Here is a 70469-nt window from a genome sequence, read left to right as displayed (position 1 = left end):
GGGGATCTTTGTCTGGTGAGAAAGAGGGTGACGTATCCGAGCATTGCTTGCGCAGCGTTCGCACTACGCATGCGTGTGTGTACACGTGCATGTGTGTGTGTATACGTGCATGTGTGTGTACACGTGCATGTGTGTGTGTATATACGCGCGTGTGTACGCGCGTCTGAACACTCGCTTACAGCACTTGCCCCCACAATCTGTGAAGAGGCTGTACGGGGGGTCTTTGTCTTTGTTTGAGAGAGTGGGTGTGTGTGCGCGCGCGCTTGCTCGCCTGTCTGAGCGCGCGCGCGTGCGTGCACTCGTAATGGAATGACAGCGACTCCACCACCACGGAGACCACCGACTCTGTCCTCCTCCGCGCTCGTTTGCAAAAATTAAATTCGCCCCTCAATCAGCGGGTACAAAAGACGCCTCCTTTCCTTCCCTGTCAACTCTGCCTCCCCCATCCCCCATTGCTACCCCCTCCCATCCCTCCTCCTCATCATCCTCCAACCCCCAACCCCGCAGGGGATGTCTCTCGCGCTCCCCTCCCCCAAACCCTGCCAGGCCAGATTCGGATTCACGGCGCAATATGAGGCAGGCGCACAAAGAGCCACGTGAGCAGGACACATAGGCAGAATCAGAATCAGAATATTTATTCACAGAATCCGATGAGCTAGAATGCTCTTTTTCACAGATGCCCAGTCGGGGTAGGTCAGAACGTTACTACAACAAACAATACAACAACACACCGTTATAGCCGGCACCATGGATATCTCCATACACTGGGTCATCGCCAACACCAAAAACTTTGGGACATAGCTTGCACCATGGACATCTCCATTCAGTGGGACAGATCCATCCCCATGGACAGCTCCTTACACTGGGCCCATAGGAAGGAACATGGACAGTTGCATACACTGGTCCATAGCCTGTTCCGTGGACATCTCCACAGACTGGGCCATAGCCAGTACCATGGACAGCTCCCTACACTGGGCCCATAGCCAAGACTGGCTGTAGTCAATCCCATGGACAGCTCCATACATTGTGCCCATAGCCAATACCACAGACTGGGCAAAAATTCAGTACTATGGACAGATCATACATTGGGGCCATAGCCAATACTTGGCCATAGTCAGTACCATGGACAGCTCCATACACTGTGCCCATAGCCAATACTGGGTCATAGTCAGTGCCATGGACAGCTCCATACACTGTGCCCATAGCCAAGACTGGGCCATAGTCAGTCCCATGGACAGCTCTATACACTGTGCCCATAGCCAATACTGGGCCAAGGTCAGTACCATGGACAGCTCCAAACACTGTGCCCATAGCCAATACCACAGATTGGGCCATAGTCAGTACCATGGACAGCTCTATACACTGTGCCCATAGCCAATACTGGGCCAAGGTCAGTACCATGGACAGCTCCAAACACTGTGCCCATAGCCAATACCACAGATTGGGCCATAGTCAGTACCATGGACAGCTTCATACACTGTGCCCATAGCCAATACTGTGCCCATAGCCAATACCACAGACTGGGCCATAGTCAGTACCATGGACAGCTCTATACACTGTGCCCATAGTCAATACTGGGCCAAGGTCAGTACCATGGACAGCTCCATACACTGTGCCCATAGCCAATACTACAGATTGGGCCATAGTCAGTACCATGGACAGCTTCATACACTGTGCCCATAGCCAATACTGGGCCAAGGTCAGTACCATGGACAGCTTCATACACTGTGCCCATAGCCAATACTGGGCCATAGTCAGTACCATGGACAGCTCCATACACTTGGCCATCGCCAGTCCCATGGAAAGATCCATACACATGACGATGGCCAGCACCATGGATAGCTCCGTACACTGGGTCCATAGCCAATACGATTAGACATCTCCATAGACTGGGCCATAACGAGTACTATACCATAGAACAATCCATGCTCTGGGCCCGTAGCCAGCGCCATGCAGATATTCGAGATTATCAGCGCCGAGAAGTAGACCACCACGTTTGTTGATGTTGACCGTAGGCCGCTTTAGCCGCCGCGTGTTTATTTGGAGCCGAGTCTTCGTGCCCTGTTAAGCGCAGCACGATAACGCGATTACCGCCTGATTGCCGGACCGGGACAATGTGGGGGGTGGAGGGGGGCGCGAAATAGCCACGGGAATCGTCCATCATTGAGGCGATTGTGGAGCGGCGCTTGTTAAGAGCTGGCGAGTTCAGTCACAGGAAATCGCTTCTGCCACTGATTGAATGGAGGGGACGCCGGGGTGGGTGGGGGGGGAAGGAGTGAGTTGGCCGCGTGGTAGCTCTGGGCACGGGGGGGAGGAGGTACAGTGGGGGACGGGGGGGGGGCTGAATCCGGGTTGAAAAGTCACCTCTGTGATTCAACCGGGTGCTCAATTGAAGCTAGTTGAGGGTAAGCAATGCAGCAATGATGAACGCATAGAACCACGTCAAAGGTGGAACACAGCCTCAGCTACTATATTTGTCACGATTGATGAGCGCTGGCCCAAAATCCCCAAAACGCCAAGAAACCAGCAACCAACAGCACTATCGCTGGTTGTTTTAGATACCATGTTATGAGAAGTTCGGAACACAGAGGGACTGTGACGGGAGCGAGTGGGTGAGTGGGTGGGTGAATGAGTGGGTGAGTATATATAGATATATATATACACTGGGCAGTTGGATGCAATCGCCCTCCAACAACAACTAAGGCCAGATGAGGGACGCTCACAACAACGCCGGGCGTCTAAAACGCAGCAAGGTGGCACAGTACTGGGTATAGCTGGTGCATTTACCAGTCATCTGAGTCAGCCAACCCATGGCACCTGGGCCTGTCCCGAGACCTTCTCCTATCAGCGAGCCTTCGACACTTCACGTGGCCTCAAAGTGCACCTAGCCTGGCACCGGCGCCGTGGTGACGCCACCACCGCTTCGTGACGGCGAATGGCGGCTTATTGGTGAAGAGGTGATCGCGTGTCTCGTTGCGACCTGTCATGGTGGCGGCGTTGGCGGCGGTGGTGATTGAACACTGCGTGGCGGTTGAGTCGGGGCGAACCGGTCTGGTAGGGTGCGAGTTCCGCAACACGGGGTGGAGGAATCAACGGGTTAAGTTCACGGGAACAGGAATCACGGTGGCACGGAACAGATTTACGAGCAGAACAAAGAACAATGCGCCAAGCGGATCGCGTTCCGTTCCCGGACAATCGACGCGCTCTCGGGACACACATTACCCCTGACGGTACGACCGCGTCTCATTCGAACCGGCGTCCTTTATTTAACCACGCGGTAACCCGTCGAGATCCATTATCTCGTTTACAAGGCGGACCTCTGAGACGCTCACGGCGCTCAGGGACCATGATTAATTTTACACAATTTATTTGCGGGGAAATCTTAATTGTATTTTTAATGGATCCGCTCGGATACTTATTGCTGTGCCCGGAAAATGGTATGTATTTCTGCGTGTCTGTCTGTGTGTGAGTATGTGCGTCCGTGTGTCTGTCCGTGTGTCTGTCTGTGTGTGTGTGTCCGTCTGTGTCTGTCTGTGTGAGTGTGTACGTACGTGTGTCCGTCTGTTCGTATGTGTGCCCGTCCGCCCTTGTATCTGTACGTGTGTATGTCTTTGTAGTTGTCTGTGCGCCCGGTTTGCCGATCCGTGTGTCTGTGTCCGTCCGTCCGTGTATTATTGGCATGTCCGTGTATCTGCGGTTTTTCTCTCCGTGTGTCTGTGTGTCCGTGTGTCTGTGTGTCCGTGTCTGTGTGCCCTTCCGCGTGTCTGTGTGTCCGTGTGTCCGTGTTTCTGTGTGTCTGTGTGCCCGTCGGCGTGTGTCTTTGTCCGTGTGTGGCCGTGCGGGTCGGCTCCTGCTCCCCGCACCAGAAGGAGTCTCCCAAGTTCGCCTTTGTCTGCCCGGCGGCTCGTGGCGAGCTCTCAGCAGGGCACGGCGATGGCGTCGCCTAGAGATAGAGACGGGAGAGGAGGAGTCGCCGTCTCCATCATTATCTTCTTCTTCTTTCGTACGGCGGCTGCTGATGTCGATGGCAGAGCAACGACTACAATTTCACATTGACGGTGGTCAAGCCACAGATGACCGCGTCAGAAGCAAGTGGAGTGGTGTCGCTGTGATGTATTTGTGTATCGGGGCATTGCGTCGTTACACGTTGTACCGCGGTCTGTTCTCTATGATCACAGGCGCACACTGCTGGAGCGTTTTTTTTTAACTTTCCATTTGTGCATCATCAGGTATCCGCGTCTGCTGCCATGGTTTGTGCAGTTTGATGCGGTTTAGGGGTATGGACCGTGAGGAGGAGACGTGAAGCGAGGGAGCCAGGGGATGGAGGAGGCAGAGGAACAGAGAGCGTGTGCTGAGCGGAATGAGGGCGCTTCTCTCTGTGTGCACATGCATGCATGCCTGTGCTCGTGTGTTTTAGTGGGGAGCGGTCGTGTAGTGGTGAGCGCGCTGCGAAGTTGACGACTCGAGTTCGATTCCCGCTCACGACCAACATCAGTGACGATAACTCTCTGAACCGGTTCTGGGCCTCGACTCAGCCTCAAATGAGTACCTGTAGAGCGTGCCTAAAACTATGTTGAGGCTATAGGGGGGTGCTTTGGCTTTGTGCCTGTGTGTGTGTTCACACGTGTGGCTTTGAACGTGTGTTGGGTGTGTGTGTTTTTTTGTGTGCGGAGCAGCAGTGTAGCGGTTCTCGCACAGTGCAACAAACCGGGCGACCCGAGTTCGATTTTTCTTTACGACCAATAACCATGCCGGCGAATTATTGAACCGGTCCCGGTGGCCCTCTAGGTCGACTCAGCCAGAATTGGGTACCGATTGTCGTGTGTCTACGTCCGCCCTGGGGAGATAAAACGCGGCGTGGCGTGGTGCTGGTCACCCATCCCCGCGTGTGTGCCGTGCCTGGTTCCATAGGCGCTCGCTAGCAACACTTGCCCCAACAATCTGTTGAAGGCTATCGGGGGGATCTTTGTCTTTGCGTGTGCGCGAGTCGTTCCGAGCGCTGGGCCCTTTGGCAGCCCCCCCCCCCCCCTCACGTGCCCCCCGTGCCCCGTGCCCCGCTGCGTGCGAGCCCAGCGGGACCCTCCTCTCGTTCCCTCCTGACGCGTGCCCGACTCGCCCGGGTTAATTCGCTTGGCAAAAAGCACCCCCACCCCCCCCCCCCCAGTACCCCCCCACCCCCCACACACTCCCAGTACCCCCTCACCCCCACCCCCCAGTACCCCCCACACCCCCAGTACCCCCCACACCCCCAGTACACCCACCCACACCCCCCCCCCAGTACCTCCCTCACCCCCACCCCCCAGTACCCCTCCCCCAGTCCCCACTCCCACCCAAACTGCCCGCACCCCGACTCTGTCTCTCTCCCTGTGTCCCACTCTAGATATTGTGACCACGTCTCTAGACACCAAAGGTCATCATCTCTACAACGGCGTTCGGCTTCCAACGCATCTGCAATGAGCGGCAGCAATGCTGACCACGCTGCTGTCCACGCTGCTGGTGCTGCTTGTGGTTGGAAGTCATCCGGTCCGCTGTGCCGCATGCCCACACCTCCCATTGACACGGTTGGCTACGTACGGTGCACACACACACACACGTACGTACACAGGTACAGCCGCCTCTCGCAACACACTGCACAAACACAGGCGACGCATCGGGGAGGCTTTGCTGGCGTGTGTACCCAGCAAAGCCTCGCCGAGTCTCGCGACTCACCTCCGCAGGGGGGGAGATTGATGATTGCTGCTGCTGTTGCTGTGTGTGTCATCGGAGCGAGTGTACAGGCACGCGACACACGCCGATGGCCTCCATCCTGCGACTGACGTCCCGGGGATCTTTAACGTCAGCTGTGATGTAGACGGCGCGTACTCTGTTGCGTGGTCAATACACCCCACCGCAGTATTAACCAGCGCGGCCGCTGGATTTGAAACCGCGAACCTTTGCAAACAACAAGCGGCGAACGCGGACACCCTCTCTGTCCGTCTGCATTGATAGCGCGGCTACGTTCAGCGTGTGGGGTGTAGTGGTGTGTGGTGTGTAGTGGTGTGTGGTGTGTGTAGTGTGTGTACACTCGCGTGGTGTGTAGTGGTGTGTAGTGTGTGTACACTCGTGTGGTGTGTGTAGTGTGTGTACACTCGTGTGGTGTGTAGTGGTGTGTACACTCACGTGGTGTGTAGTGTGTGTACACTCACGTGGTGTGTAGTGTGTGTAGTGGTGTACACTCATGTGGTGTGTAGTGGTGTGTAGTGGTGTGTACTCTCATGTGGTGTGTAGTGGTGTGTACACTCATGTGGTGTGTAGTGGTGTGTACTCTCATGTGGTGTGTAGTGGTGTGTAGTGGTGTGTACACTCATGTGGTGTGTAGTGGTGTGTAGTGTGTGTACACTCACGTGGTGTGTAGTGGTGTGTAGTGTGTGTACACTCACGTGGTGTGTAGTGGTGTGTAGTGTGTGTACTCTCACGTGGTGTGTAGTGTGTGTAGTGGTGTGTACACTCACGTGGTGTGTAGTGGTTTGTAGTGTGTGTACAGTCGTGTGGTGTGTAGTGTGTGTAGTGGTGTGTACACTCGTGTGGTGTGTAGTGTGCATGTAAACGTCGTCACGAGGGAGACAAAGGCGGCCGGGCGTGGTGTTGACTACCCACAACCTCCTCGTGTGGCGTGCCGACCTTCACGGGTGCTACTTGCTAACAGCACTTGCCCCAACAATCAGTGAAAGATATTCGGGGGATCTTCGTCTTTTGTTTGGTGCATGTCGCCTCGTTCCCAGGATTCTGACTCCGTGCTCTCGGTTAAAGCGACGGCTGTCGTAGTGGTGGTGACGATGGTGGTGGTGTTTGTTGATGGTGTTGACAGTGGTGATGGTGGTCATGGTGACGATGGTGGTGGTTGTTGATGGTGTTGACAGTGCTGATGGTGGTCATGGTGACGATGGTGGTTGTTGTAGATTTAAAGCTTTCGTGACTGCAAGGATCCATACTCTTTGGTTCTATTCGGTAAAGTCACGTAGGTAATGGTCTACAGGAAACCCACCCAAACAGATTCCTACTTGAAACCTGATTCCCACCACCACCCAGCCCAAAATAATTCTCTCATCACAACTTTATACCATAGGGCTCATTGCATTTTGGACCAACACCACCTGACCAGTGAATTAAAACATGTACACCTGGCCCTCAAAAGGAATGGTTACTCTGACCGTACCATCCGCCAAGCTGTTTCTCCCTCCATACAGAAACAACCACTTGATACTCCGGTCAAAACCATCACACTACCATATATAGCAGGCGTTACTAAAAAGATTTCCAAAATTATAAACAAACACAAGATCCAGGTCCGGTTCAATACAGTACACAAAATTCGTGATCTGATCCCATCCGTGAAGGATGTCATTCCTGACTTACAGTACCCCGGGGTTTACAAATTGAGTTGTACCTGCGGTGATTGCTATATCGGGGAGACAAAGCGACATGTCTCTGACCGAATTCGCGAGCACAAATCAGATTTGAAACACGGCAAAAGAATTCTTCTGCCGTGGCTGATCACTGTTACAACGCTGTGGGTGATCACGATATAATTTTCTCCGATACCAAGGTTCTTTGCAAACCCACGGGTTTTTATCAGAGATTTGTTCACGAGGCAATTCAGATCTACAAACACACACACAATTTCAACCGAGAAGATGGTTTTAAATTAAGCAACCATTGGAAAGATGTTCTAAATCGAACTAAACATTAAACTAATTTCAATGGTACAGTATATTTTTTCAAGTAGTGGTACCCCAAACTTTCGCAGCTCTTATAAATTCCCTTTTCACACCATCAATAGGTAAACTCCCCCCCCCCCCCCCCGCGCCAAACGGCAAGTCCACCGGCACGTACACCACCTCTTTTCTAAAATCGGTCAATCAAATGTTATTTTTATGCTAATTCCTTTGTCAGGACACCTTGTTTGCTCACACACAGCTTAAAGGTCCGCGGTCTGAGCGTGGCTGTGTTTCACTCCAGCGCTGTCCTCGAGACAGCCTGATCCCTTCACCTGATGAAGGCCGCTTGTGTTGTGGCCGAAACGTCGTGATTTTTGTTGTTTTATTTTTTACCTACGTGACTTTACCGAATAGAACCAAAGAGGATGGTGGTTGTTGTTGATGGTGTTGACAGTCGTGATGGTGGTCATGGTGACGATGGTGGTGGTGTTTGTTGATGGTGTTGACAGTGGTGATGGTGGTCATGGTGACGATGGTGGTGGTGGTTGTTGTTGATGGTGTTGACAGTGGTGATGGTGGTCATGGTTACGATGGTGGTTGTTGTTGATGGTGTTGACAGTGGTGATGGTGGTCATGGTGACGATGGTGGTGGTGGTGGTTGTTGATGGTGTTGACAGTGGTGATGGTGGTCATGGTGACGATGGTGGTGGTTGTTGATGGTGTTGACAGTGGTGATGGTGGTAATGATGACGATGGTGGTGGTGGTTGTTGGTGTTGACAGTGGTGATGGTGGTCATGGTGACGATGATGGTGGTGGTTGTTGATGGTGTTGACAGTGGTGATGGTGGTCATGGTGACGATGGTGGTTGTTGTTGATGGTGTTGACAGTGGTGATGGTGGTCATGGTGACGATGGTGGTGGTGGTGGTGGTTGTTGATGGTGTTGACAGTGGTGATGGTGGTCATGGTGACGATGGTGGTGGTTGTTGTTGATGGTGTTGACAGTGGTGATGGTGGTCATGGTGACGATGGTGGTGGTGGTTGTTGATGGTGTTGACAGTGGTGATGGTGGTAATGGTGACGATGGTGGTGGTGGTTGTTGGTGTTGACAGTGGTGATGGTGGTCATGGTGACGATGGTGGTGGTGGTTGTTGATGGTGTTGACAGTGGTGATGGTGGTAATGGTGACGATGGTGGTGGTGGTTGTTGGTGTTGACAGTGGTGATGGTGGTCATGGTGACGATGGTGGTGGTGGTTGTTGATGGTGTTGACAGTGGTGATGGTGGTCATGGTGACGATGGTGGTTGTTGTTGATGGTGTTGACAGTGGTGATGGTGGTCATGGTGACGATGGTGGTGGTGGTTGTTGATGGTGTTGACAGTGGTGATGGTGGTCATGGTGACGATGGTGGTGGTGGTTGTTGATGGTGTTGACAGTGGTGATGGTGGTAATGGTGACGATGGTGGTGGTTGTTGATAGTGTTGACAGTGGTGATGGTTGTCATGGTGACGATGGTGGTGGTTGTTGATGGTGTTGACAGTGGTGATGGTGGTCATGGTGACGATGGTGGTGGTTGATGGTGTTGACAGTGGTGATGGTGGTCAGGGTGACGATGGTGGTTGTTGTTGATGGTGTTGACAGTGGTGATGGTGGTCATGGTGACGATGGTGGTGGTTGTTGATGGTGGTGATGGTATCCACTATCACAGCAGCACCGCCCAGAGAGTTATTGTCCCCTGTGTGGTGATGGAGCCGTGAATCCGCCGCCCTTCCTGAGTACGACTCCCCGCCACGGCTTCCATCAGTAACGAGCGATGTCATCCGAGTCGCACCAACTCGAATCTCACCAAACCGCATTGACCAGCGTGGTGAAGTATGGTTTAAACAAACTAACCCCGATGAGCGACACGGCGTGGTTCAGGTTAGGGACGACATGCGGAGTAAGATGACAGAGATGTGTGTACGTGTGCGTATACGTGTGTGTGTGTGTGTATACGTGTGTGTGTACGTGTATACGTGTGTGTGTACGCGTGTGTGCGTACGTGTGTGTGTGTGTACGTGTGTGGGGAGCGATAGTGTAGCGGTCAGCGCGCTGCGCTATGAACTTGGCGACCCGGGTTCGATTCCCACTACGACCAACACCGGTGAATATTCACCTGAACCGGTCCCGGGCCTCCTCTAGGTCGACTCAAATGAGTACCTGGTGCGATGTGTAAACATCACCACGAGAGAGACAAAGGCGGCCGGGCGTGGTGTTGACCACCCGCCCGTTCCGGCCTTCATAGGTGCTCGCACTTGCCCCAAATCTGTTAAGGCAATGGGACTATTTTTGTCTTTGTGACTATTGCTGTGTGTGTATAATTATTTGCGTATATATTTTTTCGAGCGTGTATATATTTGTGTATATGTGTGTAAATGTGTCTATATGTGTATATGTGCGTGTGTGTATATCTGTATATATATACACACAGTATGTATATCTGTATGTGTGTGTATATATACAATATATGTCTGTATGTGTATCTCTATCTACGTGTGCTAAAGATACCAATCCTGCCTCCCAACAGAACCATAAATAATTAAATAGCATCAATCTTTCTCAAGTAATATCACGATTTATATATTTATTTTGTTTAATGACTAAAGGTATCGCAGTCATTTATTTGGGGAAATTAAAATCGGAAACATAGAAGTTTAAAATGAGGCCAGTTACAACCCACTTGTACCGAATCGACGCGTGTGATACCCCACGTGACAATGATGATTATATATTTCTATAAGGCGCGCGTGGATTCTCTTAAACTCTATAATTGACAATGGACGGAAGCACACTGTCTACCAAACTTTATTTGTTGTTTGAAACAGAGAGAGAGAGCCGCGTTATTATCAAGAGGAACCCACACAAGCCCGCGTCCACCACAGCTAACGCAGGGGCGCGAACGCGCTCGCACTTGCGGGCGGTTATACCCTAACACGCGCACACACCGCAGCTGACGCCAACGCAGTCCTCAGCTGACACTAGCGGCCACACCTGCGAGCGATTACCTCCAAGCGCGCTCGTGCTGCGGCTGGGCCCTCGCTCTCGCCGCGCGTCCGCTCACGCAGCCGCTCCGCACATAAATCACAGACACCACACCGATGCTCTCTGCTAACTTTTATTCACGGCGCAAACCCCGCATTGCCCGGAGGGAATATTCCACGAGCGGAGCCTAGCCTACTGCTGTCCAAGTCCCCAAACGCTCACACGCCCTGTCACGTGACCTCGCGGCTGTACTCACGACGTTGCACTGACTCTGTGAGAGTCGGAGGGAGGATGACGAAAAAGCCTCGCCTATCACTGCCTCGTAGCAGCACTCGCTGGCATCACACGGATGCTGCGAGCGGCTCGAGGAGGCAGGACGGCAGGGGGTGGAGTCTTGGCGGCCAAAATGTTGAGAAGAGTTCTGATCCGAACGGTTTCAGGCCCCCCTTTTTATGCGCCCTGACTTAAAAAATCCAGGGTTACGTTATCCCGCGCGGCCAATTGTGCGCCTACCTGTGATCCTCGCTCGGTTCCCTCTCCTTACACGGAGCGTTGCGACGGTTACTCTAGCGGCCTATTGTCTGACCACCCGTACTCATTAATTTCTGACTCATCCCGTTTAATCTGGAAAGACGTCCGGCTGGCGAATACACACCCTGCTAGTGTGTGGTCGGTCTGGAGCTGGGGGAGGTCGTGGCGCTGCGATCCCCTGACCTCATAGTCTGCTCTGTTCGCTTAATATTTCACCCCAGCCCCCTCCCCAATGTTGTGTATGACTCATTGCGGCTGGCCCGGTAAACATTTGTGCGCCCAGACAACACTAAGCCAACTCAGGGGCACCGCAATGTGACCTGTCCTGCAAGGGTCGGCCAATCACCTGGCACCGGGAAACCACGTGACTTTCCTCCTAGGGACCCTTCGGATGAAAACCCGTTGTGCCAGGCGATCCCCCGCCAGGACACTCCGTGTGTGCGCTCAGTGTGTGCGCTCAGTGTGTGAGCTCAGTGTGTACGCTCAGTGTGTGTGCTGCGTGTGTGTGCTGCGTGTGTGTGCTCAGTGTGTGTGCTCAGTGTGTGTGCTCAGTGTGTGTGCTCACTGTGTGTGCTCAGTGTGTGTGTGCTCAGTGTGTGTGCTCAGTGTGTGTGCTCAGTGTGTGCTCAGTGTGTGTGTGCTCAGTGTGTGTGCTCAGTGTGTGTGCTCAGTGTGTGTGCTCAGTGTGTGTGGTCACTGTGTGTGCTCAGTGTGTGTGTGCTCAGTGTGTGTGCTCAGTGTGTGTGTGGTCACTGTGTGTGCTCACTGTGTGTGCTCACTGTGTGTGCTCAGTGTGTGTGCTCACTGTGTGTGCTCAGTGTGTGTGTGCTCAGTGTGTGTGCTCAGTGTGTGTGCTCAGTGTGTGCTCAGTGTGTGTGTGCTCAGTGTGTGTGCTCAGTGTGTGTGCTCAGTGTATGTACTCAATGTGCTCACTGTGTGTACTCAGTGTGCTCAGTGTGTGTGTGCTCAGTGTGTACTCAGTGTGGGGGCCAGGGGGGAGTCGCGGCGCTTGCAGAGTTGCTCCGCGGCCGTGGCACCACAAATCCACGCGTGTTGACTCTCCCACTCTCCCTCTCTCCCACTCTCCCACTCTCCCACTCTCCCTCTCTCCCACTCTCCCACTCTCCCACTCTCCCACTCTCCCTCTCTCCCTCTCTCCCACTCTCCCACTCTCCCACTCTCCCTCTCTCCCTCTCTCCCACTCTCCCACTCTCCCACTCTCCCACTCTCCCTCTCTCCCTCTCTCCCACTCTCCCACTCTCCCACTCTCCCACTCTTCCAATCTCCCACTCTCCCACTCTCCCACTCTCCCTCTCCCCCTCTCTCCCACTCTCCCTCTCTCCCTCTCTCCCACTCTCCCACTCTCCCACTCTCCCACTCTCCCTCTCTCCCTCTCTCCCACTCTCCCACTCTCCCACTCTCCCACTCTCCCTCTCTCCCTCTCTCCCACTCTCCCACTCTCCCACTCTCTGTAGTGGCTGCTGCGGGGCTGTTGCCAACGAAGCTAGCTGGGTAGCTGGCTATACGGGATGCTCCGTATAGCAAAAAAACATTGAGTTTGAGTTAAAACGGCGGAATAAGACATGATAATAATACTGTAATAATAATACTGTAATCATAATACTGTAATCATAATACTGTAATAATACGAATTAATGTCTGTTTGTGTGTAACGCGCGTGACGTCACTCCACATGCCGCACCCCCCTCCCCCCCCCCGTCATGAATATTCATGAGCGGGTGGATTTTTACACTCACGCAAAAGAAGGTCGAGTGGAAAGACATTTTTTTGCATCGCAAATTCGCTTTAAGTTTGATGTTTCTTTATGGAAAGTTAAGCTAATAAATAATTATACGCAACAACAAAGTGGATTTGGTGTCTTCATTTGTTTCTTCAGCTCTTGAGACTAAAGGTAAGTCTAATGTACGCTTCATCATGGGATCTCCTTTGCCAGTACTAAATATGATAATAGGTCTTCCCCTTTTTTCTGGCAACAAAACAGGTGTCAAATGTTAAAACACCAAACTGAAACCTTTTACAAGGAATCATGTCTGCATTGACCACAATACTTTTGGTCAGAATGCAAACAAAACACATACTCAGATCAAGATTATACTCTGATAGCATATGCATTGCCCTTGAAACTGATTGGTCCACACCAGAGACAGCTTTCTTTTGAGCCTCGTCTCAAACGGTGTTAGACCAGAGGACGCATCCCTCACTTAACGCGGTAGTAGATGCGTTCCTGAAAAGTGCCCCGTTAAGCGAGGAATTGCTGATCTGTTGAATCTCATGTTCACTGCAGTGTAAACTCACGATGCACTCATTCCATGGCGGGACAAAGAACCGAGATCAGTGTACGCCGCCGCCTTACCGCATCATTCCGCGTAGGCGTATCACTGCACCGTTCAGCCGCGCAGCTCAAGAAAATAGTTCATCGTTGACTGCTCACAAACCGCGTTATAACGGGGTGCGCGTTCCGCGGTGTGCAAAGAGTGTTCCCCTAATGTGAGAACCGCGTTATAGCGAAAACTCCTTGCGTAAACCGGAGTTAAGTAATTACCGCAGATATAAATATTGGTATTTCCATAATTGTTATTCCAGGGTTTTAACTATCGCTATCGTGTTAACTCTAGCCGTAAGAATAGTTGTGAATACAGCATTGCTGGAGAGAGACTGTTGTTAATGATCGTTATCATATCTGCCATTGATAGTCCTGATATTATCTCGCTTATAGATTCATGTTGTTATTCTCTGTGTGATTGCTGCTATAATTATAAATGGTATTGTGATGATTCCTGTTATTATGTTTATTGCTGTCTAATTGTTATAGTTATTAAGATGATTATTGATCTGACTCTTGAGCTGTGATTGTGACTGTGACGCCACAGCCCCTGTCCCCGTGTCCCTGCGTCTCCACGTCCGCGCGTCCCCACGTCGTCCCCATGTCCCCGTGTCCCCACGCCGTCTCCACGTCCCCGTGTCCCCGTGTCCCCACGTCCCCACGTCCCCGTGTCCCCGTGTCCCCACGTCCCCGTGTCCCCACGTCGTCCCCACGTCCCCGTGTCCCCACGCCGTCTCCACGTCGCGGTGTCCCCACGTCGTCCCCACGTCCCCGTGTCCCCACGTTCCCGTGTCCCCACGCCGTCCCCACGTCGTCTCCACGTCGTCTCCACGTCCCCGTGTCCCCACGTTCCCGTGTCCCCACGCCGTCCCCACGTCGTCTCCACGTCCCCGTGTCCCCACGTTCCCGTGTCCCCACGTTCCCGTGTCCCCACGCCGTCCCCACGTCGTCCCCACGTCGCCGTGTCCCCACGTCCCCGTGTCCCCACGTTCCCGTGTCCCCACGCCGTCCCCACGTGTCTCTTCTCTTCACCAAATGGCGGATCCCACCTCGGGCTACATTTACGCGTCTCCACTCGAGACTCCCACACACGTGGTGGTAAGAGTGTGATGGTGAGAGTGTGATGGTGAGAGTGTGATGGTGAGAGTGTGATGGTGAGAGTGTGATGGTGAGAGTGTGATGGTGAGAGTGTGAGGTGAGTGTGATTAGTGTGATGGTGAGAGTGTGATGGTGAGAGTGTGATGGTAAGAGTGTGATGGTGAGAGTGTGATGGTGAGAGTGTGATGGTGAGAGTGTGATGGTGAGAGTGTGATGGGGTGAGTGTGATGGTGAGAGTGTGATGGTGAGAGTGTGATGGTGAGAGTGTGATGGTGAGAGTGTGATGGTGAGAGTGTGATGGTGAGAGTGTGATGGTGAGAGTGTGATGGTGAGAGTGTGATGGTGAGAGTGTGATGGTGAGAGTGTGATGGTGAGAGTGTGAGGTGAGTGTGATTAGTGTGATGGTGAGCGTGTGATGGTGAGAGTGTGATGGTAAGAGTGTGATGGTGAGAGTGTGATGGTAAGAGTGTGATGGTGAGAGTGTGATGGTGAGAGTGTGATGGTGAGAGTGTGATGGTGAGAGTGTGATGGGGTGAGTGTGATGGTGAGAGTGTGATGGTGAGAATGTGATGGTGAGAGTGTGATGGTGAGAGTGTGATGGTGAGAGTGTGATGGTGAGAGTGTGATGGTGAGAGTATGAGGTGAGTGTGATTAGTGTGATGGTGAGCGTGTGATGGTGAGAGTGTGATGGTAAGAGTGTGATGGTGAGAGTGTGATGGTAAGAGTGTGATGGTGAGAGTGTGATGGTGAGAGTGTGATGGTGAGAGTGTGATGGTGAGAGTGTGATGGGGTGAGTGTGATGGTGAGAGTGTGATGGTGAGAATGTGATGGTGAGAGTGTGATGGTGAGAGTGTGATGGTGAGAGTGTGATGGTGGGAGTGTGATGGTGAGAGTGTGATGGTGAGAGTGTGAGGTGAGTGTGATTAGTGTGATGGTGAGCGTGTGATGGTGAGAGTGTGATGGTAAGAGTGTGATGGTGAGAGTGTGATGGTAAGAGTGTGATGGTGAGAGTGTGATGGTGAGAGTGTGATGGTGAGAGTGTGATGGTGAGAGTGTGATGGGGTGAGTGTGATGGTGAGAGTGTGATGGTGAGAATGTGATGGTGAGAGTGTGATGGTGAGAGTGTGATGGTGAGAGTGTGATGGTGAGAGTGTGATGGTAAGAGTGTGATGGTGAGAGTGTGATGGTGAGAGTGTGATGGTGAGAGTGTGATGGGGTGAGTGTGATGGTGAGAGTGTGATGGTGAGAATGTGATGGTGAGAGTGTGATGGTGAGAGTGTGATGGTGAGAGTGTGAGGTGAGTGTGATTAGTGTGATGGTGAGAGTGTGATTGGTGTGGTGGTTAGTGTGATGGTGAGTGTGATTAGTGTGGTGGTAAGAGTGTGATGGTGAGAGTGTGATGGTGAGAGTGTGATGGTGAGAGTGTGAGGTGAGTGTGTGATGGTGAGAGTGTGATGGTGAGAGTGTGATGTGAGAGTGTGATGGTGAGAGTGTGATGGTGAGAGTGCGATGGTGAGAGTGTGATGGTGAGAGTGTGATGGTGAGAGTGTGATGGTGAGAGTGATTAGTGTGATGGTGAGAGTGTGATTGGTGTGGTGGTTAGTGTGATGGTGAGTGTGATTAGTGTGGTGGTAAGAGTGTGATGGTGAGAGTGATTAGTGTAATGGTGAGAGTGTGATGGTGAGAGTGTGATGGTGAGAGTGTGATGGTGAGAGTGTAAGGTGAGTGTGATTAGTGTGATGGTGAGAGTGTGATTGGTGTGGTGGTAAGTTTGATGGTGAGTGTGATTAGTGTGGTGGTAAGAGTGTGACGGTAAGAGCGTGATGAGTGTGATAGTGAGCGTGTGATGGGTGTCTGATATCGGGAGCGGTGGCGCAGTGGTTAGCGCACTACGCTACAACGTGGCGGCTCGAAATCGATGGCCGATCACAACCAGTGACAGCGAATATTTTATACTTCCCCTAAGTCGACTCAGCCTCAAAATGAGTACCTGGCGCGGGATGTAAACATCAGCACTCGGGATACAAAGGCGGCCGGGCATGGAGCTGGCCACCCACCCCCTGGTGTGCCACATTGCAGGCCTTCATCGGCGCTCGTTTTGCAGCACTTGGCATCACAGTGTGTCGAGGCTATACGGGGGATCTTTGTCTTGGATGGTGTGGGTGATGGAGGGTGATGGCAGGCGGGGGGGGGGGTGAGGAAATGAGCAAGGATAGGGGGGTGTAGGGCGGATGGAGTAGAGAATGAAGGGAGGTGAGAGGGAGATGCAAGGGAGATGGAGCGGAGGTGAGAGGGAGATGCAAAGGAGATGTAGGAGAGAAAGAAGAGAAAGGCAAGAGAGACCGGACCACGTGAGTGAGGAATTACACAGGACGCGGAGTCATATGTGGTCAGCGAAGTGAATCGCCTCCGAGCGCGGCCACTGACAGAAGCTTCCGCGGAAGAAAAAAAAATAGCGCGTCCGTCAAATATATAAATAATCGTGCATTGTTATTTAATCACTTAAACGTTTAATAATAAGAGTACGGAGGGTGCATTTACAGCCATGTGTCGATCCACTGCTGATGCAGACCTCGCCGCGTTCTGGTTATCATGGCGGTTGTTCGACCATACTTCACCACGTTGGGCAGTGCTGCTTTGGTTGCAGGGAGGCGGGGAGGAGGAAAGGCCCCGAACCGGTTCAGACATCACCCGCCACGTGCGTTGGCCGTGGCCAGGAGCCGAGGCTAGGGCGCGCTAACCGCTGCGCCACCGCTCTCTACGCAGTGCCCCCCCCCCACCGCCATCACCGCGGTTCTAACAAACAAAAAAACTCCAAGGGGAACTCGAACGGAGCGAGCAGCGCTGCCGGTCGTGCCAGAGAACGGCCCGCGGAAGCGGACACCGCAGAGCTACCACCGAGGTAGCTAGAACAGAGTCCCCGTCGAGTGGCCTCTCCCCGTGCGGAACGTTCGCGCGCATCAACACGTGCGGCCCCCACCCCTCCCCCCACCCCTCCCCCTTAATCCCCCCCCTCCCACTAACCCCCCCCCCCCCCGTTCCAGATGGACAGAGTTAATGACTAATCGCTTTTAAACCTGGTGTCGATTTTGGAGGTCGTGTCGATGTGTCCTGGCCGTGGTGGTGGTGGTGGTGGTGCCGGCCGTGGTGGTGGTGGTGGAGGTGGTGGAGGTGGTGGAGGTGGTGGTGGAGGTGGTGGTGTTGGTGGTGGTGGAGGTGGTGGTGTTGGTGGTGGTGGAGGTGGTGGTGTTGGTGGTGGTGGTGGTGCCGGCCGTTGTGGTGGTGGTGGTGATGGTGGTGGTGGTGGAGGTGGTTGGTGCCGGCCGTGGTGGTGGAGGTGGTGGTGGAGGTGGTGGTGCCGGCCGTAGTGATGGTGGTGGTGGTGCCGGCCGTGGTGGTGGTGCCGGCCGTTGTGGTGGTGGTGGTGATGGTGGTGGTGGTGGTGGAGGTGGTTGGTGCCGGCCGTGGTGGTGGAGGTGGTGGTGGAGGTGGTGGTGCCGGCCGTAGTGATGGTGGTGGTGGTGCCGGCCGTGGTGGTGGTGGTGGTGGTGCCGGCCGTTGTGGTGGTGGTGGTGATGGTGGTGGTGGTGGAGGTGGTTGGTGCCGGCCGTGGTGGTGGAGGTGGTGGTGGAGGTGGTGGTGCCGGCCGTAGTGATGGTGGTGGTGGTGGTGCCGGCCGTGGTGGTGGTGGTGGTGGTGTTGGTGGTGCCGGCCGTGGTGGTGGTGGTGCCGGCCGTTGTGGTGGTGGTGGTGATGGTGGTGGTGGAGGTGGTTGGTGCCGGCCGTGGTGGTGGAGGTGGTGGTGGAGGTGATGGTGGTGCCGGCCGTAGTGATGGTGGTGGTGGTGCCGGCCGTGGTGGTGGTGGGGGTGGTGGTGCCGGCCGTGGTGGTGGAGGTGGTGGTTGTGGCGGAGGTGGTGGTGGCGGAGGTAGTGGTGGTGGTGGAGGTGGTGGTGGAGGTGGTGCCGGCCGTGGTGGTGGTGGTGGAGGTGGTGGTGGTGGTGCCGGCCGTGGTGGTGGAGGTGGTGGTTGTGGTGGAGGTGGTGATGGTGGTGGTGGAGGTGTTGGTGGAGGTGGTGGTTGTGGTGGAGGTGGTGGTTGTGGTGGAGGTGGTGGTGGTGGAGGTGGTGGTGGTTGTGGTGGAGGTGGTGGTGGTACCGCCGTGGTGGTTCCGGCCTTCCCTCAGTGCCACTCACGAAAGACACTTGCCCCCAACAGTCTGTTAAGGCTACACGGGGCATCTTTGGCTACGCTGCACGTGGCTGGACTGTAACCCAGCGTTACTGTGGCGGCAGCAGCAAGGGTTGGTGGATCACCGCACAAGATGCTGCTGTGGAACTCCCTCCCCGTGCGGGTTTCGAGGAGGTGCCGTACCCCACGGCTCGCCAGCAGAAGGCGGCACAGCAAAGCGTGGACTAATCGCGCCGTCTGTTTACTCCGTCTGTACGGGGATAGAGCGTTGCCCCCTCGCGCGAGGCGTCGGTTTTCTCCGCGTGCTCTGGTTTCCTCCCACGTGTGTGTGTGTGTGTGTTGTTTGGGGTATTTGGCTGCTGCTCTAAACGTCCACGTGATGATAAGCCACTTCGTTGAGCTGTCATTTGTGGCCAGGTCGCTGCTGAAAAAGAGATACGTCGCTCAGTGGGGCCTTATCTGCTGAACTAACAAACAGTTTATAGTCTAAATGTATCTATGTGTACAATAATGACGATAATAAACACAACTCATTGCCTGGAAACATCTCACAAAAAGTGGCAGCAGCAGCACCCTGCTGAGCAAGAGTTGGAGTTTGTCTTTATTTTTAGCGGTGGCTGGGGGTGAAAAGAGCGTTTTAGCTCATCGGATTCCTCCAGTTTCAATGAAGATTCTGATTCTGCGTACGCGTTAGCAGCTCTGCGTGCGGAGAGAATGAGAGCGCGGAATGGATTTAAGGGGGGGTTAATTATTTATTTACGCACGGTTCTGCTAAATCCGCGCTTAAGCTTCGCGTCTCGGTTTTATGGGATTGGTATTAGGGGCGACGGTGGGGAGTCGGAGACACGGGGAAGAGACAGGGCGGGAGATGGAGACACAGGGGAGAGACAGAGACTGGGCGGGAGATGGAGACACGGGGGAGAGACAGGGACAGGGTGGGAGATGGAGACACGGGGGAGAGACAGAGACAGGGCGGGAGATGGAGACACGGGGGAGAGACAGAGACAGGGCGGGAGATGGAGACACGGGGGAGAGACAGGGACAGGGCGGGAGATGGAGAGACGGGAGAGACAAGGCGGGAGATGGAGACACGGGGGAGAGACAGGGCGGGAAATGTAGAGACGGCGGAGATACAGAGACAGGGCGGGAGATGGAGACACGGGGGAGAGACAGAGACATGGCGGGAGATGGAGACACGGGGGAGAGACAGAGACAAGGCGGGAGATGGAGACACGGGGGAGAGACAGAGACAAGGCGGGAGATGGAGACACGGGAGAGAGACGTGGGAGAGACAGAGAGATGGAGGTCACGGGGGAGAGACGTGGGGGAAGACAGAGAGATGGAGACATGGGGGAGAGACGTGGGAGAGACAGAGAGATGGAGACACGGGGGAGAGACGTGGGAAGGACAGAGATGGAACGGAGACGGAGGGGGGAGATGGAGACAGACGGGGGAGACAGAAAGACGGGAGTGGAGAACCAGAGTGGCAGGGAGATGTTTGGCTGTAGGACAGGAAGACAGGAGGACGGGGAGACAGGAGGACGGGGAGACAGGGAGACAGGGAGTCTGGAGGACGGGGAGACAGTGAGACAGGTGGACACGTAGCATCATGCGAGGCTCAGGGATTATCGCTGATCCTGGAATCATCTCCTCCGCTAATCCGAGCAGCGGTCACTGCACAGCTGATGTCTCTATCGCGCACAGCCAGACAAACAATTTACATACAGAACACAAAGACAAAGATTCCCCGTGTAGCGTGAACACACTTTTCAGGCAAGTGCTGTTCGCGAACACCTATGGAGGCCGGCCCGGCACACGACGGGATGAGTGGCCACGCCTGGTGATGTTTACACACCGCACCAGGTGCTCGTTTAACGTTGAGTTAACGTAGGGGAGGTTCGTAACACACTGCGCTAACCACTGCGCCACCGCTCCATTCACACAGACTTGCAAAAGTAAATATGCCCCGCATAGGCACATCGATTGTTTGGGGCAAGAGCTGTTCGTGAGCACCCACGAATAACGGAACTAGGAAGACAAAAGCGGACGGGCGTAGTTTTGGCCACACGACCATTTCGTCCGCTGTGCAGTGGCTTCATGGGTGCTCGCTAAGAGCACTTGCCCCGATATTCCGATTTAAGCTATACGGGGATCTTTGTCTTTGTGGGTATGGGGGGCACGATCAGATGACGGCGCGGCAGCCGAACGAGGGACACGCGAGTGAGAGGGGAGGCCCATAGACCGACACAGAGACCCATCGACTCACACAGAGACCCATAGACTCACACAGGAACCCATAAACTTACATAGAGACCCATAGACTCACACAGAAACCCATAGACTCACACAAAGACCCATAAACTCACACACAGACCCATAGACTCACACAGAAACCCATAGACTCACACAGAGACCCATAGACTCACAAAGAGACCCATAAACTCACACAGAGACCCATAGACTCACACAGAGACTCATAGACTCACACAGAGACCCATAGACTCACACAGAGACCCACAAACTTACACAGAGACCCACAGACTCACACAGAGACCTATAGACTCACACAGAGACCCATAGACTCACACAGAGACCCATAGACTCATACAGAGACCCATAGACTCACAAAGAGACCCATAGACTCACACAGAGACCCATAGACTCACACAGAGACACATAGACTCACACAGAGACCCATAGACTCACACAGAGATACATAGACTCACACAGAGACGCATAGACTCACACAGAGACCCATAGACTTACACAGAAACCCATAGACTCACACAGAGACACATAGACTCACACAAAGACCCATAGACTCACACAGATGCATGTAGACTCACGCAGGGACCCATAGACTCACACAGAGACCCATAGACTCACACAGAGACCCACAAACTCACAGAGAGACCCATAGACTCACACAGAGACTCATAGACTCACACAGAGACCCATAGACTCACACAGAGACCCATAGACTCACACAGAGACCCATAGACTCCCTCACACAGATACCCATAGACTCACACAGAGACCCATAGACTCACACAGAGACACATAGACTCACACAGAGACACATTGACTCACACAGAGACTCATAGACTCACACAGAGACCCATATACTCACACAGAGACCCATAGACTCACACAGAGACCCATAGACTCACACAGAGACTCATAGACTCACACAGAGACCCATAGACTCACACAGAGACCCATAGACTCACACAGAGACCCATAGACTCACACAGAGACACATAGACTCACACAAAGACCCATAGACTCACACAGATGCATGTAGACTCACGCAGGGACCCATAGACTCACACAGAGACCCATAGACTCACACAGAGACCCACAAACTCACAGAGAGACCCATAGACTCACACAGAGACTCATAGACTCACACAGAGACCCATAGACTCACACAGAGACCCATAGACTCACACAGAGACCCATAGACTCCCTCACACAGATACCCATAGACTCACACAGAGACCCATAGACTCACACAGAGACACATAGACTCACACAGAGACACATTGACTCACACAGAGACTCATAGACTCACACAGAGACCCATATACTCACACAGAGACCCATAGACTCACACAGAGACCCATAGACTCACACAGAGACTCATAGACTCACACAGAGACCCATAGACTCACACAGAGACCCATAGACTCACACAGAGACCCATAGACTCACACAGAGACACATAGACTCACACATAGACCCATAGACTCACACAGAGACCCATAGACTCACTCACACAGAGACACATAGACTCACACAGAGACTCATACACTCACACAGAGACCCATAGACTCACACAGAGACCCATAAACTCACACAGAGACTCATAGACTCACACAGAGACCCATAGACTCACACAGAGACCCATAGACTCACACAGAGACACATTGACTCACACAGAGACTCATAGACTCACACAGAGACCCATATACTCACACAGTGACCCATAGACTCACACAGAGACCCATAGACTCACACAGAGACTCATAGACTCACACAGAGACCCATAGACTCACACAGAGACCCATAGACTCACACAGAGACCCATAGACTCACACAGAGACACATAGACTCACACAGAGACCCATAGACTCACTCACACAGATACCCATAGACTCACACAGAGACCCATAGACTCACACAGAGACACATAGACTCACACAGAGACTCATTGACTCACACAGAGACCCATAGACTCACACAGAGACCCATAGACTCACACAGAGACCCATAGATTCACACAGAGACCCATAGACTCACTCACACAGAGACTCATAAACTCACACAGACAAACGAATGGAAGTGATGGCCAGACTGCTGATACGGCTGTGATGGCTGCGTGGATGTCTGAATCGCTACCGTTCGTGTCGGAATTTCCAAGCAAACTTGGCAATTAATGAACTGCGCTGATTTAAGGGTTTAATGAACATATTTTAATGATTTTGCTGTGCTCAAATAATTACGTTTAGGCGACCCTATTTCAAACTACATTTATAAGTAATGATGCGAGCAGGATAATCTAATAATCGAAACATTAATGCAATTCCCAACAACATTACTCAACATCGTCGTTATCAGCCGTGTCCAATCTACTGCTGGATGAGCCGATTGGAACGGCTCCTCAATCTTCACCGCGGTGTTCGCCTTCCTTCCAATATTAGGAAGCCACTGGGAACAATCTCTAGATTGACAAACTCATTTCTATAGAACTGTTTTGTGTGTGTTTAGTTTGTTGTCCTTCCACGGCACCTCCGATTAGCACGGTTGGCTTCGTACGGTGCGAAAGAAGTTCAACAAACATATATACCGAATCGCGGCGGGGATGAACCGATCCCGTTTGGCTGAAATCCCTTTGGGGTTACATTTTTTGGTTTTTGCTTTGTGGGAGATTTAGGGCGATTATTGAGATTAATTTAGTTTGAATCTGATTTGTGCTATTTGTGTATGTAAGTTATCAAGCCCCTAGGTTCGGTATTAATGGACAATCACACGACTCGGAGCCGGGATTATACCGGAGGTGGGAGGGAGGCAGGAAGGGAATGCGCGTGGCGGTCTTTCCCTTCATTAGTCCAACAACTTTTATGCAGCAATTTAACTCCAGTCGAGATTATACGAGATTTGTGTGTGTGTGTGGGGGGAGCGGTAGTGTAGTGGTTAGCGCGCTGTGCTGCGAGCCCGGCACCCCGAGTTCGATTCCCGCTCACGGCCTTTTATCTGTTACTATTAGCTGAACCGGTCGTGGGCCTCGCCTAGGTCGAATAAGTACCGAGTGCAGTGTGTAAACATCGCCACTCGGGAGACAAAGGCGGCCCAGGCGTGGTGCTGGCCACCTACCCCCTCGTGTGTCGTTCCGGCTTTCATAGGTGCTACTCGCTAACAGCACTTGCCCCAACAGTCGGTTAAGGCTACACGGGGAATATTTGTTTTGGGGTGCGGTAGTGGAGCGTTCCTCGCTTCGAGACTGACAACACGAGTTTTATTCCCGCTCACGGCCAACAACACCAGTTACGATTATCTGAACCGGTTCTGGGCCGATTATCCGAACCGGTTCTGGGCCTCTCCTTGGTCGACTCGAGCGGTGGCACAGTGGTTAGCGCACTGCTCAACAACAAAGGCGGCAGGTTGTGATGCTGCCCCAAAGGCTATACGGGGGATCTTTGTCTTTGAATGTCGCGTACGGACCAGGCTATGTTGGGTTAGAATGGGGCCTCTTACGGCCACAGCAGAAGAGTGGTGGGCGCACCTGACAGATGAACAGCCACACAAATCTGCTCCGTCTCTAGATAGTCCAGCGGATGTCCTCGCTTGCACCAGACGTGCATTCATGATGGTGGTGTGGCCGTCACAACGCCTTCGTCTTCCCAGTGACGATGTTTTACACGTTGCACCAGCTACTCATTTGAGACTGAGTCGACCTAGAGGAGGCCCAGGACCGTTTTAGACAATCGTCACGGGTGTTGGTGGCCGTGAGTAGGAATCGAACTCGGGTCGCCGAGGTTCATAGCGCAGCGCCCGAACCGTTACACGACCGCTCCACATCACATTCTCACTCGTGCATGTGGTGCTGGTAATGATCGATGCTCAGTGCAATTCATGTGATCAGCAGCTAAGGCCCAGGGATATAAAGACGGTCACGGGAATCAGCCGACGAGGGCTCGCGATTATATATTTATTTATCACCGCGAGCCTTTATCGATTCATTCATTTAACTTGTGTCCGTGTTACTTGATTTATGGATCGGCTTCTCGCCGTCGCAATCTGCATCGCGTGCGAGTGTTTGTGTCCATGTTTCATCATCATCAGCAGCAGCAGAATACACTTCATTGTTATCATCAGCTGCAGCCGCAGAATAATACTCATCATCATCAGATGCAGCAACAGAATAATCATCATCATCATCATGATGATTATCAGATGAAGCAGCAGAATATTCATCACCAGCTGCAGCCGCAGAATAATAATCATCATCAGCTGCAGCCGCAGAATATTAATCATCATTAGCTGCAGCCGCAGAATAATAATCATCATCAGCTGCAGCTGCAGAACAAACTTCATGATTGTCATCGCCCGCCGCAGCATTCGTATCGGAGGAATTCTGGTGGGAGAGGAGGACATGAACGGAAAATGTCAAAGATGATGGGGGGAGGTGGAAGATGAAGCAAGGCGAAAGAAGGAGGAGATCTGGATCCTGGACATCTCTGAAAATTAGCTTTTTAGTTAGATTCAGATTATGGAGGATGTTAAAAGGGGGGGGGGGGGTGGGGGGCGATGGAAGATGATGGGGGTGGAGGAGGAGAGAGGAGGAGGAGAGGGGAAGAGAGGGGAGGAGAGAGGAGGAGAGGGGACGACATTGAGGGGTGACGAGGAGGTGGACGACAGAGGAAGAAGAGGAGTGTAATGTTCGCCGCGGGAGGAGATTGATTCCTGCTCGGACCGTGTTCTTCGCTGTTGGGGGTAAGAGAGGAGGGGGGGGCTGTTGGAGGGGGTTGTGGTGGAGGGGGTTGTGGTGGAGGGGGGGGGGGGAGGAGTTGTGGTGGAGAGAGGGGTTGAGGGGAGGGGTTGTGGTTGAGGGGGGGTTGGGGAGGTTGAGGGGAGGGGTTGTGGTGGAGGGGGGGGGGGTGCTGATGTTTTCTCTCGGTGTCGGAGAGGGAAGATCGATCCGTTATTAATTCCGACGCACGCACGCGCAGCGTTCCTCACCACGCGTGTAATGAGAATTGAACAAAGGCTGTTTGCGCGCGGTGGGAGCGGTGGCGCTACAAACCCGACAGAGATGCGAGTTCCATTCCCGCTCACGGCCATCAACACCCAGTGACGATTATCTGTACCGGTCCTGCTCCTCCCCTCGGTCGACTCGGCCTCAAATGAGTACCTGGTGCGGTGTCAGCATCAGGGAGACAAAGGCGGCTGGGCGTGGTGCTGTCGAACCTTCTTCCCAACCGACAATGGCACACAAAGACAAAGATCCCCCGTGTAGCCTTAAAATAATGTTGGGGCAAGCACTGTTAGCAAGCACCTATGAAGGCCGGCACGGCACACGAGAGGGTGGGTGGTCAGCACCACGCCCGGTCGCCTTTGCCTCCCTAGTGGCGATGTTTACGCACCGCACCAGGAACTCATTTGAGGCCGAGTCGACCGAGGGGAGGCCCAGAACCGGTTAAGATCGTTACTGGTATTGGCCGTGAGCGGGAATCGAACCCGGATCGCCAGGGTCGTAGCGTAGTGCGCTAACCGCTACACTACCACACAACAACAACCGCCATTCGCCACTAAGTGGTGGTGACGTCACCTCGACGCTTGTGCCAGGCCATGTGCACCTTGAAGCCACGTGAAGTGTCGAACGCCCGCTGGCAGGTCAAGGGGCAAACCCAGGTGCCACGGATCGACTGACTGAGATGACTGGCTGATGCACCACCTGTGTCCCCTACTGTGCCAACTTGTTGTGCTTTAGCCACCCGGCGCTCCGCTCGTTGTTGTGAGCGTCGCTCCTCCGCCCTCTGTTGTTGTTGGAGGGCGACTGCCTGCAACTGCCCAGTAGCGTCCTTCACGAGCCTCCTCCACAGAGGCCGATCTTGACACCGCTGGTACCGGTCATCGGCAAGTCCACTCAGCTCCACATCCTCCTGTACCACATCACTCCATCTCTTCTCTAGCCGATGCCGCGCCCGTCTAGCCCCCTCGATCCGGCCGAACAAAAGCTGTTTGGGCATGCGGTGGCTGGACATGCGGGCTACATGACCCAGCCAACGCAGCCTTGCCCGCCGGAGGTGCTCAGCGATGGGACTTTGTCCAGATCTTTCGAGGATTTGTGAGCTCCTCACACAATCCAGCCTGGTTAAACCCAGGATGGTTCGTAGGCAGGCCAGCTTAAATGTTTCTAACACTGACACACACACTGACACACAGACAACCTCTCACGCACACACAATTTCATCCCCCCCGCCCCCCTCCCTCGCGCTGTCTCGCGCCGTCACGAGGAGGAGGAGGAGAAGGAGGTGATGGGGCTGTAATTATTTTCTTTCCTTCTGAGTCGCTGCACGCGTAAAATGACCGCGCTGTCTCGGAACACCTGCGGTGTGAGCACATAATGGCCACCCGCCTCCATCACCACCCCCATCACCATTCACCATCACCACCCCCATCACCATTCACCATCACCACCCCCATCACCATTCACCATCACCACCCCCATCACACTCCCCATCATCATCCCCATAACCCTCCACTATCACCCATCACCCTCCCTATCAACATCCCCCATCACTCTCCCCCATCACCATATTCTATAACCATCACTCATTCTCTCCCATTACCTATCTCCCATATACCATGAATATCGCAATCATCATCATCATCTACTGGACATCTGTGAAACTATTGGACATCTGTGAAAAGAGCTTAATAGCACATCGGATTCCTCCGGTATAAATTAATATTCTGATTCTGATCACCATCACCACAATCAGCGGCAGCAGCAGAAGCAGCAGCGGCTCGCAGGTTGGGCTGCCTGGTGAACAGGAGATGGCCGCACAGAAATCGTTTCGTGTTCCCATCTGTGCGGCCACTGATCTCTCCCGAATGGAATTGGCCAAATATTAAGCAAAATTATGAAACATTTTTAAATATATTTTACCAGTTAAGTGCCCACTGAGCTATGTAGCTCTTTTTCAGAAGCAACCTGGCCACAAATAATTGCTCAACGAAGTGGCTCATCGTCACGTGGACATTTATAGCAGCAGCCCAAAACTCTAAACGCGTGTTTATGAATGTGGAGGGAAACACCGGAGGACCTGGAGAGAAATCCACGCGACCACGGGGAGAGACACGCAAAACTCTGTACAGCAGGCGTCAGGGTCGGGATTGAACCCACGACCTTCTGTATACCAGGCGAGGTAGTTAACATCTCACCACGGGGAGAGAGAGATGCAAACTCCAAATATACAGCAGCAGGCAGTCAGGGCGACCGTCGAAATACCAGGCGAGGTAGTTAACATAGCTCGGTGAGGCTATCCTGGGTAAATAAACAAACACCACCACTACCATCATGGTGCATTCATTTCCACATTGGCGCTAAAGTCGTTTGGAGGAGATGACAGCGGGGGGGGGGGGCGGCTGTGGTGCGAGGGGGGGCTCAGTGATGTGTGTGGGGGGGGGGCACGGGGGGTGAGGGGTGGAGGGAGGGCGGACGATAATTCTATACAGTCTCTCAGCAATTTAACGCGCCGTAGTAATTGCCCGTAATGATTGCCGTCTCTTTGTGTGAAGGGGGACGTGGTGGGGGGCAGGAGGGCGGCATGGGGGGGGGGGCGGCAGGGGGGGCGGGGTGTTAGCCACGGACCGTTGCAGAAGCGCCCAGGCGTGGACTGGACGACTGCGACTCTCTCCTGCAGAGCCTCACGACCCCTCGTCTATGAGTCTCTGTGTGAGTCTACGGGTCTCTGTGTGAGTCTGTGTCTCTGTGTGAGTCTGTGTCTCTGTGTGAGTCTGTGTCTCTGTGTGAGTCTATGTGTCTCTGTATGAGTCTACGGGTCTCTGTGTGAGTCTATGTGTCTCCGTGTGAGTCTGTGTCTCTGTGTGAGTCTGTGTCTCTGTGTGAGTCTACGGGTCTCTGTGTGAGTCTATGTGTCTCTGTGTGAGTCTATGGGTCTCTGTGTGAGTCTATGTGTCTCTGTGTGAGTCTATGCGTCTCTGTGTGAGTCTATGGGTCTCTGTGTGAGTCTGTGTCTCTGTGTGAGTCTATGCGTCTCTGTGTGAGTCTATGGGTCTCTGTGTGAGTCTGTCTCTGTGTGAGTCTATGGGTCTCTGTGTGAGTCTGTGTCTCTGTGTGAGTCTACGGGTCTCCGTGTGAGTCTATGGGTCTCTGTGTGAGTCTGTGTCTCTGTGTGAGTCTATGGGTCTCTGTGTGAGTCTACGGGTCTCTGTGTAAGTCTATGGGCCTCTGTGTGAGTCTATGGGTCCCTGTGAGTCTATGGGTCTCTGTGTGAGTCTATGGGTCTGCGTGTGAGTCTATGGGTCTCTGTGTGAGTCTATGGGTCTCTGTGTGAGTCTATGGGTCTCCGTGTGAGTCTATGGGTCTCCGTGTGAGTCTATGGGTCTCTGTGTGAGTCTATGTGTCTCTGTGTGAATCTATGGGTCTCTGTCTGAGTCTATGGGCCTCCGTGAGTCTATGGGTCTCCGTGTGAGTCTATGGGTCTCTGTGTGAGTCTATGGGTCTCTGTGTGAGTCTGTCTCTGTGTGAGTCTACGGGTCTCCGTGTGAGTCTATGGGTCTCTGTGTGAGTCTATGTGTCTCTGTGTGAGTCTACGGGTCTCTGTGTGAGTCTACGGGTCTCTGTGTGAGTCTATGGGTCTCTGTGTGAGTATATGTCTCTGTGTGAATCTATGGGTCTCTGTATGAGTCTACGGGTCTCTGTGTGAGTCTATGGGCCTCTGTGTGAGTCTGTGTCTCTGTGTGAATCCGCTGCGGTGGTCGTGCTGAGCGAGAATCGACATGGATGTTGCGCTGCATTGCGCATGGGATGTTGATGCCACTTCTCTGCGTCCCCCGTGGAGCCGCAGAGCCACAGCGCCACTCCGAGTCGCCACGCCGCATCTCACGGGAACCGGGGGAGACGCGCGGCTCGAGGGCTCGAGAGGGGGGCGCGCCTCGCCCCTCCAGTCACACGCGTGGCTTGGATAGGGTACAGACACCCAGAGACACACACAGCGACTCCATCACAGACCGATAGACAGAGAGACAGACGGACTCACATAGAGACTAATATTAACAGGCCCATAGACAGAGACTCACATAGACTGATACAAATAGATCCATAGACACAGAGACCCACATACTCACATAGAGATTGATACAAATAGACCCAGACAGAGACCCATGGGCTCACATAGACCTCGAGACGCACAACTCTCATAGAGACCCATCGACGCACACAGAAACTCGGACTCACAGAGAGCCGTATTCTCTAACACGTGTGTGTATATATATGCGTGCAAGTGTGTGTTTGGGTGGGGTATTGATTCTATTTATAGGGAGCTTCCCTCCGTTGCCAACAACGTTTAGAGATGTTGAATTAAACATGACTTGGTTCGATATTTTTGATCACCTTGCCTCATTATAACTCAAAAGTGCAAATGTGTCGGTTACGCTTGCCAAGGCATTTCATGTTTGTACCACACAACAAAGACCCCGCCGTGTAGCCTGCACAACGCTTTGGGGCAAGTGCTGTTAGCGAGCACCTCTGAAGGCCGACACGGTATACCCAGCGGGGGGTGGCCAGCACCAGTCTAAGGGTTCTGATGCCGCCTCTGTCTCCCAAGTGGCGATGTTTACACACCGCATCATGTATTCATTTGAAGCCGAGTCGACCTTAGGCGGAGGCCCAGGTACCGGTTCACTGTTGTTGGCCGTGAGCGGGAATCGAACTCGGGTCGCCGGGTTCGTAGCGCAACGCGCTAACCGCTACCGCTCCCCCCTTCCTATCACCCAACCACGCACACCAGCCTTGAGCTCTCCAGTGAAGCTGCCCGCACCGTGGGAGCGACACGTCGGAGGTCGTGACAAACAACACGTTTGGTGCGGCGGCACGACGGCGAAAACACATGGGGGGGGGGGGGGGGGGGGGGGAGAAGAAGCAGCTGAGCTGATTATTGCTTAAAGTTTATTTGGGAAGGAAAAAAAACCGAGTGTTTTTTGTGTGCGGTTTAAAACAGGCACTCTCCCGTCTCTGGGATACTCGCGACAGCGAAGGCGTGCAGACATCGCAGAGAGCAGCAGAAGCGATGAGTTCCATGCTTGGGTAGAGGGAGACTTAACGATGTTACAACGCAACCGCAGATTGAACTCAGGTCATTCACAGTCGAGAGGCGGGTCACGTCGCAAGAGTCTCAGAGCTAGGTTGGGGGTGTACACCCCCCCCCCATACCACCCGTTCTCCTCCCGCAGCCTGTGGATGGACTGAGCTCCGTCATGTCAATGTGGAACATCCCATCACTGTATGGGACCTTTTTGCCAGTATCAAAGTATGAAAAATAAGAATAGGTTTTACCCTTTCTGGCAAGGGTAAAACCTATCCTGATTTTTGCACAATCCCACCGCTGGCTCGCACAGAAGATCCATCGGCTCAACTCCATCGCTCGTTTGAACAGGGAAGATACTTCTGGAGCCAGATTCGCATTTTTATTTCAACTTAAGGGGTTTAACCCCCTGGCTCCACCACGGGGACAGGGGGAGCAAGAGTCGTGGATGCAATGAATGGAAAAAGTGAATGGATCGCGCGAGAGGGGGAGGAGGAAGGCCGGGACGGAAGTCCCCATCAAGACGGACAAAGAGCAGGGCACTGCTTCAGATGAGCGGCAGGGAGAGGAGGGGCAGATGAGAGGGTGATGATGATGTTGAGGAGGAGAAAAGCGAGGGAGACGCGAGAGAGAAAAGAAGCGGACACGCGGCGTCTGTTTCCAAAGGGGGCGGGGAGAGGGACCCAGAGTGGTGGTGGTGGTAGGCACACGTAAGTCACGTGATATCCGGGAGGCTTGAGCCGATTTAGAAATACAAATAAACATTGCATCTCATTGTCTCTAGACCGGTGGTGCCGGACACGAGGTCCACGCGAGGTGGTCCCCAGAAACTGGTTGCAGGCACGAGTCAGTTTAACAAACCACCGGATGCTTGCCGCGCATTGCACAACTGTCGTGATTGTATCCACGACTTAAATATCCGCCAACTGCTGGCATTGGTTGTTCACGTGACGTACAACGTGCGCGCGCGCGGGTTTAATTTTCGAAAAATACACGTGACTGGTGCATGGTGGTCTGCGAAAATTGTTGAAGGGCCGACGGCGATACGCCGGTCCAGGAATTGTTGGGAAGCACCGGCCGACACGATCATAATTTCTCCATCGTGGTTAAGCGTCGCCGTCTTCAGAGGATTTTGAGAGAATAGGATGGGCAGGACCAAGGATGACAAGTTATGATTTAGGGGACATTGTGAATATTGCAAAACGTCGATGCTGGACTTGGTTCGAGAAAAGTGGCATCTACAAGGAGTAGAAAGCTCACAGGGGGCCCTACAGCCACGCCTCATCATCCTTGGAGAGGGGGGGAGGGCTAAAGGCAAGAGGAAGACAAAGACAGACATGGTGGTGGTAGGGGGAAGAGCTTGTCCCGAGAGGGAGCTCTGGGGACGTACGCCGTCTGGAGAGCCGACAGCGACGTTCATGGAAATGTCACCAAACATTTCGCCAAAACTAGGGACGGAAAGGAACCATTTGCCAACACCACCACCACACAACGTGACTCACCTGGCTCCGAGGCTTTTAGTCAGAGGTAAGAGGGCACTTAACCGGTCGTACACAAGGTGCACACCAAAGTTATTATACTCTTAAGTAGATTATGTTTTTTGATAACCATGGGGTCAAGCATAGATATCGTCATCAAGTATACAGCGTAAAGCTTGCATATGCATAGCACACGGTGAATTCACAAAAACGCTAGCTACACAAGTGTCAGATCATTGCAAATAAACCACAAAAATCTTATGTTGATAAAGCTCTGCATATTTTTTTGGCGATTAATTATCATCAACAAATGCCCATATGACGTTACCGGCCGAGAAGCCTGCCACTGTTGCCATCTCCCGAACAGACACCATGGGTGGAGCGGCGGTGCCGTTGGTGGTGAACGCAACCGCGATACCGACCCGGCGACCCGAGTTCCGAGTCCCGGACAACATCGGTGGCACGGAGTGAAATCCGAACCAGGTCTGCTCCACACCCCCCCCCCCCCCCTTGTCCACCCAAGATTCGATTTGGGGGCAAGTTAAGTTTTTTTCCACGTCAGACATTGTCGAGCGGCCAACTCTGGCTTGACGAGACGATAACCGCCCCACCAAATAATGTTCTGCACGAGTGAATTGTGCGAAAATAAAATCAACGGCGACCTTGTTCACCAATTTGATTTCGTTTGTGCGACGCCAGCTCAAAAGTGGACTCTCGATTATCTGGGATAATTTGGAGTGGTGACACAAACATAAAAAAAACCACGGATAATTCAACACATTTGTAAATTAGGCCACGGAACAAAGTGATTGTTTATCGGCGTAGAATGGGGGCGAAGAGTGGATCGTACCTGCGTCCGTTTATATTGCGCGACGGGTTAACTCGCCGACGTGTTTGAGGCCACGTGGGGATGGAGGTGGCGGGTAACGAGTCGCTGACGCTCGGCGAGTGAGGAGCCGCTCACAATGAAGCCTCCGCTCGAGTCAATAGATATTTGATCCGATGTGTGTTTTGCAAGCACGGCTAATCCAGCCGCTCGGATAATCCGCCCAGAGATGAGTGAACTTTCGGCAACGGAAAACATGGAGAGGATCAGTGGACGGTTCGGCGGCAGCCACCACTCGGGCCGCCATTTGGAGTCTCCTGGGCCAAAAAAAACCCATGAAATGTCGTTTGCCAAAAAATGTCACCACCAGGGACGCATCCACCCCCCCCCCACCCCCACAGACGCACGCGGTACGAAGGCAACATGCTCCACTGGGAAGCAGACCTTCCATCTGCAACAATGCGCTCGTCGGCCGGGTTACTCGTCCCCTTTTTCCACTGGCACATCCGAGCCAGCGCGGCGGAGCCAGAACCAAACCGCGAAAGGACAGCCTCACGGACAAGACATGCGAATCTGACGAGGGGCCGAGCAGGGCAATGGGCGAGGTTGAAGCCGCATCCACCGCACGCGACGTCGTTCGGTACGCCGTGCCGGCGTGGTGTCACCACGTCACCTCATCTTATCTTACACAGGATTCTACAGCACCTTATTGCAAGGCGCTTACCCCCACACACACACACGCGCGCGCGCGCGCGAGTCTCCGCTCGTTCGCCGCGTCCGACGTCGGCGGCTTGGCTCGGCTCCCGCAGTGGAACAAAAACAATACCGGGGCCTGCCGAGCCGGGCTGGTTCGGTTGAGCGGCGGACCGGAGGGATTTTTTTCCCCGTCAGGCGGCAAATTACGGGGCGCAGGCTGGCTCCGGGCCGCTTAGAGCGGGGCGTGGTTTGGCAGCGCCCATCTTCACAACGGAGCAGCTTCCGTTTTTTATTCTTAGAATACAGATGGGCTCGACACCGCCGCGTCGCGCCCTCGCCAACTTCACCACCCCGCACCTTTTGCCAGCAACAATAACGACGCCCACACCTCTTCCTCCTAAGAAGCTAGGCGTGCCAACAATACAACTAAATGTAACAAACAAAACGCTGCCACCAAACAAAAATACTCAGGTGCAACAATAACAATACTATTAGCGTTGTTCTCAAAACCCTTTTGCGAATCGCTCAAAGCAGTTTTATTCTATCGATCCGCGCGTCACCGTGATCCCAACACTCGCGCGTGTCGACTCCCCGGCCGGAGGCAGACTCGCCACCATCGTCTCTCCTAGAGGGGGTGATTCAACGAGTACTGAACCATTTGGGAAGCTGATGTTTGTGTTAGTGTGTGTGTGTATATACTGAACCCCGTTACGGGAAAGTGTAATTTCCACCACTGGCTCAGGCCATTCCGTGAACTTATTGTTACTTAAAATTTTCCGTGGCCGGCCGGAGTCCGATCCTGCCACTCGCTCCTCGGGGTGCATTGGTGGTGGCGGCGGCGGTGGACATCAGTGGCCTCCGTAGTTGTGCTTTTCCAGCCGCTCCGTTAGCAACCGTGTGAGCTCGACGCTTCGCGCAGGAGAGGTCTCTCACGCCAGGGCGCCGTCTCAAGTTTACCGGTGGCCAAAACTTCACGACGGCGTGCCACGCCAAAAGCTCCCGTCGCCGCATGGGTAAGGCCGACTTGGCAGGAGCGAAGTGATTATTTTTGTCGCCGCAGTCATCGTCGTCGTCGTTGTCATCCTCATCAGTTTTCGACGTCGCGAGCGTGCAATTCTTGTCGGCGGGACATTAAAAAAAAGTTCCGAAGGTCCGATCATGGACTTCACCGGGCTGATGATCTCACCAAAATATTTGCTGGGTCCATGCCGGGTAGACTGCAGGCGATGGCACGCGACTAGCAGTTGTTAGGAGTAGTAGCCACGGCCCATAGCGAGAGAAAGATATACTGGATGCGGTGTTTTGGGTGGAAAAAAATATTTTCCAGTTCGTCGACCTAAAACGGACCCCCGGCTGTACAATGAACCCCGGTCGTCGTGTTTAACCAAGGAATTAAAAAAAACTGACACCAATAATAATTATAATAACATCAACCGGGCTCTCTCTGGTCCGCCATCACGCCGCCCATCTCCTTCGGCGCGGTGCGTGCGGCCAAGCCTTGCGGTGCTTCCCGTCGCGTTGCCGTGGCTCCGGCGTGGCGTCACCGTCGCCGTGGTCTTGCTGCCGGCGTCACCAGTAGAAGGATTTGGTGAGGAAGCTGGCGGCCGAGCTGAGCCAGCTGCCGCCGGCGTCCTTCTTGGCGCCGACGCGCGACACGGCGCGCCCGTTCTGCCGCACGGGGCTCTCCTCTTCGGGGAGGTAGTCGGGCAGCTCCTCGTTCTCCTCCAGCCCCTCGGAGCACTGCTCCAGTGACAGCAGCACCTGCCGGCGGGTGAGCGGGTGGGCGGCGGGTGAGAGGGTGGACAGGTGGACATGTGAGCGGGTGGACAGGTGAGCGGGTGGACATGTCAGCGGGTGGACAGGTGAGCGAGTAGATGTGTGAGCGGGTGGACAGGTGAGCGGGTGGACAGGTGAGCGGGTGGACATGTGAGCGGGTGGACTGGTGAGCGGGTGGACAGGTGAGCAGGTGGACAGGTGAGCGGGTGGACGTGTGAGCGGGTGGACTGGTGAGCGGGTGGACAGGTGGGAAAGGTAGGCGAAAGGGTGGGCGAGGTGGCAGGGCTAGGTGGGTGGTGGTGGCTTGGGCGTGGGGGGAACGTCACCGTCCACGCGCTCACCTCCTCTCCGCTCTCGTTCTTGATCACCTGCTGAGCCGACATCACCTTCGTGGCAGCAATCGCCGACGCCAGGCACTGCAAGGAAATCGACGGAAGAGGGGTTCGCCGGCTTGTGTGAGCACGCACGCCGGAGGGAGGACTCGTGATAATGAATAATAACGATAAGTTTGGTACATTTGGTATTCAGGTTATTCTTCTAGCGTGGGGCTGTCAGCGCACGGAGGAAGGCGCTGCCAAGTTTTACGCACGCACACCGCCCTGCGGGGAGTTTGACAACACAGGGGGTTGGTGGGCCACGCCGCCGCGCGCAATCCCATTTGGAGAACTTGCGGTGGAAGTTTTGAGGCGTTGACTGTGACACGGTCACGTTCACAACGCGTTCGATACACACGCCGCAGTACTGACCGGGGCCGCCACTGGATTCGTGAACTTGTGCGACAAAGCGGCGAATGTGCGGCCGCGGGATCAAATCTTTGCACCGCGTTTTTCGTGGTTGCGGTCACTGGAGATTTTTCTCCGGATCCTCCGGTTTTTACCTCCAAATTCCTAATCAATGTCACACGCTTTGAGTATTTGGCTGCTAAAATTTTCCATGAGATAAGCCACTTCATTGAGCTATCATTTGTGGCCAGGTAGCTAAGCTGGGCCTTACCTGGTAAATAAAAAAATAGTTTAGTTTTAGTCGTTTGAACATTTAGTTTTATTGTGTTTGGTTCTGTGGGCTCGTTTTGGCAGTTTTACACGTACACCGCATTGCTTTTGATGTACCCACGACAGAGACGTTTAGTCTCAGAGGGCTCTCACCCTGGTTATAAATAAACTTGACGGAATTGAAAAGGGTGACATGACAGGACTCCATGAATATCTAACACCTTTCTTTCCCTTCAAGGGGCTGTTCTCCAGCACGGGGGAGACGCACCCAACTTCGCGAATGTTCTGAATGCAACACTTAAGCTTCAAGTTTTATTATTTTACTTTTTAAACCAGACAAGGGCCCCACCTGAGCTATTTAGCTCTTTTTCAGAGGCGAGCTGGCTATCACAAATGACAGCTCCAAATACCGTCAACACCTGGTGTATAAATGTGGAGGGGAAACCCGGAGGACCCAGAGAAAAATACACGTGACCACAGGGAGGACACGCAAACTCCAAATATACAGCAGGCTTCAGGGTCGGCATCGAACCCACGACCTCCTGCATGCCAGGCGAGATAGTTAACATCTTGCCACCGTGGCGCCCCTTCTTCCGGTCACTTCATAGAAATGGTAAAAGAGTCGGGCCGGGTGGCTTGGAGATCCTGGGGGCGCTAAGCTGGCACTGCCGAGATCTTTTACACCAATTGGAAAAAAAATCAGCTGTCTGTGGCTAAACCTGATTACATCACGTTCTCAAGGCAAGCGAGTTGACTGCGCAAATTACAAGATGCATGAAACGATGACCGTTAAAAACCGAACGTTACCCTTGTTGGTTTGGTCAGGTGAGCAAGTGCTGCCCCCCCCTACTGCGAGGAGCAGCGTTCCTGTTAAGGGATCTGGGCGCTCAGGGTCTCGTGAAGCAATGTCGATGTCGGCACAATTGGAAGTACATTTTCGCGGGGGGGGGGGAATCCCCAAACGTTAAAGGGAAAAAAAGAAAATCTGGAGGTGGCGGAAAGTGGAGGGTGGTCGCATAACAAGCGTGGCGAGGGTGTGAATGAGTGGATCCCTTCCCGGTGCGTCTGGATTGATATCTCTCTCTCTCTCCCAGCCTCACTCGGCTCTCTGTTTCCTCTCTCACTCACTGGCCTCCAGTGACGCCCCAGGCTGTAGCCGTAATGGCTGCGCGCAGCTTCTCATTAGAAGTGGCCCGCGGTGATTTTGCCGGGCTAAATCCTGGATGAGCCCGGCAGCGGACGGGAGAGAGAGGACAACAAAGCCAGCCCCCCTGACATCGCGACGCCCGTCTCCCGCGCTCTTGGCTCACGATCAGAAAGCCGCAAGTTCGCATCCCGGATGGGGTTCAACTCTGGCTTTTACCATCATCATCATCATCTGCCTATCATAATCGGCCATGATCTATTCACTGCCAGATGAAAGCATCCCCAAGCCTGCGCCATGCAACAATCCGTATGGCTCCATCACAAAAGACATAGATCCCTTTAAAGAGACTGTTGGGGCAAGTGCTGTTAGCGAGCACCTATGAAGGCTGGCGTAGGGGGCGTGGAGGGCCAGCATCACACCCGGCCGCCGTTGTTTCCCCATTGGTGACGTTACCAACACCGCACCATTTACTCGGGGAAGGTCCAGGACCGGTTGAAATATTCGCCACACCTTCACATGCATAGCACTGCAGAGCTTGGGGAGGAATTCAGTGCTGGCTCGCCGCACGACCGCTGCCATTCTCCGCCCGCCTGCGGTTCCTCACGCCTCCGAGTCGTTCTCTCTCTCCGAACACCGTGCGGCGTGTTACAAGTTGAAGTTATGATTCTCGTTCTTCTTGGTGTTACTCATCCCAACAGTCTGTTAAAGGCTTACACGTGGGACCTTTGCCTGTGTACGTGTGCGCGTGCGGTACGTGTGTACGTGCCTGTACGCGTGTGCCCTTACCTCCGCCTTGAGCTCCGTGCGTATGCGCACCACACAGCGCTGGCTCGCCATCTGGAACGTGAAGCTTATGACGCCTCTCACCTTGAGCAGGGCGTCCTCGCACAAGCTGCGCCGGCCCTGGCGATCCCATCGCAACACGCACACGCAAGGCAAAGGTCCCCCGTGTAACCTACACGGGCTGTTGGGGCAAGTGCCGTTAGTGAGCAACACCCGGTGTCGTGGTCCAATTTTTTCCGAATTTGGAAATCACTCAATTGGGATCGTGCGCACACACAGCAGCAATCATCGCCTGCCCTACTGGCAGACTGGTGCCCGCTTGCAAGCCAGGTGCTGAGTCACCTCGTGCTGCACAGAGACAGCTGCCACTGGGGGTGCCCTTTGGAACGTTGGGAGGCCGCACTATCAAACACAAACCATTTCAATCGCTCGCCTTATAAATCCCACGTTGGACACTAACACTGCGGCCTGAAAGAAGAACTTACACGAGGGGTGACGTTTTAGGACAGTGGTCCTTATTAAGAGCACGACCCTTCTTGATACGCAAGAAGATTGCTCTCACTGGCTGACAAGTTGCCAATTATATTTTTCTTCTGAAGGCTACGATGCTATTGACAAACGTGTCGAGTTAATTGCATTGTTAAATGTGCTAGTGCACCAATGCCAAGGCAGCGGCGCCAGCAAATAATTTGCTTCATCAATCCCCTCTTTAACCACTCCCGCCTGTTTGTTGTTGTTGTAACGTTCTTACCCGCACCTACCGGACATCTGTGAAAAAGCGCCTCATAGCTCATCGGATTCCTCTCCAGCATAAATATCCTGATGATTCTGATTCCAAGACGCTACACAGAAATTTACGGGAAACAGGGATAGGGCCGTCGTTGAGATGGCGATGGGGCCGCGCGACTGACCCCGTCGGTCAGGCCGTCGATGTGCAGCGTCACGACCTTGGCCTTCTTGTTGGTGTTGCCCAGGAAGAACTGTCCCTTGCGGGGGCGCGACGTCACCCCGCCGCCTCCTCCCCCCGGCACCGCCGTGGTGGCGCCGGCCGGGCGTGTGAGCAGCTCGTGAATCTCGGCGGCCAGGGAGCCGGCTTCGTGCAAGCGCTCCTTCCTGCGTGGAGATGGCGCATTGTTCACGAGCGCGAGCGAGTGCGTCGCTGTGGAGCGTGGAGAGTCTAGGTGCAACCTGGAATCTTTCACTTCATCCTGCCACTGCTGGCTGAAGGACCTCCACTAGACGGAGCTCTATAGAGTGGTATATGGGAAAATGTGGCCGTACCCACACTTTGCCCCACCACACGCGGCCGACCGAGGCGTTCTCATTAACAATGCCAGGTAGCCAGAGGGGTGACTTTTTAACTGCTGCGCCAAAAGATTATCTAACGAAAATCATGAAATCAGGACAGACCTGTAATTAAACTGGCTTCAAAAGCGCAAATGTGAGTCGATGGTCTGAGCATGATTACCAATAAGCGCACAAAAAACGGCACCAAATTAAATTCGGTTCTACACTTATCTCAGAATGGCAAAATCGGTTTTACTGTCAGGCAACAAACACTACCCTCCATGATGCAGGTTTTCTTGGTTAGATCGCGTAAGCCTACGTGTTAAACACTACCCCCATACGCAGCCGAAGTGGTCAAGTGCTGCCCTCTACTGCGTGGAGACCAGAGAACTGTGATGTCTGCTTCTGTGGGCTGTTTTTTAACGCTTCTCAGCTGCAAGAGATCCTAATGAACTCTTCGCGTCGTGACGCCGATAGCGGTATGGTCGGGATAACATCGTGTGGTCAAAGAAGGATACAGACAGAATATAAATGTGTGTGTGCTGAACTTCTTTGGCACCATACGCAGCCAACCGTGTTTATCGGAGGTGCGGGGGAAGGACAACAAACTAAACAAAAAAATCAGTTCTAAAGAAATCACTTTTCAATCTAGATGTAAAAGTGCATAGCTCCAGTGGCTTCCGAATATCAGAATAGCGCTCCAGATAGCTGCAGAAGTGCCGTAATTATTTATAGAAATGGAACGTTTCAAAACAAATGACAAGCTTGTTCGCAAAAAATCTCTAGCAATGAATTGTCGCACCCAGTGTTTAATGCATTAATCGTGAGCATAAAGATTGGGAGAATTCAATTAACGAGTTGTTCTAGAACCGAATAGGGATGATGTCACAGTGGTGAACTTATGGTTAGCACAACTGGAATTGAAATCCAGACAAGCGATACGGTGAGTCTTTGTTCGGCAGCTGGCCAAAAAGCCGCCGCTAATGCGAGGATGACCGGAGTTTGCGTGATGGTTTATGCCCCTCGACGTGAAAAGAGCGTAAGGGCGAGCGAGATCCATCCGTTCCTGTCTCACGCACTTGTCGATGATGTTCTGCAGGCTGAGCAACATGCCCAGCTCACTGCGCATCCTCTCCCGGTTGGCCGCACTCTCCGCCAAATACCTCAGCGCCTGGAACAAAGAATCAGAATGTTTATTTACACTGGAGGAATCCGATGAGATATAAAGCCCTTTTCCACAGGTGTCCAATAAGGGCGGGTAAGAACGTTACAAAGACGCAGCTGCCAGTCATCGCGCAAGGTGCGCTGCGGTGGTGAGATGTTAACTCCCTCGCCTGGTATACAGGAGGTCGTGGGTTCGATCCCGATCCTGATGCCTGCTGTATATTTGGAGTTATGCCCGTCTCTCTCCCCGTGGTCGCGTGGACTTTCCTCCGGGTCATCCGGTTTTTCCCTCCACAATTAGAAACGTGCGTTTGGAGTATTTGGCTGCTATAAATTACCACGTGATGATAAGCCACTTTGTTGAGCTATCATTTGAGATCGCCAGGCCGCTTCTCAAAAAGAGCTACGTAGCTCAGTGGGCCTTACGTCGTAAAATAAATAAACATCGTCACGAACACGACGGGAGAGAGAAACGCAAAGCGCCAAGAAAGAGCGAGGGCTCCACTCGCTGGACTGCGGAAGCAATTTCACTTTTGGGCCTCGACAGCCCCTTGGTACAAAATTGTGTATTTTAGGACTTTCGTCGTGAATAAAGTGGATAGATCCGTACATGTATAGGGCTGCAGGATGTGTGTACTGGTAGACGTGAAAGTATAAGTGTACTGTAACGCATGTGTCGGACGATGACGATGATGACGGTGGTGCCGACGATGCCGACGGTACACAGCCAGACAACGCGCATCAGTGGTGGCGCAACAGCAACGACCTTTAGCAGCGAGCCAATGAAAGTCATTCGAGACGAGGACTCAAATAGCAGCTGTGACAACTCGTTACTTTAAAACGACACGCTGCCTAAAATAACAAGAGGGGTTTGTTATGCGGAGGGGGTGGTGCAGTGGTGCAGCGGTTTGCACAAAGGGCTACAAAACCGGCAACCAGAGTTTTATTTCTGACCACAGCTTGACGTCCGTAGCAAGCGAAACCTCTGAACCGGTCCTACGCCGCATCCTTCACCAATATGCACTTACCAGAATGGTGAAGTATGTTCACACATGTAGAGGGGGAGTCCATTGTCCAGAAGTTAATTGCCAAAAGGCTGTGTATATATATACGTATTTTGTTGTTGTTTTGAGACCTCTTGCCAAATAGAGAGTCTTAATGGTGTAACTTCCAAACATTGGCGAGTGGTGGCACTACTGGGTTCGAGCCGGTGTCTGGTTAGCTCGTGTGGTTAGGAAAGGGGCAGGTGCACGGGACGGCAACCTAAATAACAAGAGGGGCCACGCTTTTCGAATTCGGTACAAAACTCCACGTTTCTAGAGACGCAAAGCCACGTGGCGAACACGAGACGCTGGTGGTATCCTGAATGAATTAACGCCACAAGGCCGGTCCCTAAAGAGCTGCACTCGGCTCCGGAGCCGTTGGGTGTCGACCACTGGGCTAGTGTCTTGCTGGAGATGGGAATGTTCACAATTTACCCTCCCCGACGCGATCTGCCAAGCAACGTGCCCGTATATACTCCCCATTCATACCGTTGGATGGAAAGAGACGGGGGCTCACGTGACATTTAAGAAACATAAAACTTACCCTGAATGACGGCTGATCCTAGGAGGAGGGGATGGGTGGATGTCGGACGTTATTTCGCTCGTTATCGTTGACATACCCCCCCCCTCTGCACTCCCAAACCCCCACCACTGCCCACCCCTCCGCCTTGGTGAGAAAATTACCTGAACAAGCCCCTTTTTTTTGGGAGGAAAGCTTACCTAGAGGGCGTAGCAACAACCCTTACTCCCGTACATTCACATGCCCTCTGTAATGACTGTTGATTTGGGTTCAATAACAAAAAAGGAATGTAAACTGCCAAGTGCTGTCGGAATACGAACCTAACTGGCGACCATTGGATTGCTTCCCATTAAACCACGGCAGCATCCGCGAGGAATTTAAACACCCTATCCGTGCAAATCCTCATCCCTTTGCATGTACGTTGAACTTCTTTCGCACCGTACGTACCCAACTGTGCTAATTGGAGGTGCATGGCAAGGACAAAGAACAACAAACTAGACACAACAAGCGTTTCTAAAGTAATTACTTTTCAATCTAGATTTAAAAGTGCATAGCTCCAGTGGCGTCCTAATTTCAGAATCTTTATTTATTCTGGAGGAATCCGATGAGCTACAAAGCTCTTTGTCATAGACGTCCAGTAGTCTTTTCCACAGGCGTCCAGTAGATATCGGAAAGGAAGCGTGTAGGCACCGTCGGTCGCCGGCGTTTCACCTGCAGCGCCGAAAACACAACGTCGGCGTCGTGGTGGTCGAGGAAGAGGACGAGCCCCGGCAGGCAGCCGTGGTCCCTGACGATCACCTCGCGGTTCTGCGGCTCCGACGCGAGGTCGCGCAGCTGGGTCACCACCGACAGCGCCTGCGGTCGCTCCTGCTCGGCCATTGCTCGCGGCGACGTGCAGGAGGGAGGAGGCGGCGGTGGCGGTTATGAAGATGGGGAAGGCAGTAATCGCAGCAGGAGAAGGGAGTGATGATTACAGAAGATTAAAGAGGAAGGGGAGGAGTGATGATTCCTGAGGAGGAAAATATGTGGAGGAGATGGAAGAGGACTGGCAGAAGAGGGGGAAGAGAAGATGAGGGAGGCGTGAGGGGGACACATGCGTCATGCGCTGAACATCTGGGGAGTTGCGCTGCTTGAGAAGGACTGGCCAAGGAAGTTGGGTGGGTGGGAGGTGAAGAGAAGACGAGGGTGGAGGTGACAGAGGGGCTGGATGATGACACTGATCTCACAAGGCACTCTGGAGCCGTGCTGGTGTGGAGGGCCGTGGCTGGGACGTGGCGAGAAGGTTCTGGTGAACAAGGCCTCCTCCTCGAGGTGTCCTTGGCAGGGCCTGAGGGGGAGAGACATGACGTTGCGGGTAAATCTTAAGACAAACTACACCATGCCGCACTGACCAGAGTGCTGAAGCATGGTCAAACAACCCCTCCGAACGACACGGTGTGGGGAGACTTTCGTCCAGCAGTGAATTGACACAGCGCCGCGTATGTTTGTTGAACTTATTTGGCACCGTACGGAGCCAACCGTGCTAATCTGAGGTGCGGGTGAAGGACAACTAAACACAAAGCAGTTCAAGGGATTAGTTTTCAATCTAGATGATTTCAAAGTTCATAGCTCCAGTGGCTTCTTAAGATCTGAAGAGCGTTCCTGACGGCCACAGAATGCGCTGTAATTATTCATGAAAACGGAACGTTTCAAAACAAATAACACACGCATAGTTCGATGCATTCGTGAGCGTAACTATTGGGATAATTCTAATAAACGCGTTGTTACAGAACCAACTAGGGACGATGCCACGGTGGTGGAATAATGGTGAGCACGAAATAATGGTGAGCACGAAATAATGGTGAGGACGAAATAATGGTGAGCACGAATAATGGTGAGCACGAATGGTGAGCACGAAATAATGGTGAGCACGGAATAATGGTGAGCACGAATGGTGAGCACGGAATAATGGTGGGCACGAAATAGTGGTGAGCACGGAATAATGGTGAGCACGAATGGTGAGCACGAATAATGGTGTTTGGTGTTTGTTTGCAAGCCAGCGGCAAATGTTCTTGTTTCTCTGCCAAGTGTGGCTGGACACCAGCGGCGTTAACGCCGTCAACAGCAACTTCACAACTTTAAACTCGCCCAAAACTAGAGCGGCAACACCACCACCACCACGGACGTGGCCTCTTTTAAAAAAAAAAAACTTCTAGAACGTCCCCCAACAATCCATAACACAGACTGTTTTTTTTTGTTTTGGGTTAGATCGCGTAAACATATAAAATGGGTCGTTAAACCCGCCAACACCCGACACAGCCAATTAGTAAGGTTCGTCAGGTAAACAGAACGTGCCAATTCGTTACAAGTACAGCTGTGTGTTGGTGGAACAATCGTGTTGTGGACTTGGTTCTCCAGCACGCCGGTGTGCTGCACTCGTAACGAATCCACAAAAGGATTGTGTGTACTGAACCAGTAACGAATTGTCACGTTCTGTTTACGTGACAACCCCCAACTAATTGGCTGTGTCGGGTGGTGGCGGGTTTAACGACACATTTACGCGATCGATTATGGACATTGGTCGGGAAATTCTCAACAACGTAAACCGCAACAACGTCCTCTCGCTCGGCTGCCCCTCGCTACTTAATCAAGCTACTAAAAGGACGCCACGATTATCTTATCGCGAGTGGGTGCACCCCCAGTCGGCTAACTTTTGACACCGCCACCCCCCTACAGAAGCGGCCATCGCAGAGCGACTCGAAGGGTCGTCTCGAGTGACCTCCGCTCCACGCCGTCGGCCGTGCTCAATCCGCTGCTGGATGAAGGCCTCCCACCTCCTCCGCACGCGGGCGTGCCGCCTCTCACCGATACGAACAGTTCCATCGCCCGCCCGCCAGCCTCTAGCTCACGCACAGGAGCCGAATTAATCGCTCCATCTCCTCGAGTGGAGGTCTCCCTGCGTCTGTTTGGGGTCTCGGCCGTCGATCCACTGCTGGATGAAGGCCCAGAGACGCCCCCCCCAACCCCGCCAACAACAGCGGCAGAGACGGCGATCCCCATTGGCTAATCGCCCGCCAACGCAGGGTACGCCGACCGCACCGACCAATCGCCGCGAACGCCGACTCGTCACGTGAGCGCCCCGCAGCCAATGGCGCGGCACAAAACGGACCCCCACCCACCCAACACACACACGGGGCGCTAGGCCGCGGAATACTCGGCCAGAGGAACGGCGAATGGTGAGAGACCGCCGCCGCCGTTTCCTCGAGGTGTCACGTGGCGGCTTCCCCGGCCTCACGCACGCGACTGTCGCCCCCCCCATTCCTCCCCATCCCTCCCCATCCCCCCCTCTCAGTCACAAGCGCGGCTGGAGGGGAACTTTACCGATGGCCGCGTCTCCCCTCGCGCGCCGCTGTGGCAGGGGGCTGGGGAGGGGGCGGGGGGGGGCGCGCTCGGGCTCGAGCCGATTGGTTGGGGAGTCGATCACGTGGCAGCGAGCTGAGCCAATCGCCGTGCTGGTCAGAGTAAAGTTGGCAGGGGAGGGCAGAGGCCCGCCAACGAATCGATTTAATCCCTGAGGCGGCCATATTTGTACGGGACAACTAACAACGACATCAACGTTTAGGCGACGGTTCAGGTTACGACCCTTGATGGCATATTAATCTGAGAAAGCCACACTGATAAGGAAAACGGGTATTTAATTGAGATACACCATATTCTTAGCTCTTTCGGTAAAGTCACGTTGAAGGGAAACAATTGGGGTTTGACTGTAGTGACGTAATCGGAACATCACACTCGGTCACGTGACGGGTTGTAGGCGGTGGCTTCCCTTACTCAAGATGGCCGCCGTTAACTTGCGCTCCAACAATGTTTTTTTTCTAAGTATTAAACTCTTCTAGAAGTCACAGAATAATAATAGGTTACTTTATTGAAATGGGGAAGCATTTTCAGTTTCGCGATAAAAAAATAAATAAATTGCTGAAAGTTATTAAATATTTAACAACAGCGCTTTGGATTGGTTCCCCGCCAGCAATTGACACCGCGTCCCCATTGCAGGGTTTGAAAAGAGCAGTTGGCCAATGGCAGGCGGCGTTACACGGCGGTGGCGGGGTGTTCGAGTTGCAGGGGTAGGTGAATGGGGTCGATTATTATAAATCATCATCGTTATTAATCACAGGTAAGCGTTTACATCACATTTACATTGGAATTGAGTCTAGAATTTACCCACACGTAAATTATATCAATGCCATCCTGAGCCAAGGTCGATCCACTGCTCGATGAAGGCCGTTGTCGGCTCACGCTTGGAGGCTGTTTGACCATACTTCACCGCGCTGGTTCAGTGCGGGTTGGGGTGACACACTCACTCACTCGCACTCTCTCTACATCTCAGAATATTAATGTTTATTTACACTCGCAGGAATCCGATTTGCTATAAAGCTTCTTTTCACAGACGTCTCTTCCGAGAAGTCTTCCCAAAGTGGGAGAATAGGCCCAAAAATATAGGATTTAGCGGAGGCCCTTTGTCCAGCAGTGGAGTGAGCAAATCAGTTGCAGGGGCTGCATCTTTACCCCCCAACCCACCGTGCGTGTGATTTGTTTTCGCTGCGAACTCGGCGAAGCCGATCCTCGGTTTCCAGCTCACGGCCACCGACGATACCGCCGTGATAGCCAATCTCAAATCGGTTCTGGGCCTACCCTAGGTCGACTCGGCCTCAAATGAGTACCTGGTGCTGTGTGTAGTAAAGCATCGACACTGGGGAGACAAAGGCGGCTGGGCGTGGTTGCTGCTCCCCCCCCCTCACCAAGCCCCCTCGTGCGCAGTTCCGACCTTCCATATGTTGTGCTAACTCCCCAACGGCACTTGCCCCCCCAGAAGGAGGCTGTGGTCGAAGGCTTCTTCACGTGGTGGGGGGCCTTTGTCTTGTGATTCGGTGTCGTCGAGGCGGCCACTCGGGGGTACAGGAGGAGGGGAAGGGGAAGAAGGCGGAGAGCGATGAGACGACATGGTGCTGCGTGCCATCGAGATTCTTCTCGACTACTTCGCTGAAGACGCTGACGAGGTGAGAAGAATCTTCACCGGCGCCGAGATTGAGGAGGTTTAACCCTGGTGGAGCGGAACAGGGGGCTCCCTTTGCGTCTGTATATCCCGGGAACAAATCCGATGACCTGCGAAGCGCTTTGTTGCACAGATGTGTCCAGTAGAGACGAGTGAGAAAGTAAAAAAAACGAGTACAAAGTATTGGTTAAGGTAAAAAAAATCACCAACAATAAATCCGTAAAGTATTTAGGTTTACAAGTTAAAGTTGCATAAGTGCACCAATTCCCGAGCTTGGGCAAGGCATCAAATCAACAAGAGCACTTTCCAACACACATACTGTGGACTTTGGAACGCTGCCTCACAAGCTATTAGAGATTCCGCTTCATTTGCGATTTTTTTTTTAAAGTCTCGATTTAAAACATTCCTACTAGATAAGGCGCCTCGTGTTGTTTTCAGGCTCTTTGTTGATAGGTTTTCGTGCTTATTTTTTTATGCATATTATGTACAGCGTTCTGTGATCCATTGATGAAGATCACTAACGTATATCAGTCCAGTGTTTTATGATTTATTACGTCAAGTAACTAAACGCGTTCATCAAAAGTAACACTGTGTGTGTACGCGTGTTGAACTTCTTTCGCGCCGTACGTAGCCAACCGCGCTAATCACAGGCGCGGGTCTTTAAAAGGAAATATTTAATAGGCGACGTTTGAGGCAATGGATTTCGAGCGAGGTGTGCTTCAAAACCGTGTTGCGAGCACACATCATCATCATCACACACCCGCTCGCTAGTCTCTGCACTGGCTACCAGTCAAGTATTGAGTGCACTACAAGATCCTGCTGCTGCTTGCTGCTGACCTGCAGGGCTCCGAGTGGGTTAGCCCCGCAGTATTCGCAGGAACTGGCTCGTGTTGTGACTCCATACGAGGTTGCTGAGATCTTCGGATCGCTCTTCATCTAAGGACTCCGAGGTCAGGGCCTTGTTGCTGTGGTGATCAAGCTTTTGCCAGCGCAGCTCCCAGACTGTGGAAGAACGCTTTCTGGTACTTTGGGAGCACAGCCCCCAGAGTCGTGAGAGCTCTTTGAGTCCATCCAGAAAACTCGCCGCTTTAAATTGGCCTTCACCCCCTAGTTGTGGCCGTTTACCCTGCAGGTGCTGTTTGTTTCCAGCATTCCATACACAGGGATGCATTTGGATCTACGGATGAAATCCCCCTTTACAGGTATAAATGATTATTATTAATGGGCTCTCGCTTGGGTTCGAGTAAAGGATGGACACCCTCTAGCTTTATAAGTCTTGTGCTTCGCATATCCCTTGAATCGACGCTCCCGATAGAGGCGGTACGAAAGCTGATTTTTGTTTTTTTACGGGAACGCGACTCTTCCCCTCTCATTGCCAGCAGTGCAGCGTGGGTTTCGTCACCAGCGGGGGAAGCTCGCGGAGTCTCATCCGAAGAATCGGCTCCAAGATCCAGGATGCTCCGTTCCTTTCCTTTGTGAGAACCGCACGGAGCAAGGTCACAACGCACGCCGCTCACTCGGCAAGCGTCGGACACGAGAAGGTGTTCTCGAAATGACGGGCGTGGATATTCCGCGTCTTGCACATAGCAAGTTTTAAAACATATACAGGCACTGCTTGATGCACGCGATGTCAAGCACAAGAAATAATGGGAAAGGAGTGGGTTAGGGGATTTAACTCACACTCGCAGACATAATCGCCTATATTATCCTCGCCTCTATCAATACAATACATGTACACACAATATAATACTTTAAATTGGAAATTAAATCGTGTAAACTCGTATATACTAACTCGAATAAATGTAAATAAAGAAATACACTATTTCTTGTAACTGCACCAGAGTTGCGTTGTGGAAACCATGGATGGAGACGCGTAAAACCTGACGGCGTACGATCATAACCAGAGACAAAGGGAAGAGCTTTCTAGATTTAAAGCTTTCGTGACTGCTAGGATCCATACTCTTTGGTTCTATTGGGTAAAGTCACGTAGGAGGACAGTGCTGTCCTACCAGACAGTCTCGTCCCTTCACCTGATGAAGGCCGCTTGTGTTGTGGCCGAAACGTCGTGATTTTTTGTTATTTTATTTTCACCTACGTGACTTTACCCAATAGAACCAAAGAGTAAAGGGAAGAGCGGCGTTGTGCACGCGGCGAGATGCTGCACGGTATAGCGCACCAAGTCACCGTACCACACTGGCTGCTGGCAACGCCATTGGGTCGCGGTGCCAGGCTAGGAGGTGGCGTACGTCGCGTGGCGGGTGACGTTATTATTAAAAAAAATTGCATCGCGTACGTCAATAAAAGGTCTAAATACATAGCGCGCCGCGTTATTCCAAAACGGCATACCACAAAAGCACGTAAACCGAGGAATGCCTGTGTGTGTGTATAAAATGGGGTTAATGCCACCCCTGAATCAACCTGGTATTTCAGGAACAACCTTTTTTGTGTTGGTAGTCACTCAACCAAACACTATCCAGGCTCAACCTGCTTAGCTTGACTTGTGAGACCTGACACATTGCATGTAGAGGCGCACGTAGAGGCACAGAAACCCAGGCTCGTTAGAACGTTGCTTGGTACCCGACTGCGATGTGCGCGTGTGAAACGTGGGCGATCGACGCAGCAGACAGGAGGAAGATATCTACGTTTGAACTGCGGCGCTGCAGAAGACATAATCGCGTGCGTGTGTGTGGGGAGCGGTAGTGCAGCGGTGAGCGTGCTGCGCTACGAACCTGACGACCCGGGTTCAATGCCCGCTCATGGCCAACACCGGTGACGATTATCTGAACCGGTTCTGGGCCTCCCCTAGCTCGACTCAGCCTCCATCGAGTACCTGGTGCGGTGTGTCAAAGCATTGCCACGAGGGAGACAAAGGCGGCCAGGGCATGCTGCTGGCCACCCGGCCTTCATAGGTGCTCACTAACAGCACTTGATGCAATAGTCTGTTGAGGCTATACGGGGGATGTTTGTCTAATTGTGTGTGCGTGCGTCACTGGCAGGTATTCAGCGTTTTGCAGGGGAGGCCGTATGGGAGGAGACGGAGCGTGGTGCGCTGGATCGCATCGCACTTGCCCATCCCACGCTGGCTCTCCCCGCACCTGCAGGCGAGTTCTTTTGCCCGGCGGGGTTGAAGCAGTTTCCAACTTGTTGTTGCTGTTTTTATTATTTAATTATTCTGCTAGTTTACCCAGGAGAGTTGTGACTTTGTCGGAAGAAGTACTGCCAAGTTGTCACAAGAGGAGGGGGGGGGGGTTATGATTGCTCGGTAAATTCTCACTTGCAGGTAATATAAAAATTTGGATGACGACACAATGACCTACTATCGCGATCTTTACCTCTGCTGCGAAACAGACCGCGCGTGGCATTTTTTTCGGTTAATACCACACCGCGGTAATAACCAGGGCGGCCGCTGGATTCGAACCGTAAAACTTCTGCAACAAGCGACGAACTCGCTGCCGGTAGTCCACATCCTCTGCCCCAAACTGACATTGAAAGCATTCGTTCTGTCCTTCCGTGTGGAACGAGAGGGAGAGCGGCACGCCGACTCTTCGTGAAGTTGCTGCAGTATGAACAGAACTGTTGCGAACGTTGTGTTGCCATTACGAGCCTGCCCCGTGGAAAACCGGCCACATTGATCACAGCGATTTTGGATAGACACAAAACGATAAAAAAGACATATCCCCCATGCAGCCTTAACAGACTGTAGGAGCAAGTGCTGTTCGCAAGCACCACGAGGGGGTGGGTGGTCAACACCACGCCCGGCCGCTTTTGTCTCCGCAGTGGTGATGTTCACACACCACACCAGGTACTCGTTTGAGGCGGAGTCGACTTAGGGGAGGCCTAGGGTCATATCACAGGTTTGGCTGTGAGCGAGAATCGAACTCGGGTCACCACTTTCGTATCGCAGCGCCCTAACCGCTAGACTACCGCTGGATAGACGCACGCGCACACACACATAATCTCTTAAACACAACACGCTCGCACACAAAGACAAATTTCCCCCAAGTTCGCCTCCGCAGACTGTTGGGGCAAGTGCTGTTGTCGAGCAACGATGGAGGCCGGAACTTCGCCGAGTAAACCTAGAGAAGGGAGGCCTGAGAGCAATTTATATCATCACCGCTGATGGTAGCCGTGGTCGGGAATCGAACCCGGGGAACTCAAAGGTCCGTATCGCAGTGCGTTAACAACTGCACCGCCGCTCCCCACCCTCGCACCGCCCCGCTTCTGCCTTGTAGTTGCTGGCAGGAGAACATCCCGGAGCTCCGTCCCGTGAAGAGAGCCCAAGTGTGCCGAGCTTCGCCGAAGTGATATACTTCCCCATCGTGGAGGGGGTGGCCAACCGCTGCTGCAGGTGCTGACGCTGCACAGCAGTTGCATCCGGGAAGCACGTTATCCCTGATACGCTTTGTTTTTGTTGTCTCTATGAGTGTGTGTGTGTGGAGCGGTGGTTTATATATTAATCAGCCGTTGCTTGAAATCGTCTCCTGCCCTGCATTTGATTCCCTGCTGTGTGGCGGAGGAAACGCACTTACAGTACTGCTGCAAGCGGAAGTGTTGTGTTATGACCTTGTACTGAGTAGGCACCGGCCTCTGGGTGCCAGGCCCCTGTGCCCACAGCCGCAAGGATGATTCATCATCGTCATCAATCGTCGGCGGGTCCGGTTGATTGATGATCCAGCACTCGCTGATTCACACAAGTCGGTTGCCTCCTTGTCACTCTTGTAGCGCAGCTACCATGATTAATGTTCCAAGGAGCTTTATTCAATTGATTCCTCCACCTGTGTTGGGAGGATCGTTTAGTTTCATCCACACTTGTGTGCAACCACGGCACCGCAGGTCACAACAATGCATGCACTCACCCACCCTGCTCAGCCACTCACTCACCCCGCGCAGCCACTCACCCACCCACCCACTCAGCCGCTCACTCACCCCGCTCAGCCACTTGCCCAACCACCCACTCAGCCGCTCGCCCACCCCGCTCAGCCGCTCACCCACCCCGCTCAGCCGCTCGCCCACCCCGCTCAGCCGCTCACCCACCCCGCTCAGCCGCTCGCCCACCCCGCTCAGCCGCTCGCCCACCCCGCTCAGCCGCTCGCCCACCCCGCTCAGCCGCTCGCCCATCTGCTGATTCGCCACACAGCAGGTCACCTCACTTCTCTTTCTTCTTGCCTCGCACCGCTCCACTTTGGAATTCCCTCCCATCGTCCTTTTCCCCCACGCTCCTTATATAACAACCTTTCTCACTCTCAAGACACGTGTGAACTCGTACATTACACCAGCAGGAGTCCTGTTCATCAACCGGCTGCTTGGCTGAATGGGGCTTTGGGCCCGTGTGCTCGTCGATCTGTCGCCATCTCTCGCCGTCCCGCGATGTAACGCTCCGTCCGGCTCCCACACGCCAAGCTGCTTCCGCTGCTACTAACCGCCCCCGTTTCATCGTCAGCCGGGCGGAACTCCGCCTCAACGCCGGCACTTCCTCGCCGCGCTCCGACACGCGCGGCATGCGGGAGCTGCCGGGAAGCGCGAGTCTCCGGGAGCGGAGGGACGGGACCGGCGATGGTGATGGAGGAGGAGCAGCAGCAGGAGCAGCAGCAGCAGGAGCAGCAGCAGCAGGAGCAGGAGGAGCAGCAGGAGGAGCAGACGCCCTTGTGAAGATCGCGACGCTGGAAGCCGAGTTGGCGCGTTTGCGAGCACAAATCGCCGCCATCGTCACGGCCCAGCCCGGAGCTGGGGGGACAGATGCCACACGTAACCACCGCCTCGCCCTCCCCCACCCTCCTCGCCCGCCTCGCCCTCCTCACCCTCCCCACCAACCTTACCCTCCCCACCCTCCTCGTCCGCCTCACCCTCCCCACCCTCCTCGCCCTTCCCACTCTCCTTGCCCTCCTCGCCCTCCCCGACCCTCCTCGCCGTCCCCATCCTCTTAGCTCTCCTCGTCCGCCTCGCCCTCCTCGCTGTTATGACGATAACAATGATGATGATTACGCCGATGTTGATGCTAAAAACAATGATGATAATAACAATGAACGATGTCATCCGTAGGAATAGGTTTCACCCTTTTAACTGGCACAAAAACTGACACCTTTATTCAAGGCATCATGTTTGCACTAACCACAACACAAGCAGTCAAAATGCAAACAAAAAAGACAACTCTGATAATAATATGCACTGTCCTTGAATTTGATTGGTCCACACCCGAGACAGCTTTTCTCTAAGAAAAGCTTTTCTCTAAGAAAAGCTGTCTCGGGTGTGGACCAATCAAATTCATTATGAGACCTCAAAAAGAGGTCTCATAATGATGTCATCCGTGTCCACTCCAACCCCGCCACCCCCACCCTGCTCCTCCACTCCAACAGAGGTTGCACCGGGCCCCACCGCTCCTCCTCCTCCACCCCCGCCTCTGCCCCCACCCCCGTCGGCCTGCTCCATCCTCGAGGGTGGGGCCGGCGCCCTGCGGCTGATTCGCCGGCGCCGCGAGCAGCGTGTGCACGCAGCAGGAGGTCGAGGGGGGGGAGCCGATGGCACCGGCAGCGAGAGCCAGGCAGGAGCCGCGGTGGGCAAGAAGGCCGTGCCCGACATGATGGACGTGCTGAGGAACCTGGGAAAGGTGAAGCTGCGCGTGGTGGAGAGGTGAGGGACTTCTTCGTTTTGGTTTATCCGGGACGGACACGCCGAATCTGTAGGACTCTACAGATTCAGGAGGGTCCTGCCGCTGCCACATTGGGTATTTATTTGTAAGACTGTTTCAGCCAATTAATGATGAGTTGTGTTTATTATTATTATTATAATACGTTATAGAAAACCCACGCCTTGCACAAGGGGGCAACACTATCCCCGTACAGATGTAGACAGATGGCGATTAGCCCACACTTGCTTGGACCGCCTTCTGGCGAGCCAGGGTATGCCTCCTTTACGCCCCCACGGGAAGGGAGTTTCACAGCAGCATCTCTGCGGTGATCCACCAACCCTCGCTGATGCCTCTGCACGTCGCCGGATTCCTACAGGCAGCCACGTGCCGCAGCGTAGCCACCAGCGCCCCGGCTTGGCGCTGCTGTTTATGTTGGTTATGATGGTGACATGAGTGCCGACTCCCGTTGCTATCACTGCCGACGATGATGATGATAACGATAATGATGACGTTGATTCTACCTCTTACTGACGACGCTGCTGCCGATGATTATAACTTGTGATTGCTGCCGTTTATTTGTGGTGGTGGTGGTGGTGGTCGTGGTCAGGTCCCCGGGTGGGCGTCCCGTCCACTGGCCGTTGCGAGCCTGCATCACCCCGCCGTCCGACCCGGCCGCCCTCATTGCGCAGGCCCTGCGCAGGAAGTTCGCTCGCTGCCGCGCGCCGCGCAGCCCCGAGCCCGGCCTCTCCCCCGGCTCGCCGCACGCGTTCAGCCCCGACGTGCCCAAGGTACGCGGGGGCTGCGGCGCTGGGGCTGATTTTTCCGCTGCGGAAAGCAGAGCTGGGCCCGCGGATGTCGCGAGAGGTGAACGAGCGGAGGCTCGCGTGGGTGACGCAGTGTACTCGCCACGTACAGACTGACCTCACGAGCGGTGGGTGCATCGTCCATTGCAATCATGGCGACGATGCTGATGATGATCGCGATGATAAAGATGGTATCACGACAATGATGTTGCTATTACAATCATGATAATCTTGGTATGACCATCGCACCTCCGATGAGCACGGTTGGCTACGTACGATGCGATAGAAGTTCAACATACGTAACAACGCTGATAATGTTGGTACGAGGATCACGATGGTGCTGCTGATGATGATGATGACGAGAGCTTCCACGCTGACTTGCGTTACGTTCTCCTCTCCCCCGTTAGTTTGGCCGTCACCTCCTCAGGGTGACGGGCAGGAGCCTGGACGAGCCCTTCTACGAAGGCATCTCCTCATCGTCCACCTCCTCATCCTCCACCTCCTCATCCTCCTCCTCGTCTCTGGGGTCACCTCTGTTCGTCCACTCTTGACCCCCGCCCATGCGGGCGCTCCAACATCACCCGGCCGCCACCGCGTCATCGCAAGAGCGCCGTCGCCGACGGAACGGACATGCCGCATTGCAGACTCTTCTGGTGGGCGATCAAAACTGTTCCGTGTGTTGGGCCGGAAATTAGCGCACTTGGGGGGGGCTGGGGGGGGGGTTAAGGACATTTCCGCCCTCAACCCCCCGCAGGCGTGCGGACGATGGCGCCTCTACGCGCGACCATGCGGTCCCATCGTCCCCGGATTGAATTTTAGACTTTTCTCCCCAAATCTAATGCCTCGTCTCTGTGGTTTGTTTTGTTTGTGGCGAATGTAGCGGCCTCTGGTGGCCGCAGTGTGTATGTGTGTGTGTGCGCGTGGCAAACCGATTACGAGCAACGACGCGCTTCTCCGGATCGAGACGCCGCTCGTGACGTGGTGCCCGCATCGTCACCGTGAGAGACGATTTCGACCGCTGCTCTCAGAGACGCGCGCGCTGTACTGTATACATGCGTTACCCGGTGAACACGCGGTGGGGCCCGGATGTTCGTACGGGGAAAGGTTCACTTGACCGCACGCGAGACCACTTTAGACTCGTGGGTGGTTTTGTTTTAGCATTTTATTTTTTTAAACGGGTTTGGGATGCTGCCTGCGTGGCGGATTGGGGACAACTTCACGGTTCGGTTCCACCTCTGTTCACCCGGCGGTAGGGATTGGGTACGGCACAGTGATGTCGATGAGCAGGTTCGCGCGTGGTGGGGTAAATTGTGGGTACTCCCACCTCTTCTAACGTGTCTGGCCAGTGTGGAAGAGAAGGCCAAGAGATACCGTCTAGGAGGTGGGGGGAGGAGTGTCGGCACCCTTCCCTGGAGACCCGAAATTGCGGTGCTGCGCTTTTTTTTTTTTTTAAATTTGTGGCACGGTTTCACATTCTCCACATCGGCCTTGTCGCCAATCGTAGCTCGGGACCTCCGTCGACCGCTCTGCCCGGCACGCACAAAGGCGAGCGGTGGGCGTCAGTTTCCCGGGTGACTCTAGCGGGCCGAGTTACTGCTCCACAGCGGAGGTGCTTGCGGGTCGTGCTGCTGCTTCGGAGCCCTCCCCGCGCGAGTTTGCGGGTCTTCGCCGCCCTTTCGCCGCCGACGTCCGACGGTTCGCTCCTCGTGTCGCCGGGAGCTTCTTCAGGAACCGAACACTGAACGGGAACTCAATTCGGTCGCCGAAAGAGCTCCCGGCGGGCACGCGGAACGAAACGGCGGACGCCGGCACCTCGCAAAAACGACGACAGCGCGCAGCAAGCGACACGACCCACAAACACCCACGGGAAAGTGACTCGGAGGCAACTCGCGATTATCCTGGGCAACGGGAGGCAGCGGTGGCCCAAGTTAAAACAAAAACCCGGATAAATCCGGAAACGCTCATGTGGATTCGGCTCCCATCGGCTCCAGCTGTTGTTCACCCACGTGGAGCGGGGGTGGCGACACGGAACGCTCCGCGTGTCTCCGTTGTTTCTGAGAGTGATCGGTTTCACCTGCCGACGACTGACCCTTCGACGAGTGAGGAGCAGCAGGCTCACGATTATAACAAAGTGCTCCATACCAGTGAGCAGCGTGCCAGATGTTCGACTTCCCCCCCCCCCCTGCGAGCACGGTTTTTAATCCTCCGCGCGGACGGTCTGCGCCGTGGGTAACCGAGCGGCAGAGGAGTGGGGGTGGTCAAGAGTCTTGTCTATGCACGTAGGAGTAAAGCGACAGTTTAGTCCGTCTGCCCTGGCAGGCTCGCGGGCAATAATATGGGCCACGCCAGCGTGGGCCGATGTGGCGGCGTTGTACGCTGGAACCTCGCGGGTGCAGGACTGCCGCGGAGGTGTTAGCCGTTGTTGGGCTGTGCCCCTCTCTCCTCGCTGTGGTTTCGGGTTGCGCCGATCACTACGCGTTGTTGTCCGACGTTTTGCTCCACGTGCCGAGAGTCTTCTTCAGGAACCGAGTCGAAGAAGCTCCCGGCACGTGGTTCCGGACGTCCGTGCCGAACAGCAACAACAACACATAGTAGTGGTGGTAACGGCAACGCAACACGAAACGTTTGTCGTTTTTAACTTTTCCGTAGGAGGCACGAACTTCCTTCTGCTGCCACTCGGCCGGTCTGTTCTGGTGGACGATCAGAACCGTTCCGTGTGTTGGGCCGGAAAGTAGCGCACATGGGGGGTCAGTACCTTTCCGCCAGCGATTCACTTTGAACCTCGCGTGTCTCTCCAACAAGGGATGCTGAGACTACAAATGATGAAGGGGAGGGGGGGGTGTTTCCTAGACAATTTAAAAGACTCGAAAACCCAAAACGGCTCATTTTCGAGAAAGGGGCAGGCCTTAGCTGAGAGCAGGCGGGTTACGTGGATGAACTCGACCAGCTATTAAGCTTGTCACCCGGGCGCCCGTCGCGGAGACGCGATGGTAACTGCTGTCTGAAGGAAGTTCGGAAATTGTTGCAACGAAGCGAGCACGTTTTGGCTTGCATGTACGCGTGGATTAAATGAGTTGTTTTCAATGTTTCTGTTCAAATGGTGGCCCGCCTCGCTCTGTGGGAGGTGGTTCTCAAACTCGTTTCTACCAATGTCCCGGCTACAAATACCGCAACGCACAGATCACGCATCAACGCGGTGTTTGGCATCCGCATCATTTTTCGTGTTGTATCTTGGCGCTGCTGTTCCCTGCGGATATTCAACATTTCTCCTGCACGCTCTCCACGCCACAGCCTGCTCCCCCCCCTCCCCCCCCATGATTTCTTCCCCTTTGGGGTTTGTCATGCGGCCCATTTTATCTGCACGTATCAGTTGGGTTTTTAACTTTGATCATAGCTACTGATTTTTAAGTAATTTTATTAAACAAAACCCCAAACAACTTGAGAATGTCGTGTGCATCTTGTACGAGTGCTCTGTCACGTGGGGCTTGTATTGAATTGCTCAGCGCGTCACGTAGGACGTGTATGACAATCATCGGGCGCGTGCGGCGTGCAACGATCTAATTTGCAAAAGCCAGTCAATTGGTGAACGCGGAAGGACGGCGCGTGGTCGGCGGTGTCGCGAGGCCTGGGATGTTGGGATACCCAGCGCTGTTCTATTCACTATCAGCACCATCATCGGCCTGGTCTCAATAACGCTACCAAAGTTACCCGCCCATCCACGTGCCGGCCCGACCAATCGCCCCCATCCATGATCTCCAAAATTATCTAATGAACGTCACCACGTGGCTGTGGGGGAGGGGGTGCGTCTAGGGCCCCACGCAGCTCAGAGAAGTACAGCAGAGCCTCTCCACAGCGGCATTCCTCCGTCTCCACCTCGTCCTCTTTACTCCCGAGAGCCTCGCCGTGAGTCCGCACCTCCCCTGCCCTCATCCCCCCCACCCCCTCTCCTCCACCTCATTCCCCGAGTCCCGGGGGATGACGAGGGGGCTCGTGGGGTGCACGTGGCCGCTCGTGCCGAGACGAGGCAAGGAGAGTTCGGCTGCGTGCCACTCGTCAGCTCGCGTGTTCGGGGGTCGCTGGGGTTTGCGGGGGGAGGGGGTGGTTGGTGATGGGGAAGCATTCCCAGGGGATCTCCTCATTTGGATAACTCCTCGGGGCTGGGAGGGGGCGCGCTAGGAGATGGAGCAGTGAAGAGCGCCCCACGTGGTACCGTGGCTCACAACGGCGTCGAGGACTCCTTGAACCATTCCCCCTCGCCCCTTTACCTCTCCCCAGTACCTCTCCGTGTAGTACTTCACCATTCACGCCTCGCCCTGACCCGAGACACGCGCCCTGCAGCCACTACCGCTGCGCGGCGGTGGGGACACGACTCGAACCTGGCCGCTGGAAGTCGGCGACCCTTCAGCGATGATCACGGACGTGCACAGATGGATTTAACAAAGCACGACACTCACGTGGTTATCGCGTGCTCCGTGTTCTCCTGCTTGGCGTTCAAAGATGTCTGTAGGCGTGAGTCGAGGGGTCCACAGCCAGCCAGGACACAATAACAACCCTTGATACTACACCTTGGAGGGGTGGGGGGGGGGGCGGTGGGAGCTTCATCCAGCAGTGGATAGATCGGGTATTGTCTTCTGCTTCGCCACCAGCTGCACACCACGACGCGAACATTCTTAACGGGCGCTTTGCAAACGGTGAACGCACACCTACCACTACCACAAGCAACACCAACACCACCACTACCACCATCATCACCACCAACACCACCACCACCACGACCACCACTACCACCACCAACACCACCACTATCACCAACACTACCATCATCACCAACACTACCACCACCACTACCACCAACACTACCACCATCATCACCACCACCACCAACACTACTACCACCGTGTATTGGTGTAGTTGCTGGATACCCACGGCTCTGGCAAGTGAGCTCGAGTCGACGAAAGAGGTTCACTCACGTTTATTGACTTTGCTCTAAAAACGCTACAAATTGGGAGTACACAAAAAACAAATCTCAAAGATTGTTTTGTAATTAAATGCTACAAAAAAAGAAACAAATGTCGTGATTTTACACATCATCATCGTCAAACGCTCACGTGTACAGAGAAAATAACACAAGTTCCGAGATGGGGGGGGGGGATGAGTGGGGGGGGGAGAGGCATTCTTGGTACGTTTTTAACCAAATGAAAACTCCGACGCATCTAAATGCCTGCATGGGTCCGTCACACGAATTCAGAACGCAAGAACATCGAAGCTTTAGAACTCCAACCCAGTAACCCCCCCCCCCGCTCCCACCAATAACCAGGGTTGCCACGATAATACGATACGTGCCGAGTACCGGCTCCTCGTCACGTTGTCATGGAACGCGACGGCGAATCGGCGAGTTGTGCTTTCCAGTTGGAAGATAAATTGGTGCTGTCAAAGAGTTCACCAGCGCTGCTCCGCTTCACTCCACACAACTCTGCCGTGTACGATAAGACCCCCCCCCGCCCCCTTTCTCCCCGCCCCCTCTCTCCCCGCCACCCACCAATCACCGAGACTCTACATTGTCTACAATCTGTGACGCGTCTGGCTACGTCAGTCGCACGCGGAACGAGACGACGCAGCGAGCGAGCGCGGCTGCAGTGGTGGCAAAATCGTCGACGTTTTGCTTCATGCGGGCTGCGGAACGAATAATAATGTGTTCACGAAACCACGCGCGATTATCGTGGGCCGTGTATCGCACGAAGCCACGTGCGATTATCGTGGGCCGTGTATCGCACGAAGCCACGTGCGATTATCATGGGCCGTGTATCGCACGAAGCCACGTGCGATTATCATGGGCCGTGTAGCGCACGAAGCCACGTGCGATTATCGTGGGCCGTGTATCGCACGAAGCCACGTGCGATTATCGTGGGCCGTGTACCGTACAATCATGTATCGCGGCAACCCTAATACAACAACACCCTATAGCGGCCTGTTAACAACTGTAGTTGCTAAGGAACAGTGTTTAAATTGAGTTATTTTTTTCAAGTCGCCTCTTTAGTGCCCGTGTAAGAAAGCACCATTTTCTCCAAAACTGTTTTAAATATAAATGAAGGTTCATACAACATTTACTGCAAAAAGTGTCGTGTGATATAATAGCACCGCCGTGGACTCATGTGCTGCTGCCAAAATGTTCATGCACAGACGGATGCACTGATTGTGCAATGTACGCATTGTGTGGTGCGGGCAGAGCCGTCACCGGTGTCCAGCGAATCTGGGGCGACTGCCCCGGGCCCCACGCTTTGGGGGGGGCGCGCTTTGACGTCACGGTGTCGGCTGTAATACTTCCGGTTTAGTTTGTAACCGTCGGGGGTAACTAAGCGGGGGGGGGTTGCCCCAAGCACCCCCCCCCCATGGGCGACCCTGCGTGTCATGTGACTGGGGAATGGTGGCGCAGTCGTTGGCGCACTGCGCTACGCAATCTGCTCAGACTCGGGGCCACGCTTGCAAATGAGACTTCTCTGTCCTGGTCTCTCGCCTTGTTAAACAAAATCAGCTTGGACTTACATCCCGAGCCTGATTCCCGGCCACGCCTGGCATCAGTGGTGACAGATCTCTAAACTGGTCCTGGGCCCTCCCCTAGGTCGACTCAGCCGTAAATGAGTACCTGGTGCGGTGTGTAAACATCAGCAACACGAAAGACAAAAGCGGCCGGTCGTGGTCCTGACCACTACTACACCAACGCTCTAGAGTTCCGTGGCTGTGGCGGTTCGAGTTGTCAGATTGATCGCCGGGTTCATAGCGCAGCGTGCTCACCACTGCACCACCGCTCCACGGCCTATAACACAACGCCCCCGTTTAACCTGCGAAGAAACAACGTTTTGTCAGCTGATGATAAATTTTTGACCAACTGCGTTTTGCCAGCTACAACCCTGCCGATGTGCTTCAGGGGCGACAAACCCCAGTCTTGGTTGTGTCTGCTTGAATAGAAAAGAGATACAGTATTTCCAAAGCCAGATAGGCCGATGAGCCTCCAACGATAACCTCTCTGTAGGTAGATTACATTTAGCTACACAGGTGTGAAGCAAAAAAACAACGCTGAGTGTGTGAGCACGAATCTTGTGATGCGCACGATTTCCATATCGATCTCGACAGCTATCGCAGGCTCGAGCCTGGACGGCGCATTGGACGAGCGACCACTGCCAGTGTGACCACTTTCACCTGTCCGCACTGACTAGCGTGGTGAAGTATGGTCACAAAATATCCCTCCCCGAAACGCGTGGCTCAGGCCGCGTGTGACGAACGGTGCCCCGAGGGAGTGGGGCAGGTGTACTCATCCAGCAGTGGATTATTTACGTAGGGCTGTGCGTGTGTGGGTGTTCTGCGTGTGGATGTGCGTACATGCGCGCTTGTCACGTGGCAGGCTAGAGGCGTGTACAGTATTAGTCATGGTGGCACACGTGGTCTAAGTGTCGGTCTTGACTCACTTCCCGAAACCCTCAATATAATTCACAAACATTATTTTCACCATAAACAAAACTAAAGAAAAGGATATTATACTAATAGACAAGAAACACACCTCCAATATGGCTGGGTCCAACGCTTGGAATATTGGTAAAAGCGAGGGGTTAATTTCTCATGGAACATTTTCCCGGGGGGGAAAATCAGCCCCGGGGCAACTCCGGGTGAAATTAAGCCCTGCGTAAAAGCAACACTTTTACACATCCTAACAACCAGGTTTTGATTATTCTTTTTTACCCACAGAAACACACGGTCTCATCTAAGGGCCACTCCTCTGTATGTTGGCGGATTTAACTCTTTCCACCTGGCGTAATTGATTATAAAACGAAGAAAGAGGCGGACATTTCCGCTGTCGAAAAGGGACAAATCCGCCAATGTGTGACACGCGTGGCCGTGCCTACTCGAAGCGACCCTTTACACGCGGTGCGCAAGCCACATCAACTTGAACCAACAAGACAGAGCACACGGACGACACCACCACCATCACCACGATAGAGGTGTCACGACGAACCACGCGCTCACTCTCTCGCGGGAAAGGTTAGAACGCGGTTCACTTGCACCAACAAGCGCGACCCACGTGGCTTGCTACACGTGCCGAGTTCCACGCTGGGGGGAGGGGAGGCGGGCGCGAGACGTCACAGAGCACCAGAGAAATGCCATCCCCCCCCCAAAAGGAAAATAACCTATCGCACCACGAGCCCTCACCAACCAAGCATGGAACCATTGGGCCAACAACGCTTGCGGCAACGTTGGAGCCAAAGGTAACGACGACATGGCCAGCAACGTTGCATGTTGACTTGGTAGCCCTAACATACAAGACAACCAGCCACTAGTGTACTATCGTGCTGCCCGGTTTATAAGACCCCCCCCCCCCCAAATTCCCACACCCGTGCCCGTGTGAGACCAGATCCATAGAACTGACACCGGGCACAATTGTAGGAAAGCGTCTTGCTATCCGGAGCCCGACTAACCCGTCCCCAACTCAACTCTACCTCACCCCTTCCCCACATGCACCCAGTCCCCTCCGACCCCACCTCCTGCCTGTCCACTTGTGGCTGTGAGTAGCACCTTAGGGGAGACGGGGGGGGGGGTTCATCTCTGTTGGTGGCTTCGTGGTGCGGGAGAGCGAGCGGGAGCCAGAGAGACGGCGGTGCCCGCTGCCGCTCCGAGCGGGTGGAAGCGACGCCACGACACAGCGTGTCACGTGTTTCGGGAGACAGTATTTTGCGGTGTCAATGAACATGCTTCAAAATTAACATGCTACAAAAATACTCCAGGGTAATTTTATGTGTAAACAATCCTGGTTTTCCCTACAACCACCTCCGAACCTACCCATCACAGCAATGTGTGCAGGCTTACTGCTGCTGCTGCTATTGCTCCTGTTCAATGTTCAGATCCGGAAGAAGCTCCCTGGCACGCGGGGCGAAACGTCGGACGTGGGTTCGCTAAAGCAACACGTGGAGAGAGGTGTAAGCCAGATGACACATCGGAGAGTTCTCAACTGTGTTTTTCTTATCTCTCGTAAAAAAAACTACACACGGAGACTTGAAATCCCTGTCGCGCTTTAACCATCGTGCAGAAAGCTTTGGGCCGAGTGATATTGCTTTGTTGCCGTTTGTTTGCTCGTTTGCTGCGTGCCCATAGCACCGTGGTCAGCTGATGGAGCGCGCACACTGCTCCCATCACCACGTGTCAGCAGCAGAAGCCCCGATACGGGCTGGTGATGCCCGACTGCCCTGGGACCGCTGCGCCGATCAAAAAGTTTTTAGCATCGCACGACCCCGGCTGTAGCGGCCGTGGTGGGGGCACCCTGAGTATTGTGTGAGGAGGGGTGGGTGGGTGGGTGCGTGTGGGCGGGGGGGGGGTAGATTTTTGGAGACAAACAAAAGGGAGCAGAGGGCAAGGGGCTATCGGCTTCCGGTGTCTCTCTCCGCGTTCTTCACGGCCGCTGACCATCAGCGATGAGCGCTAATCGACTCCACGCCGGGGGGGGGGGGCATTGCCATCTCTGGGAGGGGGCCGGGAGGGCGTCCCCTGCCCGCCCTGTCGCAGGGACACCTTCGAGATGTCCCCGACGTTTCGATCCCCCCCCCCCACACACCAATTACTACCGGGATAGTCCGCGGGCACCGCGGGGGTTCGACGCGTCGCCCGAGTTGGTGGCGAGTGGGCGGACGGGCGACGTGGATGGACCCCCCCAGCCCACCCTCCCAGCCCCCCCCCCCCCCGTCTCGGCAACACATCGATGAGAATTGTGCAAAGAAAACGCCAATGATCATCACGCAGAAACGTAACGTATCGCATCACTGCCATAACCACAGGCATTATCAACACCGCGGCCATCATCATCATCATCGTCGTATGCTCATGATTATTCGCATCACCATCGCGAGACAAGGCAGGGCTCCCACCCCCGATTAGCACGACACTGCCTATGCACGGTGCGCGACAGAAGTTCGACACCCATGCATCGCCCTCCCCTCCTGCCCTACTGGCAGACGTGGCCTAGCGGTAAAGATCCCGTGGCGTTATTCGCTGGCCAACGCGTGCCGGCGTGCGTCAGGGTCCACATTTGCCCAAGTAAAAAAAATAACTCCGCGAATTATGCAATTGGGATCGCACGCAGCAGCAGTCACCACCCCCTACGGGAGAGACTGATGCCCGCTTACAAGCCGGGGGCTGCGTCACCTCGTGCCACGCAGGGGCAGCTGCCACTGGGGGTGCGCTTCGAATGATTGAGATGCGATGTAAATAGCTTCGCGTTTTCCGTGGCATTTGATTGACGCACTATATATGCGAAACATAATTGTCCAATTTACCGGCATCGTCGAAATCTAATTTAACATTTATAAAGTGGCCTTTACTCGAGCCTACATGATACATGACGAACCGTAGAACGATGCCAAACGATGATGATGATGATGATGGTGGTGGTGGCCCGTGACGAGGGCGCGCTGCCTCCGATTGCTGACGACGCCGACCGCTTTCCGCCTTTCTCAGCGACGCGGCCACGAGTCGCACCGCGCGTCGTTCGTTCGGCACGACGTCCGACGTTTCGCGTTCCACGTGCCGCTTCAGGAACCGTTGTCATTAGGCAGTGGGGGGGGGGGGGAGAGGTTCCTCGAGGCGTTCTCGGCACGTGGGATGGAAACGACGGGGCAGCGCGCCCGACAGCACGCGGTGGCACAGCCGCAAGCACGCAGCGGAGAGAGCGACAGCAGCAGCAGCAGCAGCTACAGCAACAGCAGCTACAGCAGCAGCTACAGCAACAGCAGCTACAGCAGCAGCTACAGCAGCAGCAGCTACAGCTGCAGCAGCTACAGCTGCAGCAGCTACAGCTGCAGCAGCTACAGCAGCTACAGCTGCAGCAGCTACAGCAGCTACAGCTGCAGCAGCTACAGCAGCTACAGCTGCAGCAGCTACAGCAGCTACAGCTGCAGCAGCTACAGCTGCAACTGAAGCAGCAGCAGCTACAGCAGCAGCAGCTACAGCAGCAGCTACAGCAGCTACAGCAGCAGCTACAGCTGCAACTGAAGCAGCAGCAGCAGCTACAGCAGCAGCAGCTACAGCAGCTACAGCAGCAGCAGCTACAGCAGCTACAGCTGCAACTGAAGCAGCAGCAGTGCAATAGCGACAACCTCTCTCGGACACCCCACGCACGACCGGGGCCCCCATCTCAGCTGGTGCGAGATTCAAACGTCCGCTCCACGTCGCGAGCCGGCAGAGTCCAACGTGACGGCGAACACGAGGGGCAATTTCAAAATAAAAGCCCCCACCACTCCACAACAAAGCACCTTGATTTCCATGTGTGGTGTGTGGGTGTGGTGTGTGGTGTGTGGGTGTAGTAGTGTGTGGGTGTAGTGTGTGCGGTGGTGTGTATGTAGTGGTGTGTGTGGATGTAGTGGTGTGTGTGGGCGTAGTGTGTGTGGGTGTAGGGTGTATGTGTAGTGGTGTGTGTATGTGTAGTGTGTGTGGGTGTAGTGTGTGTAGTGTCTGTGTAGTGGTGTGTGTATGTGTAGTGTGTGGGTGTAGTGTGTGTATGTGTGTATGTGTAGTGTGTGTGGGTGTAGTGTGTGTATGTGTAGTGTGTGTGGGTGTAGTGTGTGTATGTGTAGTGTGTGTGTGTAGTGTGTGTATGTGTGTATGTGTAGTGTGTGTGGGTGTAGTGTGTGTATGTGTAGTGTGTGTGGGTGTAGTGTGTGTATGTGTAGTGTATGTGTAGTGTGTGTAGTGTGTGTGTAGTGTGTGTGTGTATGTGTAGTGTGTGTATGTGTGTATGTGTAGTGTGTGTATGTGTAATGTGTGTTTGTGTAGTGTGTGTGTGTAGTGTGTGTGTGTATGTGTAGTGTGTGTATGTGTGTATGTGTAGTGTGTGTGTAGTGTGTGTGTGTAGTGTGTGTGTGTGTTTTGTAATAATGATAATACCTATTACGATAAAAGGCACCACGATTCCTAGACGGCCTGAGGACAACGGTAAAACAACAACTCACAAACGCCGTAGCGCGGTCACGGAGAGAGAGACGCGCACAGAGACATCTCCCGTCACGTGATATTCCACAACTAGAGCACCAATTCCATGTAGGTACCGCGTTCTGTTTCTCTCCAAACATCTGAACCCCACCCCCCACTCACCCTAGCCCCCCCCGCATAACCCCTCACCCAACAGTCCCTCCGCAGCCCCGCGCCCCCCCCGCCCCCCCAAAATACATTTCACTTTAAAATCCAAAATCTGCTCTAACCTCATTATTTCACAAAAACACCCCCAAAAATATAGCACCAATAACAACGTTGGGTTTTTTTTGTCTTTTCTGTTGTTTTCCTCCGTTAAAAAACCTTACGCCTATTTTATTATTGTTTTAAAATGCGTAATAGTAGTAAGAGTCGAGTAGCAGTAATAACAATGTCCTTTGGCAATAGTCTGAGTGGCGTTTGGTTGAGAATGTCCGAGGCGCCGCGGGCTTGGTCCTTAGACGGACGGTCGTGGTTCCCGCGGGGTCGACACGTGGCCTCCACCCTGACGAGGCTACAGCTGCTGATGACGATGATGACGATGATGACGACAACGACAGCGGCAAGTGGCCCTGTAAAGTTCCCATTTGTTTTCTCCCACTGGCATGTCCGAGCCGAACCAGCACGGGGCCGCCATCACGGTACGGGTGTTTTTTTTCTATTGGCCGAGCCGGAACCAAACCGTGCTTACCTATACGCTCGCCTCGCGACACACGCGAGGCCAGGGGGATAGGGTGCGTGGGTGGGGAGGGGCTGATGACGCGTTTGTTTGTGACGTCACTCGGTACGCCGTGAGCACGCGGTGTCGTTAGCCACATCATCTACGCGCGACTCAACTCGCTCCTTGCGCGCGACCGCCACGGCACGGCCCCCGGCACGCCTTGGAAGTACGGTGGTGGGAAAAATAAAACTGGCAGGTACAGTAAGCGGGTCGGCTATTAACACAGACCCGCCTGTGTGGAGAGCTAGCAGCCAGTGCTAGCCCCCCTGGTACTGTTAGCGGGGGGCTCTCTCCGCTTGTCCGCTCACACGAACCAAACGCGAAGTCTTCACGGACGTGGACAAACAGTAGCGGGACCCTTCCGAGAGCCGGTCGACACTTTCCTGATACGAACAAACCCCCCCCCCCCCCCACCATGAAGGAGGCACGTGACTCTCCCCGGGCACTCGCCCATCCCTGCCCTACTCACCCATCCCTACCCTACTCACCCATCCCTACCCTACTCACCCATCCCTACCCTACTCACTGGGAACCCTCACCCATCCCTACCCTACTCACCCATCCCTACCCTACTCACCCATCCCTACCCTACTCACCATCCCTACCCTACTCACCCATCCCTACCCTACTCACCATCCCTACCCTACTCACCCATCCCTACCCTACTCACCCATCCCTACCCTACTCACCCATCCCTACCCTACTCACCCATCCCTGCCCTACTCACCCATCCCTACCCTACTCACCCATCCCTGCCCTACTCACCCATCCCTACCCTACTCACCAATCCCTACCCTACTCACCCATCCCTACCCTACTCACCATCCCTACCCTACTCACCCATCCCTACCCTACTCACCCATCCCTACCCTACTCACCCATCCCTACCCTACTCACCCATCCCTACCCTACTCACCCATCCCTACCCTACTTACCCATCCCTACCCTACTCACCCATCCCTGCCCTACTCACCCATCCCTACCCTTCTCACCAATCCCTACCCTACTCACCCATCCCTACCCTACTCACCATCCCTACCCTACTCACCATCCCTACCCTACTCACTGGAAACCCTCACCCATCCCTGCCCACACCTGGTCCTAGAAAGGCGGGGTGGGGGGGGGCGCGGTTAGGGGCCTACTTTTTTTAAGACAACCCAGAGCACAAAATCAGCTCTTCCCATGCAGCTACCCACACGGGCTGTGTGTCCCGGGGTGTCTCCCCCGAGTTGAGGGAGGGAGGGAGGCAGGTATGGGTTTTGTTTCAGGTCACGGTCTGGATCGTCAACTATTGCACCCCCCCCCAAGTGACATCACCGTGGTCACGTGACCTCCGCCTGCGCGGGGGCAGCACTGGGAACCGTCCACGTTTGGGAAACTCGAATTCACCATTTTGATTTTGTTTACACAACGGACACAGCAACAACAACAACAGAATGATTCGCGTATTGCCACTGCTGGTGACGATTACTGGCTAGGCAACAATTGCCGGCGACGTTGCCCTGGGTGGGGCGCGCGCGGGGGGGGGGGGGGGGGCTGGGGGCACAAGTCTCGGCACCGGCAACGCCGCCACGGTTCGCCGGCGCGTGGCGCTGAGCACCCAAAAGTGAAAAGCGGAACAGAAACTGAAAATAGGGGAATGGACGAAGTCCCAAATGGGGTTACGGCTTTGTTTTGCAAACAGGTGGAGGGGGGGTTGGGCGAACGCTGCCGTCTGATTGGCCAATCCGGCTCGGGGCTATGGTTAGGGGCCAGTGTCTGGTTGGCTCATGGGTTACCATTGTGTTATGAGATCGGCGGTGTGTTTGGTTTGGGGTAAGAGTGGGACTTGGCCTACTATTGGCCACTGTGGTTAGGCTTGGGGCCAGTTTTTCTCCAGGCTGCTTGCATGCTGTACACTGCAACACTTCCCCCCCTCCTCCACCCCTCTCTCTGTCCCCCTCTCTCCGCGTGCTCCCAACACCCCCCCCGGTCGCGTGGACTTTTCAACTCCCGGTTTCACTTTTTTCAGTTTTCGTTCCGCGCATTGCAATACCGCACAGGGAGGGACCCCTCGCGCTGTGCAGAGAGCACCAGGTATGGGTGAGATAAGTTCACAGGTGACGATGGTGGCGATGGTGGAGATAAGTTCACAGGTGACGATGGTGGCGATGGTGGCGATGGTGGTAACGGTGGTGATGGTGGCGAGGGTAATGACGATGGTGACGGTGGTGATGGTGGCGAGGGTGATGATGGTGGTGATGATGGGGACGGTGGTGACGATGGTGACGGTGGTGATGATGGTGACGATGACGAGGATAATGACGATGGGCATGGTGATGACGATAGCGACGATGGCGATGATGGCGTCATACG

General features: G+C 54.0%; 2 protein-coding genes and 1 long non-coding RNA gene across 13 annotated transcripts; 1 reads left to right on the top strand and 2 right to left on the bottom strand.

The window, feature by feature from the left end:
* Positions 1-3192: 3192 nt before the first annotated feature.
* On the bottom strand, positions 3193-11059 carry LOC142924619 (uncharacterized). Its single transcript, XR_012941730.1, has 3 exons — positions 10974-11059; positions 5475-5566; positions 3193-3943 (listed from the first exon to the last, which is right to left on the bottom strand). It is a non-coding gene; the product is annotated as an uncharacterized LOC142924619 (long non-coding RNA).
* Positions 11060-31065: 20006 nt separating this feature from the next.
* On the bottom strand, positions 31066-46394 carry ARMC1 (armadillo repeat containing 1). Of its 7 annotated transcripts, none has more exons than XM_032954612.2 (7): positions 46288-46394; positions 43639-44254; positions 41280-41371; positions 39825-40026; positions 38917-39033; positions 36333-36407; positions 31066-35976 (listed from the first exon to the last, which is right to left on the bottom strand). In XM_032954612.2, exons 2-7 carry the CDS (start codon positions 43804-43806, stop codon positions 35785-35787), a joined length of 846 nt encoding a protein of 281 aa, XP_032810503.1. In that variant the 5' UTR covers positions 43807-44254; positions 46288-46394; the 3' UTR covers positions 31066-35784. The 7 variants fall into 7 exon arrangements, with proteins under 7 accessions (XP_032810503.1, XP_075923303.1, XP_032810508.1 ...); XM_076067188.1 differs by lacking the exon at positions 46288-46394 and adding an exon at positions 46086-46221; XM_032954617.2 differs by lacking the exon at positions 46288-46394 and adding an exon at positions 46099-46221.
* Positions 46395-46445: 51 nt separating this feature from the next.
* LOC116942557 (mitochondrial fission regulator 2-like) lies at positions 46446-58824 on the top strand. Of its 5 annotated transcripts, none has more exons than XM_032954609.2 (9): positions 46446-47030; positions 47777-47963; positions 49339-49434; positions 50956-51060; positions 52192-52307; positions 53400-53704; positions 54313-54586; positions 55192-55372; positions 55795-58824. In XM_032954609.2, exons 2-9 carry the CDS (start codon positions 47907-47909, stop codon positions 55936-55938), a joined length of 1278 nt encoding a protein of 425 aa, XP_032810500.2. In that variant the 5' UTR covers positions 46446-47030; positions 47777-47906; the 3' UTR covers positions 55939-58824. The 5 variants fall into 5 exon arrangements, with proteins under 5 accessions (XP_032810500.2, XP_032810498.2, XP_032810497.2 ...); XM_032954607.2 differs by having other exon boundaries at positions 46446-47080; positions 47780-47963; XM_032954606.2 differs by having other exon boundaries at positions 46446-47080.
* Positions 58825-70469: the final 11645 nt, after the last annotated feature.

This window comes from Petromyzon marinus, chromosome 15 (assembly GCF_048934315.1).
Source record: "Petromyzon marinus isolate PM22_M1 ecotype Great Lakes invasive population chromosome 15, UKy_Petmar_22M1.pri1.0, whole genome shotgun sequence".
In the NCBI taxonomy this organism is placed as follows: domain Eukaryota; kingdom Metazoa; phylum Chordata; class Hyperoartia; order Petromyzontiformes; family Petromyzontidae; genus Petromyzon; species Petromyzon marinus.
The sequence above is the reverse complement of the archived record's forward strand: the minus strand, read 5'-3'. Positions and strand labels throughout refer to the sequence as shown.

What these genes read in the sequence shown, in the direction of transcription:
- LOC116942557 (XM_032954609.2), top strand. Translation starts at nt 47,907, where the DNA reads ATGGTGCTGCGTGCCATCGAGATTCTTCTCGACTACTTCGCTGAAGAC. An exon ending in TCGCTGAAGACGCTGACGAG is followed by an intron (nt 47,964 to 49,338) that starts GTGAGAAGAATC and finishes TCTCATTGCCAG; the next exon opens with CAGTGCAGCGTGGGTTTCGT. An exon ending in GTGGCCAACCGCTGCTGCAG is followed by an intron (nt 52,308 to 53,399) that starts GTGCTGACGCTG and finishes TTTCATCGTCAG; the next exon opens with CCGGGCGGAACTCCGCCTCA.
- ARMC1 (XM_032954612.2), bottom strand. Translation starts at nt 43,806, where the DNA reads ATGGCCGAGCAGGAGCGACCGCAGGCGCTGTCGGTGGTGACCCAGCTG. An exon ending in TCGACGGCCTGACCGACGGG is followed by an intron (nt 39,034 to 39,824) that starts GTCAGTCGCGCG and finishes TGGGATCGCCAG; the next exon opens with GGCCGGCGCAGCTTGTGCGA. An exon ending in AGAACGAGAGCGGAGAGGAG is followed by an intron (nt 35,977 to 36,332) that starts GTGAGCGCGTGG and finishes ACCCGCCGGCAG; the next exon opens with GTGCTGCTGTCACTGGAGCA.